At 42.2% G+C, this 72089-nt stretch overlaps 2 protein-coding genes and 1 pseudogene across 3 annotated transcripts; all 3 read right to left on the bottom strand.

Moving 5' to 3' along the window:
* Positions 1-11534: 11534 nt before the first annotated feature.
* LOC146368596 (immunoglobulin lambda-1 light chain-like) lies at positions 11535-15892 on the bottom strand (annotated as a pseudogene). Its single transcript, XR_014797581.1, has 3 exons — positions 15404-15892; positions 12125-12436; positions 11535-12032 (listed from the first exon to the last, which is right to left on the bottom strand). The product of XR_014797581.1 is annotated as an immunoglobulin lambda-1 light chain-like (transcript).
* Positions 15893-40212: 24320 nt separating this feature from the next.
* On the bottom strand, positions 40213-58164 carry LOC146368595 (immunoglobulin lambda-1 light chain-like). The gene is made up of 6 exons (XM_084912339.1): positions 57957-58164; positions 57535-57864; positions 44499-44549; positions 41217-41528; positions 41010-41084; positions 40213-40650 (listed from the first exon to the last, which is right to left on the bottom strand). Exons 1-6 carry the CDS (start codon positions 57997-57999, stop codon positions 40502-40504), a joined length of 960 nt encoding a protein of 319 aa, XP_084768465.1. The 5' UTR covers positions 58000-58164; the 3' UTR covers positions 40213-40501.
* A 1766-nt stretch (positions 58165-59930) lies between these two features.
* On the bottom strand, positions 59931-61386 carry LOC146368594 (uncharacterized). Its single transcript, XM_084912325.1, has 3 exons — positions 60944-61386; positions 60737-60811; positions 59931-60377 (listed from the first exon to the last, which is right to left on the bottom strand). The coding sequence occupies exons 1-3, from the start codon at positions 61293-61295 to the stop codon at positions 60229-60231; spliced, it is 576 nt and encodes a 191-aa protein (XP_084768451.1). The 5' UTR covers positions 61296-61386; the 3' UTR covers positions 59931-60228.
* Between the last annotated feature and the right edge of the window lie 10703 nt (positions 61387-72089).

The following is a 72089-nucleotide window of genomic DNA, read 5'->3' as shown; positions in this document are numbered from 1 at the left end:
AAAAAAAAACACCCAGCACGCCCCTGCGGGCGGTTTATCCTTCAAGCTCAGGTCCTCTACCAGAGGCCTGGGAGCTTGAGGGTCCTGCGCAGTATCTTAGCTGTTCCCAGGACTGCGCTCTTCTGGACAGAGATCTCCGATGTTGTTCCCGGTATCTGCTGGAGCCACTCGCCTAGCTTGGGAGTCACCGCACCTAGTGCTCCGATTACCACGGGGACCACCGTTACCTTCACCCTCCACATCCTCTCGAGCTCTTCTCTGAGCCCTTGGTATTTCTCCAGCTTCTCATGTTCCTTCTTCCTGATATTGCTGTCATTCGGAACCGCTACATCGATCACTACGGCCGTCTTCTTCTGTTTGTCTACCACCACTATGTCCGGTTGGTTAGCCACCACCATTTTGTCCGTCTGTATCTGGAAGTCCCACAGGATCTTAGCTCAGTCATTCTCCACCACCCTTGGGGGCATCTCCCATTTTGACCTCGGGACTTCCAGGTTATACTCGGCACAGATCTTCCTGTACACTATGCCGGCCACTTGGTTATGGCGTTCCATGTATGCCTTGCCTGCTAGCATCTTGCACCCTGCTGTTATGTGCTGGATTGTCTCTGGAGCATCTTTACACAGCCTGCACCTGGGGTCTTGCCTGGTGTGATAGACCCCAGCCTCTATGGATCTTGTACTCAGAGCTTGTTCTTGTGCTGCCATGATTAGTGCCTCTGTGCTGTCTTTCAGTCCAGCTTTGTCCAGCCACTGGTAGGATTTCTGGATATCAGCCACCTCCTCTATCTGCCGGTGGTACATACCGTGCAGGGCCCTGTCCTTCCATGCTGGTTCCTCGTCTCCCTCCTCTTTCTTGGGTTTCTGCTGCCTGAGGTATTCACTGAGCACTCGGTCAGTTGGGTCCATCTTCCCAATGTATTCTTGGATGTTCGTTGTCTCATCCTGGACTGTGGTGCTGACACTCACCAGTCCCCGGCCCCCTTCCTTCCGCTTAGCGTACAGCCTCAGGGTGCTGGACTTGGGGTGAAACCCTCCATGCATGGTAAGGAGCTTTCTTGTCTTTATGTCAGTGGCTTCTATCTCCTCCTTTGGCCAGCCTATTACCCCAGCAGGGTACCTGATCACGGGCAGGGCGTAGGTGTTGATGGCCCGGATCCTGTTCTTACCGTTCAGCTGACTCCTCAGGACTTGCCTGACCCTCTGCAGGTACTTGGTGGTTGCATATATGTGTATATATATATATATATACACATATATATACATACATATATATGTATGTATATATGTATGTATGTATATGTATATGTATACATCAATCACCTGGATCACCTGTTAAGAGAGAAAAAAAGAAGAGAAAACAAACAAAAAAGAGAGCAATATAATAAACAACATCATCGCGATGATCTATGTGAATATAACAGTAAATACTAAACATTGAATATTATTGTGCAGCACGTAGGATCGACAGAGCACAGTGTGCTTCTAGGTAGGAGCCAAAAAGGGTGTAGTTTGTGTGTGTATGATCACCCGTGTGTACACCTGTGAGCATGAGCGTGCTTGTATTAAAAGGTTCCTTAATGTAATGATCTGCTAGAGGGTGGGGGAGCCACAGCCCTGTCCTCCAGGGCATGAAGCAGGTATGGAGGAGATCCAGGCTCCAGACATCCAGAGACCCTCAGAGCACAAGAGACCAAGGAAGACCAACGGAGGGGCAACCGTGCCACTCTCCCAGAAAGAGCTGAGAAGAGCCCCAGACGAGGGGTCGCTCAGCAGCCGCGGAGCAGAAGCCAGAGGGGAGTTGCAGTGACGTGCCCGTGAGCTCCGCCGTCATCAAGCTGTGCCAGAGTGACCGAGCCCCAGGCGCAGAGGCCGAGGGCACCACACCCCCCGAAGGGGCCCAACCGAGCCACAGGTGCCAGGCCCTGACAAGCAGCCACCGGGAGTAAGCCGGTGCATACCTGAGCGCGCAGTCCCTGACACCAAGAACCATCAATGCACCGATGTCTGAGGGCGTCAGCTACTGGCAGGGGAAGTGGTGGGGGAAGATAGGCCTCCATACCTTGGAGGGCCTGAGATGTCCCTAGACAGGTGGCCTCTAATACCCGATCTGACATATAGACACAGACCAAGGGGGAAAGCTGGTGACATACCTGCACCCCAAGGCCCTGCATGTGTGGGTGATTGTGGTGGAGCGGGAAGAGGGAGGCAGCGAAGGAAGGGAGCAAGAGGCCCCTCCCTGGGGCCAGCTCCTCCACTGACCCCAGTAGGCACCCCCGTGTCCAAAACATATGGGTGCAGGTCTGGTGATAAGATTACAAAATCAATCATCGACCTGCGACCTAGAGCATCCTTGTGCCATGTGCACTTATGGAGACTCTTATGTTCGAAAATGGTGTCGTTATGGCCAAACTGTGGTTTGCACAGAAGTCCACCAAAAAAAAAAAAAACACAGCTCAGGTTCAGATCCGGGAGGTCGTTCCTCCTAATCATGCCCCTCCAGGCATCACCCACAACAAATAATTATTGTGGGTGATTTTAACATCCATGTAGATGCTAAAAATGACAGCCTCAACATGGCATTTAATCTGTTATTAGACTCAATTGGCTTCTCTCAAACTGTAAAACAACCCACCCACCACTTTAATCACACTCTAGATCTTGTTTTAACATATGGCATAGAAACTGAACATTTAACAGTGTTTCCTGAAAACCCTCTCCTGTCTGATCATTTCCTGATAACATTTACATTTACAATAATTGATTACACAGCGGTGGAGAGTAGACTTTATCACAATAGATGTCTTTCTGAAAGCGCTGTAACTAAGTTTAAGAATATAATCCACCCACTGTTATCATCTTCAATGCCCTGTACCAACACAGAGCAGAGCAGCTATCTGAACACTACTCCAACAGAGGTCGATCATCTTGTTAATAATTTCACCTCCTCACTACGTACGACTCTGGATACTGTAGCTCCAGTGAAAACTAAGGTCTCTAATCAGAAGTACCTGACTCCGTGGTATAATTCTCAAACACGTAGCCTAAAGCAGATAACTTGTAAACTGGAGAGGAAATGGCGTGTCACAAATTTAGAAGATCATCATTTAGCCTGGAGAAATAGTTTGTTACTTTATATGAAAGCCCTCCGCAAAGGTCAAGGTCAATGTCAAGTTTATTTATATAGCACATTTCAAACAGCCCATGCTGCACAAAGTGCTTAACAATATAAAAATGGCATTAAAAAACAACAATGTAATACAATAATAACAATATAAAACAACAATAGGACAATAAACAAAATAAAACAATAATTAAAACTATTTAAAATAAGACCAAAATGCTTGGGTCATAGTGTGTTAAAAGCCAGGGCATAAAAATGTGTCTTTAGTAATGATTTAAATTGCTCAAGTGTTTGTGCAGATCTAATATTTAGGGGGAGACTATTCCAAAGTCTGGGACCTGCCACAGAGAAGGATCTATCACCACGAGATTTGAGATAAGTCCGTGGGATGGACAGCATTAATTTAGAGGTAGACCTCATGGTTTTTCCTGGAGCATAAGCAGACAGGAGCTCAGACAGGTAAGGAGGTGTGTTAAGTGACTTAAAAACAAAAAGTAAAAGTTTAAATTGGATCCTGTAGGAGACAGGAAGCCAGTGTAAAGAAGCTAACACTGGGGTTATATGCTCTCTCCGTTTGGTGCCAGTTAGCAGGCGAGCAGCTGCATTTTGAACCATATGAAGACGATGGATGGTGGCCTGATCTAGACCATAATACAATGAATTGCAGTAGTCTAATCTGCAAGTAAGGAAAAGTTGAATAACACGTTCAAAGACATTAGCCGGGAGGTATGACTTTACCTAAGTTAGCTGTCTTAACTGAAAGAAGCAGGACTGAACTACTGCACTAACCTGCTTATTCAATTTAAAAGAACCATTAAGATAGACACCGAGGTTTTTTACATGTGTTTTACAATAGGAGGAAAGGGGGACCAGAGTGCTATTGATGTGATTAAAGTTGCCAAAAATGACAACTTCAGTTTTATCTTCATTTAGCTTTAAAAAAATTTAGCGACAACCACTGTTTGACGTCGTCAAGGCAGCGTAATAAGAGCTGGGGATGGTCTGCCCCTGCTTTTAAAGGTAGATAAATCTGCAAATCATCAGGAAAACAGTGAAAAGAAATGCTGTACCGCGAGAAGATGGAACCCAATGGCAACAAATAGAGTGCGAACAGGGCAGGACCCAAAATAGAGCCTTGAGGTACACCGTATTTAAGAGGGGCTATTTTGGATTTGTGGGGACCCATACTGACATGAAAAAACCTTTCTGACAAGTAGGACCGAAACCACTGGAGGGCAGATCCTTTTAGGCCAGCATGAAAATCTAGCCGTGATAACAGGATGTCATGGTCGAGACAGGACATCCTGTTATAAAGCCAGAACATCTTACTATTCATCACTCATTGAAGAAAATAAGAACAACCCCAGGTTTCTCTTCAGCACTGTAGCCAGGCTGACAAAATGTCAGAGTATTCTTGAGCCAACCATCCCTTTAACGTTAACTAGTAATGACTTCATGAACTTCTGCACAAATAAAATTTTAATCATTAGAGAAAAAATTACCAATAATCATCCGACAGATGTAATATTATCTACAGCTAATTTCAGTACCATTGATATTCATTTATACTCTTTTATTCCAATTGATCTTTCTGAGTTAACTTCAATAATTACTTCCTCCAAACCATCAACGTGTCTTTTAGACCCCATTCCTACAAAACTGCTCAAAGAAGTCCTGCCATTAATTAATGCTTCATTCTTAAATATGATCAACCTGTCTCTAATAATCGGCTATGTACCACAGGCCTTCAAGCTGGCTGTAGTTAAACCTTTACTCAAAAAGCATCTCTAGACCCAGCAGTCTTAGCTAATTATAGGCCAATCTCCAACCTTCCTTTCATATCAAACATCCTTGAAAGAGTAGTTGTCAAACAGCTAACAGATCATCTGCAGAGGAATGGTTTATTTGAAGAGTTTCAGTCAGGTTTCAGAGCTCATCACAGCACAGAAACAGCTTTAGTGAAGGTTACAAATGATCTTCTTATGGCCTCTGACAGTGGACTCATCTCTGTGCTTGTCCTGCTAGGCCTCAGTGCAGCGTTCGATACTGTCGACCATAATATCCTATTAGAGCGATTAGAACATGCTGTAGGTGTTACAGGTACTGCACTGCAGTGGTTTGTATCATATCTATCTAATAGACTCCAGTTTGTGCATGTAAATGGAGAGTCCTCTTCACACACTGAGGTTAATTATGGAGTTCCACAGGGTTCAGTGCTAGGACCAATTCTGTTTACATTATACATGCTTCCCTTAGGCAGCATCATTAGAAGACATAGCATACATTTACACTGCTATGCAGATGACACCCAGCTGTATCTGTCCATGAAGCCAGATAACACACACCAATTAGTTAAACTGCAGGAATGTCTTAAAGACATAAAGACCTGGATGGCCGCTAACTTTCTGCTTCTTAATTCAGATCAAACTGAGGTTTTTGTACTCAGCCCTGAAAATCTTAGAAATATGGTTTGTAACCAGATTCTTACTCTGGATGGCATTACCTTGGCCTCCAATAATGCTGTGAGGAACCTTGGAGTCATTTTTGACCAGGACATGTCCTTCAACGCACATATTAAACAAATATGTAAGACTGCTTTCTTCCATTTGCGCAACATCTCTAAAATTAGAAATATCCTGTCTCAGAGTGACGCTAAAAAACTAGTTCATGCATTTATTACTTCCAGGCTGGACTACTGTAATTCATTATTATCTTGTTTTCCATAAACTCCCTGAAAATTCTTCAGTTAATCCAAAATGCTGCAGCAAGAGTCCTGACAGGGACTAGAAAGAGAGAGCAGATTTCTCCTGTATTGGCTTCCTGTTAAATCCAGAATTCAAAATCCTGCTCCTCACATACAAGGTCTTAAATAATCAGGCCCCATCTTATCTTAATGACCTTGTAGTACCATATCACCCTATTAGAGCACTTCGCTCTCACACTGCAGGCCTACTTGTTGTTCCTAGAGTATTTAAAAGTAGAATGGGAGGCAGAGCCTTCAGTTTTCAGGCCCCTCTTCTGTGGAACCAGCTTCCAGTTTGGATTCAGGAGACAGACACTATCTCTACTTTCAAGATTAGGCTTAAAACTTTCCTTTTTGCTAAAGCATATAGTTAGGGCTGGACCAGGTGACCCTGAATCCTCCCTTAGTTATGCTGCAATAGACGTAGGCTGCCGGGGATTCCCATGATGCATTGAGTTTTTCCTTTCCAGTCACCTTTCTCACTCAGTATGTGTTAATAGACCTCTCTGCATTGAATCATATCTGTTATTAATCTCTGTCTCTCTTCCACAGCATGTCTTTATCCTGACTTCCTTCTCTCACCCCAACCGGTCGCAGCAGATGGCCCCGCCCCTCCCTGAGCCTGGTTCTGCCGGAGGTTTCTTCCTGTTAAAAGTGCTTGCTCATAGGGGGTCATATGATTGTTGGGTTTTTCTTTTTATCTATTATTGTACGATCTACTGTACAATATAAAGCGCCTTGATGCGACTGTTGTGGTTATTTGGCGCTATATAAATACAATTGAATTTAATTGAATTGAAATTGAACAGAGTCCCCAGGCAGAGCACCCTCCAGCACCCCACACAGAGACTCCAAGCAGGCTGGGTACTCTGAACCACCACTCGGCGCATAAGCACAGATGACAGTCAAGACCCATTCCCTGACCCGAAGGTGCAAAACCCTCTCAACCACTGAGTGAAACCCCAACATACATACAAGCCGAGGGGATACTAGGATAACGACGCCAGGCCGCCGCCTCTCACCAGGGGCAACTCCAGACTGAGACAGAGTCCAGCCCCACTCCAGTAGACTGGTTCCAGTTCCCAAGCTGTGCGTTGAGGTGAGAGCAACTATATCTAGCCGGTACCTCTCATCCTCACGCACTAACTCAGGCTCCTTTCCCACCTGTGAGGTGACATTCCACGTCTCAATTCCGAGTCTTGATAGCCAGGAATCCATCCACCAGGGCTTCTGTTCCTGGCCACCGCCCGGGTCACAATGCACCCGACCCCCACGGCTCCTCCTGCAGGTGGTGGGTCTGCAGGAAGATGGGCCCATGTCCCTTTTTCGGGCTGTGCCCTGCTGGGTGCAATGGACTAAAGCCCAGACACCAGACGCTCAACCTCATGCAAACCCCCCTTGCCTGGCTCCAGGGCGGGGCCCCAGTAACCCTATCCCGGGCAGTGTTCCCTCGATGGTCTTCTCATAGGGGTCTTCTGAATCGCTCTTTTTCTGCTCCCTTAACCAGGACCAATTTGCCATGGGAGACCCTACCAGGGGGCAAAAGCCCCCAGACAACATAGCCCCTGGGATCCCTGGGACACACAAAGCCCTCCACCACGATAAGGTAGAGATCGTGGTGGAAATTAAGGGTGGAGCCGAACCCGAATACGGTATTCGGAAAGGCACAAATAATGTGTGTTTTCCGAATACTTATTTCGAACAAATACTTTAAAATATATTTGTATTCGGGAACAAGAAAAACTTTATATCAAAAAGCTGAGTTTCCTTATGAGAACGCAGTGTATGACTGGATGAGTGACTGACACAGGCTGCTCCACACAGCAACAGAGAAGGCTCGGCTGAGCGAAAAAAGACTATTTTTGTTGAATAGGTTTTTTTGTACCTTAACTGGGTTCTGGAGTCAATTTATAACATTTGCGAAGATCGGAAGATTACTTCATTGCGCTGCATTATTGACGTCTGCAGTCGGGTGCTCTCATGTTTGCTCTGTTTATGCAGCTCTGTTAGCTCGGTAATTTACAAATAGGCCGTTGACGGAGTAACGTTAACGGAGTAATGTTAACGTTCAGTTCAAAAGGTTCAAAAGATGCTTGTGTAGTTGTGTCGAATTGTATGCACTTGTGCGAGTTATATGGTACGTATAAGTTACTCTGTCTTTTGCAGACAGCAAGATGTAGGCTATAGACTAATTAACCTTACCATAGCTTCCCGTCACTCCTTAACTTAGCAGAAACTCCCCACATGGATTTGGGCAATCAAATAGAAAACAGTGTTGCTGCTGCTGAGCTATATCTTGGTCCCCCACCAGCCAAAAAACTTGCTCAAGTTCTGTGTGGAAGCATTTTACAATCAGTGCTGCAGATGAAACCAAAGTGATATGTAATGTGTGCAAAAGTCAAATCAGCAGAGGCAGAGATATCAAACATCTGTCAACATCTGTTATGCATAATCACATGCACCTAAAGCATCCTCTCCTGCTACTGTCTGCCAATCCCCCCACAAGCACCAATTCATTATCACAGTCAGGTTCTGCCCTTGCAAGTCAGTTTCGCTGTCTGTTCAGTGTCCTCCAATAAGGACGGGTGGTTGGGAGTTCATAATGTTCACAATAGTATTTTATTAGTTGTTGGTTTATCCAGGGATGAGGCTGTTATGTTATTTTCTTTTCAATGACGTTTCTTGTTACATGTTCATTGCTGGATTTATGGAAAAACATCAACTAATATTGCATATCCATAATTACTATACTGGGTATAATTGAAGAATACTTACACTATAACGCAAGTATAAGTGTAACGCAAAAAAACAGGATTTTTACGCCTATTTGAATTTTACTCAAATACAAATACAAATACCCCCCCCCCCCCTCAAAAAATACAAATACAGATACAAATACTGGCTGCTTTGCACATCTGTAGTGGAGGTTTGAAGTTTGATGTCATCTGTTCCTCTTGTTTCTGTCTTAAAACAGGATGAAAAATCTGTTCAAAACAGAAATAAATAGAATTGAATTTCTGACAGCAGTAAATAAAAATCGTCCCTGAGCTCAGTATGTTTGTGACTCTGAGATGGAGGTGAAACATGTGAAGCTGGGCTGTGGTTTACTGCTCTCTTCCTGTCACAAACACTGTTTGACATCTGTTCATCTGTTGGTTTTTGTTCAGGCTGCAGGGATCATTTCTCACTGTGGGGATCAACCTTCCAACAGTCACAGTAGTAGGTGGCTGAATGATCAATTTTAACTTTTTCTATCCTAAACTCACAGCCGTTCTGTTTTTCCTCAACTGAGAAATCATCTTTATGAGGATGATTGTAACGAGTGGACAATCTGCAATCACTTTTATAAATTTGCAGAACTGCTTTGAATGTTTCATTTTCTTTCTTCTGGTACCAGTGTGCATACGTGCCATCACACTGTTGTATCCCTCCACAGCTGAAGGAGACACTTTGTCCAACTCTCCTGGTCAATGTTAAATCATCCTGAATCACCTGTGCTGCTGCCATGGTAACCAGTGCTGTAGAGACACAGACAGATAGATGAAGGTTAGTGTGACAGTGTTTGTTACAGGTTGACTTTGTTGGCTCCTGATTGGCTGGAAACACTCACCTGAACACAGACAGCACAGAGCAGCAGCTGGGAGGAAAAGCATTTTGTGCAGTGGTGTTTCCTCTGGTGAACCTGGGGAGAAGTGGCGCTCTGATGCAGCTGAGGCCAAACAAGGACGAGCTGTGAGATCAGACGAGGGCCACGTGGTTTCTAACAGGTCCTCAAAGCTCCCATCAGCCCCTGCGGCCCACAGATAAGACTGCTGCTGCTGATTGACAGCTCAGCTGAAGCTGCTGTGGTTTCATCGTCTTCATTTCAATCTGACAGCAGATCCAAAAATCTGGGTCACATGATGCACAAACACTCAGAAACATTCATGTTGCTGTGAATTTAGTAACACACACTGTTATCTGTTGTTTTCTTCTTTATCTAACTTTTTGAATATCTTCACTTTTTCTTTGTTTTTGTGAATCAAAATGAATAAATAATATTCACAGCATCTCATTTTTAATTGTTCTGTTTTGTTGACGACAGTTTTAAGAATCATTAAAATGATGATCATCAATTCTAATATCTATAAACAGTAATAAAAACAGGGCTGTGTTTCACGTCAGCTTCAGCTTCATTTATTTGTACCCATGGTTAGATTTCATTTGCAGCAGGCAGTCATCCACCTTTACACACACATTTACACAACAGTACAAAAGTACTTTTTGATTCATGAAAGAGAAATAAGACAAATGTTGCCTTTGTATCATCTCTGATATCGAAGGGATCATTTGAAGATGTGAGTGAAGGACACAAATATTTGGATCTGGTGTTGTTCTACATTTTAGGACTAAAAGACAGAAGGAAGAAAGTGAAAGTGACCGTGCGAGGGGTTGAAGTCATGAAGTCAAGTGGAGGCCGCTGACTGCTGTTACTTTCTGCTGTACAGGTTAAACAGGGACTCACAGTCAGCCTGCTAGAACATTTGGATGAAGAGAAAAAGGAGGAAAAAGACTTTGAGGGAAAAATCCAATAAGATCAGCATGTTTTTAATGTGGGAATACAACAGTTTCCTCCACCATGACACACACTGGAGCCTCTCTTTGCTCACAGCTTCACTGTTTGTCTCAAAGTTCAGTTTGGAGGCCAAAATTGTTGCAACACATTTGTAAGTTTGCACTAATTTCACTGTGTGACCCTTAATGGATGTAATCAAAGAATCAGTCAGTGAAATATGAAGCTGTGCTGTAAGTTTGGAGGAGAAAAGTGTCTCAGTGAGTTTAATGAGGTGAACACATGAATACAGAGCACTGACTGACACGTACAGACTCCTTTAATGAGTCGCACACATTTTTGTGACTTCATTAAATGTCAAAAATGACACAACACACAACAAGCTGCGACCACATTATTGTCTGTTTGCTGTTTGTGTGCTTTGTTTGCTGTTATGATAGCAGGCATACAGCCATGTTCTCAATGTCTCAGCTATCATTGATTATTTCTGCTTTTCCTCTTCTATTAGGCACTTCAACTCAATGAATGACACACAGAAAGATTTCATGACTGTGTTCTTCAAAAGAAGGAGAATATGTTATCTGCATCTGAATGACTCATGTTGCCTTGTTTCTACTTTGTTTGCATATTTCTGCTTGTTGGAAACGATTTTCTGAATCATTCAGTAGTTTTTGTAATAATAACGACATTTAGCAACACTTCAAAATGATTCTCCAACATTTGCTGCTCAGACTTGATCTGTTCTTACGTGTGTGATATCCAGAATGAAAAACTCAGCTCAGGTAATAAAATGGGAGCTGAGCAGACTGCAGGGGCTTCATGGTCTCTCCTTTGATTCCATTAAAGTTCATTTGTCAGCTCTGAGTTGAGGATTTGAGCTGTTTCTCTCACAGGTGAAGAACACAGATCCTTCCTGGAATCATTCTTGAAGCAGAGTTCATGCTTGTAACTGTCATTGTGTTATTAAAGTGAAAAGCCACAGCTAACGGTGTGGAGGCTGCAGAGCAGAAACCCACACAGCCCGTCTGCTGCAGGAGAGCAAGTTTGGATACAGTCAGTTTGTGCTTCACTCACACGGGTTGTTGTTGATCACACAATGAAAGTAGAATCAAACTCTTCATCTTCAAATCTTTATTATTCACACTTACAAACACAACTACACTGTTTGACATTTGAAAATCAAACAAAAACAAATCAAACTGAAAACTTGTGATAAAAATATTCCTGATGATTTTTGTTACTACAATAAAAGTCACAATAAGTACAAAAAGAATTCTAACTCAGAGCAACAATACATGTAAAGATGTATTTATTTCAGATGATCTTCTAACTGTTGAAGAAAAAGCCAAAAGAAGCACAACACATCATAACTAACATTTGTGAACACTGATCAAAGTGATGGATGAGATGAATTGATGAGATCTGATGGTGAGAAAAGGCGAGCAGGAAACAGTCAGTCAGCATGTGTGCAGTTGGTGGACGGTCCCTTGTTTGTGAGCATCATCAGCAGAGAGAGTCCACAGCAGTACACCAGACTCTTCACTATCAGCACTGTGTACAGCAGGCAGAGCAGCTTCACACGTTGTAGAAACCTCTGATACCAGGCAGAAACTTCTGAAACAGAAAAGAGTTAAACGTTTTGAGCTGCAGCGGGAAACATCAGTGATATTCTTGTTTACTGAGCACAGCCATCAAGCCTTCATTACCTTGTTGTGCTGGAGCCTCCACTGTGCCCCCCTCATGTTTGACGTAACATCTGTACATGTATGTGAAGAGATCATCACGATCAACCATCCTGATGGCTACGACCTTTCCCGCCTCTCTGAGCTCCAGCTGCTCTCCCTCAGCAGGGGGCAGCTCCTCCGGTTCTCCGCCGTTCTTCTTCTGTCTTTTCCAGGAGAACTGGACCAGAGGAGGAAACATGGCTGAGGCCACACACAGCAGGGAGCTGTTCCCCTCCAGGTGGGCTCTGGATGCTGCTGGGTACACGCTCACCACGGGCTTCACTACCTGCTCATCTGAAGTTTGACAGCAGCAACAAGCAGCACAGACACACATTCACACAGTCAGCAGCAGCTTCCAGCACTGCACTGCATTCAGTCTGATCCTGGAAACTACATGGACTCTGATCACTAAACTACTCATCAATACAGCACAAAGTTCACTACATACACTGGATTCAGCTTCATATCAAACACAGTCATCACCTCATGTCATCATGGCTCACAGGAGGAACACTCAGTGTGTTTTTAAAGTAAAATTAAATTCCTTTCAGTTTAATTCGTCATGTGTTTGCTTTTTATTGTTTTATAGAAATTTAGTTCAGTCCAATTTTAAAATATTTACATTTGTCTTTATACAAGTGAAAATGTATTTTTCTTATTAGTCCTTAGACACGAGTTCTAACAGAGATCCTCTTCTGCCCAAAAATAAATTCATCTTTTTTCATATTGTTTTGTACTATTAATAAAATTAAATATCATTTCACAAAATTCAATTCAGCAGATAATTATTAATTAGTTATGAGAAATACTGTTTGCAGAAAGTCATCGCCTTATTTGTCTGATTAGAAGAGAACAGAACATACTGGAGTTTTCTGCCCCATCTCAGCAGGAGCAGATAAACAGGGAGCCAAGGTTGTAGCTTAGGCGCTGTGTGAGAGAAAGAATGTGAATGTTTAGGCTTTTATGATTAGGTGGGGGCCACTAGAGGCTATAAGAGTTTGATCAATGCTCCACCATTTTGAGATCAGATGCCGTCTGCGTACGGTGTCCATCTCCCACCCGTGTGATCATTAAAATCATCATTTGACTCAACCCGGCCGGACCAGTGTTGTTATTGTGGTTTTTCCTCTTGTATCCATCCCCAATATTTGAATCCGTAACAAAACTACATGGACTCTGATCACTAAACTACTCATCAATACAGCACAAAGTTCACTACATACACTGGATTCAGCTTCATATCAAACACAGTCATCACCTCATGTCATCATGGCTCACATGAGGAACACTCAGTGTGTCTTTACATTATGAAATAAAATATTTGTTTGCTGATATTTTAATATATTATTTATCACAAATGTACGCATATATAGATTTGTCTTCAAACTATTTAAATTTTATTTTCTGTCATGGTCCGGGTGAGTACGGGGTTTTTCCACTCCGCTGGGCTCCACCTTCAGGCAGAGACTCCAATCAGCTTCCACACCTGGTTCCAATCAAGTCACCAGCATACAAGACCAGCATTCACAACAGACCTCTGCCAGATCTTCTGCTAACTCATGTTAGTGCTAGGCCGCCAAGCCCTTAACTACTGCTTTTCTCCTCACTGTGTTTTCTTTGTCATAGGACCCACCTGGCAGTCGCGCTTTCCAACCTAAACTACTCACATCTCCGCCTGGACGCTGGTTCTGTCATCTGGTTGCTTCCTTTCCATCATTGGACTACACCTGCCTGCCTCCCTGCCAAGTCCCTCACTCCAAGCATATTCTGGATCCTCTCTGGACACTCCTCACCCGGAACCCCTTGGACACCCCCTCCTTGCATGACACTTTAACCTGCAACGCGTAAGCCCTAACCACCATAGTCTAATCCTTCAGCTGTGATTCACTAGATTGCCACTGACTACTTGTCTCCTCTCATTATAGTGACTGCGTACCTCCATCCAAGCCGCTGCCCCTTTTTTCCATTCCCAGGATCCATCCGTGAAATCTAGCACCTAGTCATAGCATTCAGAGTTTCATGTTCACAGTTTGGCCTCACAGTTCTCAGTTCATAGCTTCCACAGTTCATAGCATTCTCCGTTCATAGCATTCATAGTTTCCTGCTTTGTAAGTTCACTAGGCACTGTAAATAAAGCACTGTGTTCACGCCCGTTTTGCCTCCCTCTGTGTCTGCATTTGAGTCCACACCCACAGCCTGGCCCTCTCAGCCCTAACAGTTTTCCATCTCAAACACAAGTTTTACCAGAGATGTTTTGCTTCCTAAAAAATACAACCCAACATAATTCAACATGATTTAATTCCAGCAATGAAATTTCCACTTTTGTATCAGTTTTTAAACAGGTTTTTTATTCATGTTTTAATCAATACTATACTTCTTTCACAGACTTCACAGTCCTTAAAAATGTTATTGGAATAATTTGAAGGGCACTACATCTATTATTTAGTTTTATTATTGTTTTTTTTTTGTTTTGATTATATACGGTGTATGTTTTGAATTAATGCAGAAATTAAATGTAATTAAGCTGCAATTTAAATGAGAATTAAATACCTTTTTTCAACAGTATAAATTAATTCATCATTATTTATAATATAAAATCTAAAGAATCTGAAACATCATGAAAAGTACATTTTTCTGAAGAAATATTTACTGAAATATGAACATTGTGAAATTTTTTCTTCATTTCTAATTTAGACTGACAAATCAAAAAGGCAAGAAACACAAACATGACTTTAACAATTTCATATTTTGTTGTTTGATCTATATTATTTATTATTTATATTTTTTCTTCACTGTTTAAAGACTGTGTCCCTAATCAGTATCCATGTCAATTTATATATTAATATATTAAAAAAAAAAAAATCACCAATAGAATCTATTTTTGAATATTAAAAACATGTTTACATTTTCTCTTCAGCAATATTTATACTTACAAATGTACTACTGTATTATTTTTAACATCAAATATGATCTCGTGTTTAAAACCAGCAGATGGTGCAGAATCACTGAGAGGATCAAATCCTAAATATTTGTAACATCACTAATATTTGCAGAAATAAAGAATAACTTTAGTTGTTCAGTGAGATTTCAACATGTTTTCAGAGATTATTGAGCTTTTCTTATGTAACAATGGCTGCAGATGAATTCTCTACTAATGATGAAAAACTAACATGTAAAGCCTGAAGCAGCAGAAACTGACTTGAAACACATTTTCAGCTTCTACAATAAAACAACTGAAGGAAAATAAATGTTTGTTCTTACCTGTTACAGACAGTTTAGTTCCAGAGCCAAAGATGAAGTAGTAGTTATAATCTCCACAGTGAGACAGACTGCTACAAAAACCTGTCTGCTGTTGAATGTGTCAGCTGAGGTGAATGAGTCCAAATGAGGAAGCAGGATCATATTTCAGCTCCATGATGTGTTTCTCTAATGTTCATATCAACATGACTGTCTCTTCTTCTCTTTTCTTTTAGCCACACTAGCAGCACGGCTCTGATGTTAATGTCAGTCTGTTGGTCAGTCCACTACTTTAGTCCACATGAAAATAGAAAATCACTATATAAGCACCAGTCCATTTATCCCATCAATGATGCACCACTACAATGAAACATGCTGCTGATAGTATCATGGTTTGGCCCATCTGGCTCACCATCATTAATCACACAATCAATTTTGAATTATAGCAGCAAATTGTAAAGAAAACTATCAGAACATCTGTCTGTGAACTGAATCCCAGGAGAAAGTGGGCCATGCAGCACCACAATTGTATTTGTTACCTTTGTGGTGGGAGCCTTTCGAGGCAGCCTCCTAGATTTCTGTTGCCCCGATCCAAAATGGAAAATCTCTCCTTCAGTGACGTGCTGCTGGTGCCATGTCTCTCAGGCCACACACTCGGTGCACACCTAGGGTCCTGCAGCCAGCATGAATATTGCCCGCGGCCTTGCAGGTGTCCAGTATGTCCTGCTGTGGACCATTTGACCCTAGAACTGAAGAAGCTTCTTGGATGAGAGGTGAAACGTCTTCAAGAAACTTAAAGACGTCCAGATGCTTTTTTTCAAGTGTCTTAGAGTATGATGACCTGAATGACAGAGAACCTTCACAGACATATTGGCGAGAAAGGGCCCCGCCCAGGCCACAGACATGTTGGACATCCTCATGTCTGTGTTCTGTGCTGAGTGGAAATCCAGGTCTTCTTGATATTTTCCCTAACATGGCAAAAAATTACAAAATCAGTTTGCAGGTTCGCATGTTGGTCTGCGATCAATCATCTCTGCTGGAATCTGAGGCTCTGAGCCTAAACATTTTACTGCTGGGAGTGATGTGTTGTTGTTACCTGTTTGTGACAAATAAAAAACTTGAATCCTCTCCTGACTGGGAAACTGTGACAAGGGGTACATACAGAAGGAAACACAGACAACGCGACACTGAACACAGGAAGACTGAGGACTTAAATACACACATGAGATGATCAGGGGAAGTGGAGACACATGAGGACACAGCTGGAATGAAACATAATGGCTGTGTCCCAATTCAGGGTCTGCACGCTTGAAGTACGCATTTTAAGTGCGATTATGTCACCGCCACGCAACGGCGGCTGTCCCAATTCGAAGTGTACTTCAAATGCATACTCCAAATGCGCCGTCGAGTTCCCCAAATATCAAGCGTGGTCCGGTGCACGCTTCGTGGTCCCATATATCCCACAATTCATAGCGCGGTGGTGGGTGTGGATAATTTTGCCGCAAAATACGGCAGAAGGGAGCGGCCAAAGGGTGAACTGTCAAAAGTAAGTACTGAATATGACGTCACTTATGTGCGAAAGTTTAATAATGAAGAACATTAAATCATTACTGTTGGCCACATGTTGGCAAAGTTGTGTGACATTAGTGATGTTTGTACTTTCAGCGTTAACTTGGTTTTAAAGCCTCTACTTCAAAATATATATATAGTTGACTTTAATCTTACAGAGAATGTGATGATTTTGTGGATAATTAAAGTCAGTCATATATCCACAAACACAACAAGCTGAAAGTCAGTAATGCTGCTCGGTTTGCAGTCCTGAATATCACGGCACAAGCAGGATTCACTGCACTGTTAATGTTAGCTATGTTATATTGCTGCCTCTGTTCGGTGGTGTCGAGCCAAACGGACTTTAACGTGTGTTTGAACGAGCTGACGGTTCACTCGTTAAGCTGAAAGAAAGATGCTTTAATCACAGCAGTCACACATGTGTCCACTGGACCATCTGGGAACTCTTCTTGTTTACACTCGTAATAACACAAACACTAAATCCTCCTTCTCTGTGCTGTTGTGTAGCAGTGTGTACACCTGAGACTGTCACCTGTCTGTCTGTCCTGCACTCTCTCTCTGTTTCTTTCTCTCTGATTGTGGAATAAAAGTATGAACATGTGTTTATAAGTTACACTTGTGTTTGAATCCTGCAGCTTATCACACATTTGATTTCCGTGTGTGACGACTGCAAGTGTCCAGAGTGAGGACAGACTGAGGGAGCCACTGCTGCACATCATCTGTGAGGCTTTGCACCCCTGATGATCCACCAGGACAAACTCAGCAGTGTGTGAGGAAGAGGAGGAGGAAGAGCCAGCAGCAGCTGACAGATGGAGAGAATAGACAGACTGTTCCCTGTTTGTGAAGGACTGCTAGGAAAGTTTAACATCACTGTCTGTCCTGAATCAGTCTTATTAGGTAATGTTCAAATAATGTGATCATCCAGTGTTTTCAGTGTGGGAGAAAGTACTCAGGGCCTTCAAGTTACACACTATGAAAGGCAGCAACAAGTTTAATGTTCAGAAACCTAAAGTATGTATCAGCAGCAGAATGGAGCTAAAAATAAATGTTTGTTTCAGTTCTAGTGAATAATATTGTAAAGGAAACAAAACATCAATCAAAAAATTGCTCTCTTTTTTATTCGGGCTACGTAAATTTATTTTGGGCTACCAAAAACTGAAGAGTCCCTGCCCGAAGGGCTACCAGGGATTTTGACATTTTGCGAGCCCTGAGATATATTTATTTTTTTTATTACTTTTTTGTTTCAGCAACATTAAATTTAAAAACTGTACTTTTGAGTTAAAATATATATTTATAATTTTAATAAATGACAAATTAAAAAGGCATGAACATTTTTTTTTTGTATCGAAAAAATATCGAACCGTGACACCAAAGTATCGAACCGAACCGTGAATTTTGTGTATCGTTTCACCCCTAATATATATATATATATATATATATATATATATATACACACACGCACGCACGCACGCACACACAGATAGATAGATAGATCGGTATATATATATGTGTGTGTGTGTGTGTGTATTGTTTGTATAGTGCACTTTCTATACCGTGCTCTTTGTACAGTTTTTATTTAGCTGCTTTTGTCTTGCACTGTCCACTTTTTTGCAATGACAATGCAGATTTTCCACTTGTGGGACAAATAAATGCAGATTTGCTGTGTGTGTGTGTGTGTGTGTGTGTGTGTGTGTGTGTGTGTGTGTGTGTGTGTGTGTGTGTGCGTGCGTGTGTGTGTGTTTGTGCAACATTGGCATTTGTTTACTCAGATCCAAGGCAGGCCAAACCTCTGTGTTACAACCTACATACAAAAGACACACATTCACAATATATGGGTACACAAGTCTGTTTTATTTCAAAGTGTTTCAGACTTTACAGCGTTTGCAGACCCAGTGTCCATCATCCCTGCATTTGGCACAGGTGAATTTCTGACATGTTGCACAGGTAAACCTGCTGCGATTCCTGTTGCAGCTCTCTTGCACCTGGCACTGCGTTGTCTTTACAGTCCCTGGCACAGCAGCTGCAGCAGCTTCAGCAGCCTGCCTCTGTGCTAATATTTCCTTGAGCTGCATGAATCGGCAACGAAGTTGCTGCGCTAGAAGACTCAGAAACAATCTTCTTTTGCCTGTCCACCCTGTACATGCCTTGTACAAAATGTAGGCATTCACCGCCGCCAAGTCCAGCATATTGTAGAAAACCGCTACTGGCCACCTGCGTGTTGCTGCTCTTACGGAATACATCCGTGCCATTTGGTCCAACACGTCTACACCACACTGTAAAAGCAGAGAGAGAGTCATGAGTATATGTTTTTTTTTTCTATAGGCCTGTATAGCACACATCAGAAAACATTGTAGCACTGGTGTAAAATTGTACACACATTCACATACCTTCATGTGGTTATAGTCTATTATCGTGTTGGGTTTCCTCTTTCTGCCGTCACAGATCATCACGTCTTGGTGCATGGAACTTAGAACACACACAGTCTTGGTTTTTTTAGGTGCATAAATTGTCAAGGAGACAACGCCACTTCTAAGCACTGAAGTGGAGAATACCTCTCGCTTTGCAGTATCTTTTTCAACTTGAGGAAGTTCACGCTGGACTTTATTCACCGTGCCCAGTAACGTTGTTTTGCGCTGCAGCAGTCTGTGCGACAGTAACAGTGAAGTAAAGAAATTGTCCGTTGTGACGTTTCTCCCATCATCCAAAAACGGCTCCATCAGTTTCATGACCACGTTCTCTGCCAGCCTCTCTCCCTTCTGACGACTGGGGTCCTTTCCCAAGTAAGGAGATGCACTGCAGACATACTTGGTGTCCAAATCTGTGGCCATCCAGAACTTGATCCCAAATTTGTCTGGCTTGGTTGCAATATACTGTGTGAATGGACAGTGAAGTGAAGCACGAACGATTTGCTACTGCACTGGGCTTTCCAATGTCCTCCTCAACCCACACAGTGCCGTCTTTTGCCGTGTGGCTCTGGCTCGGCTTCCCAGAACCACGGGGACTCTTCTGTGGAGGCATGTTGGGTTCTTGTTCCATCTCCTTTTCAGATTCTTCTGAGGAGGTATCAGTGGCCTGCTGGACAAATGAAACCTTTCCTCCATCAGAATCTGCTTCGTCCATTTCCTGAAGCAAGGCCAAAGCCTGTTGCGCGGAGAGGTTCTTCCTGTGTGGCAGTGATACGGAGGCCATCCTGATGTGCGTTCTCAGAAATGCAAACAAGAAATCATTCTCCCGCCTGGGTCGATCTGCTTTTATGCACAGCACTGTGCTGTAGTCAAGCGATGCCACTTCCTCACATACACAGTGACAATGGAACAATGGAAGATCTGTGCTGAGAGTCAAGGAAGGTGTGAATGTGCGTCTTTTATATTTGCAGGTCAGTCAATGTGTGGGATATTTTGTATAGATACGGCAGGCATTTCTGAAAGTTGTAACACAGAGGTTTGGCCTGACTTGGATCTGAGAAACTCTGAGTGAGCAAATGCAAATGTGCCAGGCCTCAAGGATAATGGGTGGTTTGCACAACAAAAGCTGGAGGAGAAACGAGCTGACGACCTGTGAAAATCTCAGCAGGGGTGCTTAACACCTCGGGACTTGCACCAGAAAATAAAAAACCCAGTAATTCTAGGGGGTGTTGGGTTTAGGGAAGTTACGCAAATTTGCGCAGGTTTAGTAAATCTAGTGTTAAAGCAGTTATGACATGGTCTGATTTTCTCACCCAATAAAGGAATATTTAATATATCAGTGTACTCTTCATTCTATCAGAAACAGTTATCACAGCTCGTACATTTTCTTTTTACACATATATGTAAGCATTGAGCCAAATGTAATAATGGCAACATATTAAACGAACAATATTTGTCTCATATATAATACATCTGTATATTCACTGTCAAAGATACTTGTCTTTGACTGAAGATTTAAGGTGATAGGAAATATAAATAACTGCAACTTGAATCTTTGACCCAGAGTTCAAGCTCACTGCTGTAATATATCCTGTAATATATATATCATAATAATCTGACAATACATATAATATTGGCCATATTATATTTATATTACCACAGTGAGATGACTTTAGTCTCATGAACAACATTAGCTAATTGTTATTTACTAGCTACTCTTGAAATGAGTGTTCAGTACAGAAATGAAGCCCAACAATCATGTTTTACAGTCCTGTGGTTTCAGCCTCAGATACTCAACTAATCAAAGTGATGTCATGACAAAAATGAATGACCAACAAAACATTTTTTCTCCTTCATTTCTGTCAAACAAAGCTGAATATAACGTTTCTCGCGGTTAGTATCATGGTTGCTAGGCAACCTGAACAGCGCGACGGAGGCTAGACCGTTCCATTTCACAGGCCTCTCACTTCCGCACTTCTCGTACTTATAGTACGCACCGTACGTAGTACGCGTAGTGCGCGTACTTCAAGCGTGCAGACCCTGAATTGGGACACAGCCAATGACACAGGGGAGAGTAAAACTAACCACACGAACACAGAACATAAGACCCTTTTCAAAATAAAATAGAGAACATGAAGACTTAGACACGACAACAAAAGCTTAACAGACCTAAAACACATGAGAGGCTGGACAAGGAACCAAAAACAGAAACCATGGAGTTAGATGATATATAATCACTAACTTAAACCTCCACTAAACCCGAAATAAGAATAAACACACAAACTTATATTCACAACTTATATTCACAATAGTGAACATGAAAACGTCAAACCTACAAAATAAAACTGAAAACACTGGGTCAGAGACCGAGCCTGTGACACCTTCATTACATTTTCTTCATTTCTGTAATATTCTTAACACAGAAAATTTTATTACATACACATGAAAATATGCTTCACATCTTGTTTTATGCAGTTTATGCAACCTCACTTCCATCAGGACATTTTCACAAGAACATTCATTTGGCATTGTCCTTTTTTAATCCAGTTATACACAAACACATTCTTTTACTGTTTATCAACCACAGTTCACTCAATATGAATTTCTTTTAAATAAATCATATACAGTGGAACCCCGACTTACGAAGTTAATTTGTTCCAGAGGGTCTTTTGTAGGTCAAATTTTTCATAAGTCGAAGCACCTTTTCCATCGCCTTTTGAGTGAGGCGGTGCTGGCTGCAGACGAAGTTCTTGGTGGAGGAGGAGGTGGCGGAGGTTGAAGAAAGCATACGTATGCATGTGTAACCCAGCTGGAGAAACGGGTAAAAATAAGATGAGCTTCATAAGGTATTTGTTTAGTTTCAGGATCATTCTTTTATTTATTTTATTTTATTGTCACAAGAAGTGAAAAAATGTGTTTATTTCCACACTTCCTGCTGTGCCTAGCAGGAGCTTTTATTTTGAAGGTTAACAGGTAGTTGTGTGTTTTAACATGGCGTATTGATACCAGCCATTCGAGGAAAAGAAAAATCTGAAGCTATCTTGATTAGCAGCAGAAACTGCCGCGGTTACGGAAGCAAGGCTTCATAAAAGTTGTCAAAGAGTGTTCAGAAGTTATCGGCTAACATTTCAATAGTGAGTTGAATGTTAGACAGAGCTGCCGAAATCAGCAGAGGTGGCGGCTAAGTTAATAGTGTTCCACGTGTCTCGAGTACTACAATTTTTCAGGATGTCAGGTCTTTTAGTGAGCTTTGAGCTCCACGAGAAAAGACCAGTGATTCCAATTGATGGCGAGCCTCCCAGTGTGATTTCCAGGATCCAGATCTGCACAACCAGTCAGACGGCCAATGGTTTATCTGGTTTCTGGTAGGATTCCACCAGTCACCCCGGGTGGCGACAGTGAACGGATAAAAAGAGTGCACTCTAGACTATAAAAACACTAAGTGTGAAACTTCACCCTTTTTTTGCTGACTGACAGATCATTGCAGATCATTCCCTCATTCGATCTGTGTTTTGACTTGACTGACCCTCTACTCTAAACTCTGAGGAACAAACTGAACTATAAGGTTGCAACCTAGCAAATACTTTCAAAGGGACAATTTTAAATTTTTATTTTAAGGGCCCTAGTTGTTGTTTTGCTGTGAAACTGTTATTGTTGAAACTAAAGTCACAGTTAACTGAAATTTCTGTGTGTTATGATTATTCGCACTCATGTCCAGCTCCTCCCTAAATCTAGAGTGAGGTGTACTTACCCAGGAGTGGGTAACACATGCATACATACGTACGTGTACATGTACATAACATTATGGAATTTAATTTATTTTATTTTTTTTAATCTATGTCGTTACGTGGGCATTTTGCCGTACCACGGGCAGAAATATTGCCGTTAAGTGCCTTCGTAACTTGAATTTTTCATTAAATGGGGTCTTCGTAAGCCGGGGTTCCACTATTATAAAAGTCAGAGATGAAGAAACCGGTGCCTGCGTGTCTCACAACACACACACACACACACACACACACACACACACACACACACACACACACACACACACACAGGACAAACTCTCAGAGGCTTAATTTTCAGGATCATAATACTTAACTTAAACATATTTATATTTAATATTCTGATCTGTATGGTGCAATTATGCATAATTAATCTTCAGTAAGATCACATATAAATTATGGTTCTGTGTTTAAAGTTTACAACACTTGATGCTGTTTCCCTGATTCAGAATCACTTGAAAGATGAGTTGATGACATTTCTTATCTCCCTGCATTCCTACAAACAAGATTATTTGCTTTTAACATATTTGGAGAATATTAAATGAAAATTGCTGTATTTTAGCCTCCTGTCACCACACCCTCTCAGCTGTACTAACAGGTGGCAGCGGGGGGGTCGGGGGGGCTTCAATCTCTTTCTACCCCCAGGTCACATGACACTTTGCCAGCAGCATCATGCTGTGGTGGTGTTTTGCTACATGAGGCTGAAGTATACTTCACAAGGTGGCATGAAGAAGAACACTAATGTGGTTGTAGTGCAGAAAATCCCAGGACATCAGCCAGGACGAGGACAACAAGTACAACTTAAATGGTAAATGGCCTGTATTTGTTTAGGGCTTTACTTAGTCCCGTGGACCCCAAAGCGTTTTACACTACATTCGGTCATCCACACATTCACTCACTGGTGATAGCAGCTACATCGTAGCCACAGCTGACCTGGGGCACTGACAGAGGCTCTGTAGGTGGAATCAGCAGGTCTGACTCTGCAGTTTTCCTTAGTCTGCAGGAAAACCACCAGTTTGCTCAGGTTGTCTTTCAGGACACTTCTGTTGGCTTTTCATCTCCTTCCTGTTTACTTTCAGTCAGAGACTAAATCATGTAAAACTCATGTTTATTCTGAAAGCTGAAGGAGGCTCAGACCACATATCTTAATACAAGCTGCTTGTTCAGGACGACATGTTTCCTAAATTCTCTATGTGAGGATAAAGCACGACTAACAGGACTTAAAACCAAAGAGGGAATTAAAACCTTTCAACATCATGAACAGAAACACTAAATGTACAACATTTCCTTACTAGCAGGACTTGCAGACAGTGGGAAGGAGCAGCTCTGTTTTTCAGGGAACAAACCTCTGACACAACCAGGTCAGGGCGGCCATGACCTGCTGGGTTTGGACAATTTCGGAAGCAACTAGATGGAAATCTGTCCAACAAAATCAGCGTCCTAATGAGCCGCTGCTAGAAGGACAAAATCCTGACCTGACATCAGTCCAAGTGTCTGGTTAAATGTACTGAAAGGTGTTAAACAACAAGTGCTGCTGGAAGAGTTTTCATGAAGAGAACATTAACACTGTGAATGAGGGATGGACTTTGATTCAGTTTGACACAATCTGTTTTTCTTTCACTTTGAATAAATGTTTTTGTGGGACTGAGGATACATTTGTTTACATTTGGAAGTTTGATGTCATCTGTTCCTCTTGTTTCTGTCTTAAAACAGGATGAAAAATCTGTTTAAACAGAAATAAATAGAATTGAATTTCTGACAGCAGTAAATAAAAATCGTCCCTGAGCTCAGTATGTTTGTGACTCTGAGATGGAGGTGAAACATGTGAAGCTGGGCTGTGGTTTACTGCTCTCTTCCTGTCACAGACACTGTTTGACATCTGTTCATCTGTTGGTTTTTGTTCAGGCTGCAGGGATCATTTCTCACTGTGGGGACCAACAGGAGCAGTAGTAGGTGGCTGAATGATCAGGTTTAACTTTCTCTAACTTTAGATTACAACCATTATGTTTGTTGCCAGCTGAGAAATCTCGTTTCTGAGGATGGCCGTAATTTGAATAAATGCCACAATCTCTTGTATCAATGTGCAGAATAATTTTGAATGTTACTATTTTCTGGTACCAACGTATATAACTATTACTACACTGTTCAGTCCCTCCACAGCTGAAGGAGACACTTTCTCCAACTCTCCTGGTCAATGTTAAATCGTCCTGAATCAGCTGTTCTGCTGCCATGGTAACCAGTGCTGTAGAGACACAGACAGATAGATGAAGGTTAGTGTGACAGTGTTTGTTACAGGTTGACCTTGTTGGCTCCTGATTGGCTGGAAACACTCACCTGAACACAGACAGCACAGAGCAGCAGCTGGGAGGAAAAGCATTTTGTGCAGTGGTGTTTCCTCTGGTGAACCTGGGGAGAAGTGGCGCTCTGATGCAGCTGAGGCCAAACAAGGACGAGCTGTGAGATCAGACGAGGGCCACGTGGTTTCTAACAGGTCCTCAAAGCTCCCATCAGCCCCTGCGGCCCACAGATAAGACTGCTGCTGCTGATTGACAGCTCAGCTGAAGCTGCTGTGGTTTCATCGTCTTCATTTCAATCTGACAGCAGATCCAAAAATCTGGGTCACATGATGCACAAACACTCAGAAACATTCATGTTGCTGTGAATTTAGTAACACACACTGTTATCTGTTGTTTAACAGCTGTGATGAAAACACTGAATATACAAACTAAATATAACTAAACTATAAATAAATAGAAAAATCTAAAAAATAATAATATGGTTAAATATTTTAAAAGTTCAAAAATTGCACACAAAGTAGTTAAAAAACAAAATCATATATAACAACATTTAGAGTGAAAATCTTATTTGAAACAAACTCATGTGGTTCTGTTGTGTGTTTAAAATATGTGCACACTGTGGTTCTTTCCCACATCTTCTAATGTGTTTTGTTCCAAGTTGGTTTCAGACTGAAGGATTCATTAAAGCCTTTTTAAGAATCATTAAAATGATGATCATCAATTCTAATATCTATAAACAGTAATAAAAACAGGGCTGTGTTTCACGTCAGCTTCAGCTTCATTTATTTGTACCCATGGTTAGATTTCATTTGCAGCAGGCAGTCATCCACCTTTACACACACATTTACACAACAGTACAAAAGTACTTTTTGATTCATGAAAGAGAAATAAGACAAATGTTGCCTTTGTATCATCTCTGATATCGAAGGGATCATTTGAAGATGTGAGTGAAGGACACAAATATTTGGATCTGGTGTTGTTCTACATTTTAGGACTAAAAGACAGAAGGAAGAAAGTGAAAGTGACTGTGCGAGGGGTTGAAGTCATGAAGTCAAGTGGAGGCCGCTGACTGCTGTTACTTTCTGCTGTACAGGTTAAACAGGGACTCACAGTCAGCCTGCTAGAACATTTGGATGAAGAGAAAAAGGAGGAAAAAGACTTTGAGGGAAAAATCCAATAAGATCAGCATGTTTTTAATGTGGGAATACAACAGTTTCCTCCACCATGACACACACTGGAGCCTCTTTTTGCTCACAGCTTCACTGTTTGTCTCAAAGTTCAGTTTGGAGGCCAAAATTGTTGCAACACATTTGTAAGTTTGCACTAATTTCACTGTGTGACCCTTAATGGATGTAATCAAAGAATCAGTCAGTGAAATATGAAGCTGTGCTGTAAGTTTGGAGGAGAAAAGTGTCTCAGTGAGTTTAATGAGGTGAACACATGAATACAGAGCACTGACTGACACGTACAGACTCCTTTAATGAGTCGCACACATTTTTGTGACTTCATTAAATGTCAAAAATGACACAACACACAACAAGCTGCGACCACATTATTGTCTGTTTGCTGTTTGTGTGCTTTGTTTGCTGTTATGATAGCAGGCATACAGCCATGTTCTCAATGTCTCAGCTATCATTGATTATTTCTGCTTTTCCTCTTCTATTAGGCACTTCAACTCAATGAATGACACACAGAAAGATTTCATGACTGTGTTCTTCAAAAGAAGGAGAATATGTTATCTGCATCTGAATGACTCATGTTGCCTTGTTTCTACTTTGTTTGCATATTTCTGCTTGTTGGAAACGATTTTCTGAATCATTCAGTAGTTTTTGTAATAATAACGACATTTAGCAACACTTCAAAATGATTCTCCAACATTTGCTGCTCAGACTTGATCTGTTCTTACGTGTGTGATATCCAGAATGAAAAACTCAGCTCAGGTAATAAAATGGGAGCTGAGCAGACTGCAGGGGCTTCATGGTCTCTCCTTTGATTCCATTAAAGTTCATTTGTCAGCTCTGAGTTGAGGATTTGAGCTGTTTCTCTCACAGGTGAAGAACACAGATCCTTCCTGGAATCATTCTTGAAGCAGAGTTCATGCTTGTAACTGTCATTGTGTTATTAAAGTGAAAAGCCACAGCTAACGGTGTGGAGGCTGCAGAGCAGAAACCCACACAGCCCGTCTGCTGCAGGAGAGCAAGTTTGGATACAGTCAGTTTGTGCTTCACTCACACGGGTTGTTGTTGATCACACAATGAAAGTAGAATCAAACTCTTCATCTTCAAATCTTTATTATTCACACTTACAAACACAACTACACTGTTTGACATTTGAAAATCAAACAAAAACAAATCAAACTGAAAACTTGTGATAAAAATATTCCTGATGATTTTTGTTACTACAATAAAAGTCACAATAAGTACAAAAAGAATTCTAACTCAGAGCAACAATACATGTAAAGATGTATTTATTTCAGATGATCTTCTAACTGTTGAAGAAAAAGCCAAAAGAAGCACAACACATCATAACTAACATTTGTGAACACTGATCAAAGTGATGGATGAGATGAATTGATGAGATCTGATGGTGAGAAAAGGCGAGCAGGAAACAGTCAGTCAGCATGTGTGCAGTTGGTGGACGGTCCCTTGTTTGTGAGCATCATCAGCAGAGAGAGTCCACAGCAGTACACCAGACTCTTCACTATCAGCACTGTGTACAGCAGGCAGAGCAGCTTCACCCTGCACTGAGACTGGAAGGACACTGAAGGACAGACAGACACAAAGAGACAGACAGACAGTCGGGTTATTCCTCTCAGATCAAGGAGAAAAAGTCCAAATAGAAACAGTCACAGCTTCTTCTTCAAGTGGATGAATTGATGTAGTGTTTGTGTCCACTTGGGGGCAGAAGAACTCCACAAGCAGCTAACAAACTGATCTCTGACATATTATGGTCTGTCTGCTGTTTGGTGCTGAGCAGCTAGTGTACAGTGGCTTTATCAGAGCTTGTTGGATGAAGATTTGATCAATTAGTGCAACTTTAAGACTGAGTCCCTAAACTTGTTCCAGCTCCCTCATTGGACATTGGAGCTGTCCATGCAGAGAGGCAGCAGGTGATCTTACAGTCAGCTGGCTGCAGAGCTGGCAGGTCTGCTGGCTCTCTCTCTGGAGGACAGGAGGCTGCTGGAGCTGGAAGCTCTGAAACAGAAAAGGAGTCAAATGTTTGGAGCTGCAGTGAGAAATGTCAGTCCTCTGCTGCTCTGCTCTCTTTGACAGCATCTCCACATGAAGCTGAATCACTGCTGAACACAGTCACCAAGCCTTCATTACCTTGTTGTGTTTGGGCCTCCACTGTGCCCCCCTCGTGCTTCACCCAGCAGCTGTATGTATATGTGTTGGTGTCCTGCTCCTGGATCAGTAAGATGGAGGCGCTGTGTCCCGCCTCTCTGAGCTCCAGCTGCTCTCCCTCAGCAGGGGGCAGCTCCTCCGGTTCTCCGCCGTTCTTCTTCTGTCTTTTCCAGGAGAACTGGACCAGAGGAGGAAACATGGCTGAGGCCACACACAGCAGGGAGCTGTTCCCCTCCAGGTGGGCTCTGGATGCTGCTGGGTACACGCTCACCACGGGCTTCACTACCTGCTCATCTGAAGTTTGACAGCAGCAACAAGCAGCACAGACACACATTCACACAGTCAGCAGCAGCTTCCAGCACTGCACTGCATTCAGTCTGATCCTGGAAACTACATGGACTCTGATCACTAAACTACTCATCAATACAGCACAAAGTTCACTACATACACTGGATTCAGCTTCATATCAAACACAGTCATCACCTCATGTCATCATGGCTCACATGAGGAACACTCAGTGTGTCTTTACATCATGAAATAAAATGTATTTCTCCTTTATTTTCTTGACTTTTAAAATTAAATTCATAACAAAATTATATATATATATATATATATATGGATAGATAGATATTTGCCTTCATATAATTTTTAAAATATATTTCCAATCTGAAACACATTTCAACAGAGTTGATCTTCTCCCAACAAATCATGATGTAAATTTTAAATCGCTTTTAAAGACGTTTTATACTTGTTACAATAAATAAGAATCTTCTTTCAGACTTCAAAATACTTTTACTGCAATAATTTGATCAGCTTTAATTTTATTATTTGGTTTGATTGTTATTTTCTTCCATATGTAAATGAATTATTACATAAATTTAAATGTAATTTAGCTAAATTTGAGAGATAATTAAATACATTTTTTCGGCAATTTGAATTAATTTATTATTATTTTTAATTAAAAAAATTACATTTTGTGAATGATTGTGTATTTACTTGTACATATTTTTCAAAGAAGTATTTACAGGTAACATTTTTGAACTTTCATTATTATTTGTCATTTTGACTCATAAAACCTGACTAACAATTTCATATTTTATCCAGTATTTTTCATCACATTTTAGACGTTTAATATTTCACTGATCAGTATCTATGACAATTAATAAAATAATGTTTTTGGAAAAAATGACTCTTTGGACCAACATGCTATATCGTTCACTATTAAAAACATATCTACATTTTCTTCTTAGCAAAATTCATATTTACAAATCTGCTACTGTATTAATTTTAACATCAAATATGATCTTGTGTTAAAAACCAGCAGATGGTGCAGAATCACTGAGAGGATCAAATCCTAAATATTTGTAACATCACTAATATTTGCAGAAATAAAGAATAACTTTAGTTGTTCAGTGAGATTTCAACATGTTTTCAGAGATTATTGAGCTTTTCTTATGTAACAATGGCTGCAGATGAATTCTCTACTAATGATGAAAAACTAACATGTAAAGCCTGAAGCAGCAGAAACTGACTTTAAACACATTTTCAGCTTCTACAATAAAACAACTGAAGGAAAATAAATGTTTGTTCTTACCTGTTACAGACAGTTTAGTTCCAGAGCCAAAGATGAAGTAGTCGTTATAATCTCCACAGTGAGACAGACTGCTACAAAAACCTGTCTGCTGTTGAATGTGTCAGCTGAGGTGAATGAGTCCAAATGAGGAAGCAGGATCATATTTCAGCTCCATGATGTGTTTCTCTAATGTTCATATCAACATGACTGTCTCTTCTTCTCTTTTCTTTTAGCCACACTAGCAGCACGGCTCTGATGTTAATGTCAGTCTGTTGGTCAGTCCACTACTTTAGTCCACATGAAAATAGAAAATCACTATATAAGCACCAGTCCATTTATCCCATCAATGATGCACCACTACAATGAAACATGCTGCTGATAGTATCATGGTTTGGCCCATCTGGCTCACCATCATTAATCACACAATCAATTTTGAATTATAGCAGCAAATTGTAAAGAAAACTATCAGAACATCTGTCTGTGAACTGAATCTCAGGAGAAAGTGGGCCATGCAGCACCACAATGACACAAACCAGTCACGTTTGTTTTCTTTGTTCCAAATAATGTTGAAAGAAAAATAATCCAGTGAATCCAGCGAGTGATGTGATGAGTCTCTGATGTCTTTCTGATGTGGTTTTGTTGCGTCCTTCAAACCACACCTGGTGTATTTTAGAAGAGAAACATGTTGGTCTGCACAGGCTCTTCTATTTTCAACACTGACAGGATTTCCTTTGCTGTTTCTTCTGTCCTGCACATTTTCCTCTGTTTTCTGCAGCTTGATGGAGCTTCTGTATAAAATAGAGCCAGAATTATTTTTAGTGGTGCGGAGCAAAGAGATGCTTCAGGGATGCTTCTGAAATGTGCTGTGGCATGTCTGCTGGAATCATCAGTGTTGTACTGAGTGGCCTCAATCAGCTCTAGCAGCCTCGTAGGAACACAAAGTGTCCATGCCTGCTGTTAAAAATAGAGCTTTGGAACAACCAAGTCCACCAGAGTCCAACAGAAATGGTGTGAAAGAGCTGGAAGCGAGCAGTTCATGTGAGAAAATCCAACATCAAGCAGAACTCGCCACCTTTACCAGCAGCTTCCTCAGAGGGAAATCTTCAGACCTCCACTAGACGCCCAAAATAGAAGATGGACAAATCTGCATTTCATGAGCAGTGTGATAGAGACCTTTACTTTGTGTGATGTTAGAAGTTTTCACATCATCCTCAGATGAAGCACAGAGACTCTGGACATTTACATAATGATGTTATATTCAGTCCTGTAGAAAGTTACATATTTAAAATATATATTATCCTTTCTGGTTACTCTGGTATGAAGGACTCTGAATGACTTAAAAATGACGTAAAAAACACCATATTGGCAAAACACAGTGTGAGTGAATTCCAGATTAAAGTTTTTAGTTCAACATACAAGTGACGACCTTTGACCTTCATCAGGTTTAATTTATTTGTGTCAGAGAAAATCTCACTTCATGCAGCTGACTACATTCAGTGTTTAAAACAGAAGCTGTGCAGGTCTGAGATCAGCAACTTTCTGAAACACCAAACTGAGTTAATATTTATGCTCCTATATAGTGACACAGTTACATGGATGATTAATCCCTTTGACTTTTTGTCTTTAACTTTATCAATAAAACAGCTGCAGCTTCCACTGACAAAGCGTGAACATGTAGGATGATAAGTGTGATGTCACTGGGTGGTGCTGAGGGCAGCTCCTAAAATCACAAAGAGAACAGAATCATCACAAACTGTGAAAGTTTATCCATCCATCCATCCATCCATCTTCATCCGCTTTATCCGAAGCCGGGTCGCGGGGGCAGCAGACTAAGCAGAGAGGACCAGACCTCCCTCTCCCCAGCCACCTCCTCCAGCTTATCCGGGGGAACACCAAGGCGTTCCCAGGCCAGCCGAGAGATATAATCTCTCCAGCGTGTCCTGGGTTTGCCCCGGGGCCTCCTCCCGGTGGGACATGGCCGGAACACCTCACCCAGGAGGCGCCCAGGAGGCATCCTTGTCAGATGCCCGAACCACCTCAGTTGGCTCCTTTCGATGTGGAGCAGCAGCGGCTCTACTCTGAGCCCCTCCCGGATGGCCGAACTTCTCACCCTATCTCTAAGGGAGAGGCCAGCCACCTTTCGGAGGAAGCTCATTTCCGCCGCTTGTATCCGCAATCTCGTTCTTTCGGTCACTACCCACAGCTCGTGGCCATAGGTGAGGGTAGGGACGTAGATCGACCGGTAAATTGAGAGCTTCGCTTTTACACTCAGCTCCCTCTTTACCACGACGGACCGGTGCAGCGTCTGCATTACTGCAGCTGCAGCCCCAATCCGTCTGTCGATCTGCGGCTCCCTTCTCCCATCACTCGCGAACAAGACACCGAGATACTTGAACTCCTCCACTTGGGGCAGGAACTCATCCCCGATCCGGAGTGGGCACTCCACCCTTTTCCGGCTGAGAATCATGGCCTCAGATTTGGAGGTGCTGATACTCATTCCCGCTGCTTCACACTCGGCTGCAAACTGTTCCAGTGCGAGCTGGAGGCCCCCACCCAATGAAGCCAACAGAACCACATCATCTGCAAAAAGCAGAGATGAGATTCTGAGGCCACCAAAGTGAAAGCCCTCCGCCACTTGGCTGCGCCTAGAAATCCTGTCCATAAAAATTATGAACAGAACCGGTGACAAAGGGCAGCCCTGGCAGAGCCCATCACCCACCGGGAACGAGTCCGACTTATTGGCGGCAATGCGAACCAAGCTCTTGCAATGGTTGTATAGGGATTGAATGGCCCGTAGCAATGGGCCAGACACCCCATACTCCCGCAACACCTCCCACAGGACACCCCGAGGGACACGGTCGAATGCCTTCTCCAAGTCCACAAAACACATGTAGACTGCTTGGGCAAACTCCCATGCACCCTCAAGTATCCTTGAGAGGATAAAGAGCTGGTCCAGTGTTCCGCGACCAGGACGAAAACCGCATTGTTCCTCCAGTATCCGAGGTTCGACTAGCGGACGAACTCTCCTTTCCAGCACCCTGGCATAGACTTTCCCAGGGAGGCTGAGGAGTGTGATCCCCCTGTAGTTCTTAAAGATGGGGACCACCACCCCGGTCTGCCAGTCCAGGGGTACTGCCCCTGATCTCCACGCAACACTGTAGAGGCGTGTCAACCAGGACAGCCCTACAACGTTCAGAGCCTTCAGGAACTCGGGGCGGACCTCATCAACACCAGGGGCTCTGCCACCAAGGAGTTGTTTAAATGCCTCAGTGACCTCGCCCCCAGAAATTGGCGGGTCATTCCCCTCATCCCCAGACTCTGCGTCCTCCTCGGAAGACGTGTCAGTGGGATTAAAGAGGTCCTCGAAGTATTCCTTCCACCGCCTCACAATTTTCTCAGTCGACGTCAGCAGCGCTCCGCCAGCACTATACACAGTACAGGTAGAGCACCGCTTTCCCCTCCTGAGATGCCTCACGGTTTGCCAGAATCACTTCGAGGCAGTCCGAAAGTCTTTTTCCATGGCCTCTCCGAACTCCTCCCACACCCGAGTTTTTGCTTCAGCCACTGCCCGAGCCGCATTCCGCTTGGCCTGTCGATACCTGTCGGCTGCCTCCGGAGTCCCACAGGCTAACCAAGCCAGATAGGACTCCTTCTTCAGCCTGGTGGCTCCCTTCACCTCTGGTGTCCACCATTTGGTTCGGGGATTACCACTGTATAGGAATTTCTTTCACTTAGGTATTAATCACATTATTTTATTGTATTAACATGTCTGACACTCATACTGTAAGACAAATGGTAGGGGGTGTAGTAAGGATGTTGGGGGAAACAGGAACTCCAGAGGACCAGTCTTTTGTCTCTTCGAGGACTCTGGGAAGTAGCATGGGAGTGTGAACCTTAAGGTGTGAAACAGCTGTGTACTGCCTTTTGTTCCTGGAGAAGGTATTTAACTGAGAGCCATGCTAGGCTCAGTGAGACTCTGCTGACCGTCTGTCCCACGGACATGCAGGGGCTCCATCAAGCTTGGTTGTCTGTTGTCTTTGTGTGTTTGGATTAAAGAATGTTAGCTACCACTCACCGCTCGTCTGCAGGCTTTATTTAAATGGAAAAACTTCCACAACACCACCACGGCAGGCACCAACCACCCTGCGGTCGCAGCTCAATGCAGCAGCTTTGGCAATGGAGACGCTGAACATGGTCCATTCGGACTCAATGTCCCCAGTGTCCCTCGGAATGCTGTTGAAGCTCTGCCGGAGGTGTGCGTTGAAGATCTTGCGGACTGGGGCCTCTGCTAGACGTTCCCAGCACACCCTCACTATGCGTTTAGGTGCACCGGGTCTGTCCAGCGTCCTCCCCCGCCACCTGATCCAACTCACCACCAGGTGGTGATCAGTTGACAGCTCAGCCCCTCTCTTTACCCGAGTGTCCAGAACATATGGTCGCAGGTCTGGTGATACGATTACAAAATCGATCATCGACCTGCGGCCTAGAGCGTCCTGGTGCCACGTGCACTTATGGACACTTTTATGTTTGAACAAGGTGTTCGTTATGGCCAAACTGTGATTTGCACAGAAGTCCAATAACAAAACACCGCTCGGGTTCAGATCAGGGAGGCCGTTCCTCCCAATCACGCCCCTCCAGGTCTCGCTGTCGTTACCCACGTGAGCACTGAAGTCTCCCAGGAGGACAACAGAGTCTCCAGGTGGAGCACCCCCCCCCCCACCCCAGAGACTCTAAGAAGGCTGGGTACTCTGAACTGCCACTCAGCGCATAAGCGCAGATGACAGTCAGGACCCGTTCCCCGACCCTAAGGCGCAGTGAACAAACTCTCTCATCCACCGGGAAAAACCCCAACGTACCGGCAGCAAGCCGAGGGGATATTAGAATACCCACCCCAGCCCGCCGCCTCTCACCAGGGGCAACTCCAGACTGAGACAGAGTCCAGCCCCTCTCCAGGAGACTGGTTCCAGAGCCCAAGCCATGCGTAGAGGTGAGCCCGACTATATCTAGCCGGTACCTCCCAACCACTAACTCAGGCTCCTTCCCCACCAGAGAGGTGACATTCCATGTCCCTATTGCCAGTCTTGGCAGCCGGGGATCAGTCCGCCAGGGCCTCCGCTCCTGGCCGCCACCCGGTACACAATGCACCCGACCCCTATGGTACCTCCTGCGGGTGGTGGGCCTGCGGGAGGATGGGCCCATGTCTCCTCTTCGGGCTGTGCCCGGCCGGGCCCCATGGACTAAGGCCTGGCCACCAGAGACTCGCCCTCGGGCTCCCTCCCCGGGCCTGGCTTCAGGGCGGGGCCCCGGTAACCCTATCCCGGGCAGGGTAAACTGTTCCCTCGATGTTCTCTTCATAAGGGTCTTCTGAATCGCTCTTTGTCTGGTCCCTCACCCAGGACCAATTTGCCATGGGAGACCCTACCAGGGGGCAAAAGCCCCCAGACAACATAGCCCCTGGGATCCCTGGGACACACAAACCCCTCCACCAAGATAAGGTAGCGATTCACGGAGAGGAGGTTATCCATCAAACCTGAAATAAAGCTGACTCTTCTCTGTCCTCACACACTTCAGGATCTGAAGTTCTACAGTTCTGCTGACAGCTGATAGATGAGCTGTTTGTTAAAAAAGACAAAGTCTTATATACTAACACATTATCCAGTATAATATTTACCTTTGAGTCATTGGTGCTTTTTAAATGGAGACCTCAAAGATGAGATGATGAGCAAGTTTCCAGTCCTGGTTCAGTCTGCTGAGTATTTGACAACATATATTATTTATCTCTAAGGATGGAAGATGTACAGAGTACTGCACATGTAACTTTGTGAACAAGACTCATTAAGAATAAATCAGACTGATTTTAAACCTGAATATTTCAAACAAATTCAGTAGAGAAAAATCTATAAATAAATATACAGTCTGGAACAAAATCCCAGAAACTTCCTGTGAATAAATGACTAAGATTCAATTTGAGGAAATGTGAAGTTATGTGAGTTAAAACTGGTGAACGAGAGTGTTTTACATGGAATCACTTTTTCTGCTGTTAAATCTGTGTGTTTGATCCAGTCAGACTCTGATTCTTCTTCAGCAGCGATGCTGGAAATGAAATTAAGCAGCCAAAGCTGCTCAAATGTGATTGGTCAGGAAACAAAAGGAGAAAGCAGAAATCTTGTCCTGTGATTCCAGATTTGACACATTCAGATACAAAATCAGTTTTTTTCTATCAGAGAGAAAAGAAGGTGACAGAAAGATGAGGCACCGTGACTGATTCATCCTCTATAAACATCCACAGGAAACTGATGGAAATCTGTCCAACAAAATCAGCGTCCTAATGAGCCGCTGCTAGAAGGACAAAATCCTGACCTGACATCAGTCCAAGTGTCTGGTTAAATGTACTGAAAGGTGTTAAACAACAAGTGCTGCTGGAAGAGTTTTCATGAAGAGAACATTAACACTGTGAATGAGGGATGGACTTTGATTCAGTTTGACACAATCTGTTTTTCTTTCACTTTGAATAAATGTTTTTGTGGGACTGAGGATACATTTGTTTACATTTGGAAGTTTGATGTCATCTGTTCCTCTTGTTTCTGTCTTAAAACAGGATGAAAAATCTGTTTAAACAGAAATAAATAGAATTGAATTTCTGAAAGCAGTAAATAAAAATCGTCCCTGAGCTCAGTATGTTTGTGACTCTGAGATGGAGGTGAAACATGTGAAGCTGGGCTGTGGTTTACTGCTCTCTTCCTGTCACAGACACTGTTTGACATCTGTTCATCTGTTGGTTTTTGTTCAGGCTGCAGGGATCATTTCTCACTGTGGGGATCAAGCTTCCAACAGGAGCAGTAGTAGGTGGCTGAATGATCATGTTTAACTTTCTCTATCTTCAACTCACAGCCGTTCTGTTTATTCACAGCTGAGAAATCATCTTTCTGAGGATGACCATATCTTTTATCTATGTCATCATTTCTTATATCAATAACAAGTATCACTTTGAATGTTTCTTTTTCTTTCTTCTGGTACCAGTATACACTGCTCCAACACTGGTCAGTCCCTCCACAGCTGAAGGAGACACTTTGTCCAACTCTCCTGGTCAATGTTAAATCGTCCTGAATCAGCTGTTCTGCTGCCATGGTAACCAGTGCTGTAGAGACACAGACAGATAGATGAAGGTTAGTGTGACAGTGTTTGTTACAGGTTGACTTTGTTGGCTCCTGATTGGCTGGAAACACTCACCTGAACACAGACAGCACAGAGCAGCAGCTGGGAGGAAAAGCATTTTGTGCAGTGGTGTTTCCTCTGGTGAACCTGGGGAGAAGTGGCGCTCTGATGCAGCTGAGGCCAAACAAGGACGAGCTGTGAGATCAGACGAGGGCCACGTGGTTTCTAACAGGTCCTCAAAGCTCCCATCAGCCCCTGCGGCCCACAGATAAGACTGCTGCTGCTGATTGACAGCTCAGCTGAAGCTGCTGTGGTTTCATCGTCTTCATTTCAATCTGACAGCAGATCCAAAAATCTGGGTCACATGATGCACAAACACTCAGAAACATTCATGTTGCTGTGAATTTAGTAACACACACTGTTATCTGTTGTTTAACAGCTGTGATGAAAACACTAAATATAATGAAACTATTAATAAAAATACAAATATAAAAAATAATATTCTGTAAAAATCATTTAAAAGTTCATAAATTATAAACAAAGGACTTTAAAATAATAAAATCTCATAAAACATAATTTATAGTCAAATTCCTTTTTTTTTTTTAAAAAACAAACAATTTTTTTTTAGGTTTTAGCTTCTGTGAAGCACTTTGTGATTTTCATCTTGAAAGGTAAATAAAGTAAATAAAGTTTTACTTACTTACTTACATGTGGTTCTGTTGTGTGTTTAAAATATGTTTATTTTTGTAAATCAAAATGAATAAATAATATTCACAGCATCGCATTTTTAATTGTTCTGTTTTGTTGACGACAGTTTTAAGAATCATTAAAATGATGATCATCAATTCTAATATCTATAAACAGTAATAAAAACAGGGCTGTGTTTCACGTCAGCTTCAGCTTCATTTATTTGTACCCATGGTTAGATTTCATTTGCAGCAGGCAGTCATCCACCTTTACACACACATTTACACAACAGTACAAAAGTAGGAATATTTGGAAACATCTCTGTGATCTCTACTAAGACAAAAGGATCGGAGAGGCTGGTGTCGTCTCAACACTGTTCATAGTGTTTTCCTTCAGTGCTGCTGACAGCGTCTCACAGCGTGGTGTGATACGTGACACCTTGTAAATTAGTCATTTACCTCAGAGCCGATTTTTAGGCTCTCGCCTTTAGTTCATGTTTGTTTTCATCACTCGTTGTCGTCACACCGAACCTCCTGTAATAAACTTCACTTAATTCTTCGCCATCGAGCGTCTGAGTTTTGTCTGCGCCTGAGTCCACTCCTCCATGACAACATCTGTTTCATATTTGGTCTTTTTCACTTCATAGTAAATCACTTAACTTGTTATAGATTATTTTCCCTGACATAAAACACAAATCTGTGGAATAAATCTCATCAGATTTTATATTTGCATTTAAGATTTTAAAATCACAGATTCTTTAAAAGCATCACTAAAGTTCAGCGAATTTATAATTTATCCTCCTGCACTTGTGTCAAATATGGACACGCCTTTGTCCTCATGAAAGTTTGCCTTCACTCAGACCCATGTCCTGGTGTTCCTACCATGCCAAAATACAGAAACATGTCAGGCAATGAGTTGGAATAAAGTTGAATCAAACCTTGAAACACAGAGATGGATGATATTTTATACCTTTCATTTATAAATAGTCAAAGCAGACGGGGTCATTTTTGAGCCCAAAGGAAAACCTGATTATTTGCTGCCAGTAAAAAACTTGAAGTAGTTTAAAAACAGCTTCCTACATTAACTTTGACATAAACCCGTCTGTGATCATCTGTTAAAGCGACCGACTCTGGTTGTGAAACAATAATCACAATAACTGATCATTTAATGTATTTGTTTACACTGAATTGATTGACAATTTATACTTTATACTTTAAAAATCACTCAAATGAAGTGGGGACATTTCTGACCCCTGAGGACCACAGGTGTATGGAAATCAGGACGACATTATGAGGGTTAAATCTTAATATTAATATCAACAGAATTTACAGCACAGCGTGGGTGAACTTAATAAATATTCAGCACTGGTTAAATCATCAAATTGATGAATGTTCTTTGTTTGAGTTTGTTTCTCTGTGCTGGTCTTAATTATAATAATTATGTTTTTATTTCAATTTTTAACTCAATTATATTATTTGTATAAATTGTACTAGTCTGAATAATTAAGCTGATTAATCAATGACACATTTTGATTAAACATTTTACGTATTTATAATTATTAGAAAAAGTGAGAAAGATGCTCAATATCCATCTGAACTGATGGTGTTTTGTGAAATTGTTTTTACAAATGTCTTAATTTATTCCCTTTTTCAGTGTTTTTAAATCATAACGGTTCAACTTGAGTTCTGTGGGATTTAATGTTTAGACTTCATCTTGTATTTGTCTTTTGTGATCGTACTAAACATCAACTCTGTAACAGCTCTGAGTTCACACTTTGTTTCTCTCACACACATGAACACAGATGCTTCCTGAATAACTTGAAGCAGAGTTCATGCTTGTAACTGTCATTGTGTTATTAAAGTGAAAAGCCACAGCTAACGGTGTGGAGGCTGCAGAGCAGAAACCCACACAGCCCGTCTGCTGCAGGAGAGCAAGTTTATGATCTGTGAATGCTGCAGTCACACAGGTTATGTATCACAGAAGAAATGAGAAACACATTCTTAAAATCCAAATCTTTATTTTTACTTAGAACAAATAACTACACTGTTATTTTGTTATGGTGGGATCTGAATGCATCAGCTGAGTTTTTCTGCAGAGATGTACAAAAGAAATCTTCACATAAAGAATCTACACTTTTACAAACACATCAAACATGTTTATTTGTACATTTATATTACACAGTTTAAGATGATTAAATGAGAAAAGGTCAAATGCTCAGTAATGAAACATTGAACCAACCAGAAGTTAATTTACATTTCTGACTGCTGACTGGAGGAAATCTGATGGTGAGAAAAGGCGAGCAGGAAACAGTCAGTCAGCATGTGTGCAGTTGGTGGACGGTCCCTTGTTTGTGAGCATCATCAGCAGAGAGAGTCCACAGCAGTACACCAGACTCTTCACTATCAGCACTGTGTACAGCAGGCAGAGCAGCTTCACCCTGCACTGAGACTGGAAGGACACTGAAGGACAGACAGACACAAAGAGACAGACAGACAGTCGGGTTATTCCTCTCAGATCAAGGAGAAAAAGTCCAAATAGAAACAGTCACAGCTTCTTCTTCAAGTGGATGAATTGATGTAGTGTTTGTGTCCACTTGGGGGCAGAAGAACTCCACAAGCAGCTAACAAACTGATCTCTGACATATTATGGTCTGTCTGCTGTTTGGTGCTGAGCAGCTAGTGTACAGTGGCTTTATCAGAGCTTGTTGGATGAAGATTTGATCAATTAGTGCAACTTTAAGACTGAGTCCCTAAACTTGTTCCAGCTCCCTCATTGGACATTGGAGCTGTCCATGCAGAGAGGCAGCAGGTGATCTTACAGTCAGCTGGCTGCAGAGCTGGCAGGTCTGCTGGCTCTCTCTCTGGAGGACAGGAGGCTGCTGGAGCTGGAAGCTCTGAAACAGAAAAGGAGTCAAATGTTTGGAGCTGCAGTGAGAAATGTCAGTCCTCTGCTGCTCTGCTCTCTTTGACAGCATCTCCACATGAAGCTGAATCACTGCTGAACACAGTCACCAAGCCTTCATTACCTTGTTGTGTTTGGGCCTCCACTGTGCCCCCCTCGTGCTTCACCCAGCAGCTGTATTTATATGTGTCAGAATGGCTCCCATCAACCATCCTGATGGCAATGGTGCGTCCCGCCTCTCTGAGCTCCAGCTGCTCTCCCTCAGCAGGGGGCAGCTCCTCCGGTTCTCCGCCGTTCTTCTTCTGTCTTTTCCAGGAGAACTGGACCAGAGGAGGAAACATGGCTGAGGCCACACACAGCAGGGAGCTGTTCCCCTCCAGGTGGGCTCTGGATGCTGCTGGGTACACGCTCACCACGGGCTTCACTACCTGCTCATCTGAAGTTTGACAGCAGCAACAAGCAGCACAGACACACATTCACACAGTCAGCAGCAGCTTCCAGCACTGCACTGCATTCAGTCTGATCCTGGAAACTACATGGACTCTGATCACTAAACTACTCATCAATACAGCACAAAGTTCACTACATACACTGGATTCAGCTTCATATCAAACACAGTCATCACCTCATGTCATCATGGCTCACAGGAGGAACACTCAGCATGATTTTAAAGTAAAATTAAATTCCTTTCAGTTTAATTCGTCATGTGTTTGCTTTTTATTGTTTTATAGAAATTTAGTTCAGTCCAATTTTAAAATATTTACATTTGTCTTTATACAAGTGAAAATGTATTTTTCTTATTAGTCCAGAGACACGAGTTCTAACAGAGATCCTCTTCTGACCAAAAATAAATTCATCTTTTTTCATATTGTTTTGTACTATTAATAAAATTAAATATCATTTCACAAAATTCAATTCAGCAGATAATTATTAATTAGTTATGAGAAATACTGTTTGCAGAAAGTCATCGCCTTATTTGTCTGATTAGAAGAGAACAGAACATACTGGAGTTTTCTGCCCCATCTCAGCAGGAGCAGATAAACAGGGAGCCAAGGTTGTAGCTTAGGCACTGTGTGAGAGAAAGAATGTGAATGTTTAGGCTTTTATGATTAGGTGGGGGCCACTAGAGGCTATAAGAGTTTGATCAATGCTCCACCATTTTGAGATCTGGTGCCGTCTGCGTACGGTGTCCATCTCCCACCCGTGTGATCATTAAAATCATCATTTGACTCAACCCGGCCGGACCAGTGTTGTTATTGTGGTTTTTCCTCTTGTATCCATCCCCAATATTTGAATCCGTAACAAAACTACATGGACTCTGATCACTAAACTACTCATCAATACAGCACAAAGTTCACTACATACACTGGATTCAGCTTCATATCAAACACAGTCATCACCTCATGTCATCATGGCTCACATGAGGAACACTCAGTGTGTCTTTACATTATGAAATAAAATATTTGTTTGCTGATATTTTAATATATTATTTATCACAAATGTACGCATATATAGATTTGTCTTCAAACTATTTAAATTTTATTTTCTGTCATGGTCCGGGTGAGTACGGGGTTTTTCCACTCCGCTGGGCTCCACCTTCAGGCAGAGACTCCAATCAGCTTCCACACCTGGTTCCAATCAAGTCACCAGCATACAAGACCAGCATTCACAACAGACCTCTGCCAGATCTTCTGCTAACTCATGTTAGTGCTAGGCCGCCAAGCCCTTAACTACTGCTTTTCTCCTCACTGTGTTTTCTTTGTCATAGGACCCACCTGGCAGTCGCGCTTTCCAACCTAAACTACTCACATCTCCGCCTGGACGCTGGTTCTGTCATCTGGTTGCTTCCTTTCCATCATTGGACTACACCTGCCTGCCTCCCTGCCAAGTCCCTCACTCCAAGCATATTCTGGATCCTCTCTGGACACTCCTCACCCGGAACCCCTTGGACACCCCCTCCTTGCATGACACTTTAACCTGCAACGCGTAAGCCCTAACCACCATAGTCTAATCCTTCAGCTGTGATTCACTAGATTGCCACTGACTACTTGTCTCCTCTCATTATAGTGACTGCGTACCTCCATCCAAGCCGCTGCCCCTTTTTCCATTCCCAGGATCCATCCGTGAAATCTAGCACCTAGTCATAGCATTCAGAGTTTCATGTTCACAGTTTGGCCTCACAGTTCTCAGTTCATAGCTTCCACAGTTCATAGCATTCTCCGTTCATAGCATTCATAGTTTCCTGCTTTGTAAGTTCACTAGGCACTGTAAATAAAGCACTGTGTTCACGCCCGTTTTGCCTCCCTCTGTGTCTGCATTTGAGTCCACACCCACAGCCTGGCCCTCTCAGCCCTAACAGTTTTCCATCTCAAACACAAGTTTTACCAGAGATGTTTTGCTTCCTAAAAAATACAACCCAACATAATTCAACATGATTTAATTCCAGCAATGAAATTTCCACTTTTGTATCAGTTTTTAAACAGGTTTTTTATTCATGTTTTAATCAATACTATACTTCTTTCACAGACTTCACAGTCCTTAAAAATGTTATTGGAATAATTTGAAGGGCACTACATCTATTATTTAGTTTTATTATTGTTTTTTTTTTGTTTTGATTATATACGGTGTATGTTTTGAATTAATGCAGAAATTAAATGTAATTAAGCTGCAATTTAAATGAGAATTAAATACCTTTTTTCAACAGTATAAATTAATTCATCATTATTTATAATATAAAATCTAAAGAATCTGAAACATCATGAAAAGTACATTTTTCTGAAGAAATATTTACTGAAATATGAACATTGTGAAATTTTTTCTTCATTTCTAATTTAGACTGACAAATCAAACAAGCAAGAAACACAAACATGACTTTAACAATTTCATATTTTGTTGTTTGATCTATATTATTTATTATTTATATTTTTTCTTCACTGTTTAAACACTTTTTGTGTCCCTAATCAGTATCCATGTCAATTTATATATTAATATATTAAAAAAAAATAAATCACAAATAGAATCTATTTTTGAATATTAAAAACATGTTTACATTTTCTCTTCAGCAATATTTATACTTACAAATGTACTACTGTATTATTTTTAACATCAAATATGATCTCGTGTTAAAAACCAGCAGATGGTGCAGAATCACTGAGAGGATCAAATCCTAAATATTTGTAACATCACTAATATTTGCAGAAATAAAGAATAACTTTAGTTGTTCAGTGAGATTTCAACATGTTTTCAGAGATTATTGAGCTTTTCTTATGTAACAATGGCTGCAGATGAATTCTCTACTAATGATGAAAAACTAACATGTAAAGCCTGAAGCAGCAGAAACTGACTTTAAACACATTTTCAGCTTCTACAATAAAACAGCTGAAGGAAAATAAATGTTTGTTCTTACCTGTTACAGACAGTTTAGTTCCAGAGCCAAAGATGAAGTAGTCGTTATAATCTCCACAGTGAGACAGACTGCTACAAAAACCAAACAAAACAAAAAGCAGCAGCGGTAACGTTTGCACGTCCTCTCCCGTTAATGCGGCAGGTAAATAATCAACTAACAGTGCATATTATGTTAGCGCGATCTGCCTTATTACAAAACCTGCCATTACTGTGCATTTAGGTGACCATGATGAGAGAGACAGAGTCTGGCTCAGATGCTGGCAGTTCTCGCTGCAGTCTACCGGTAGCGTCTCCTTTCAGGCCAGGATAGACGAATGTCACCGAGCAGTGACTCCGTTTGTGGTCAAAGGCTTGCACCCATTTGCCACAGCAGATGCCCCGATTTTTGGTAAGTGAATGTGTTTAATTGTAGGCAGGGACATTACTGGATATTCTTGTGTAATTGCTACAGAATAATTTACGTTATACTTTGTTATTGCTACAGAAGAATATTTATTTTATTATTTTACATTTACAATTTTTTTTCCTGGGGACCCTGTGACACCCCATTGAAGAGCCGCAGGCTGGATCTCTTAAGATCTCAATGCTGGGTTTGTAAGGCCATGTTACTCCTAAATTTCTATCTTGTTCAAAGAGAAGATATAAAACAAAGTTCTAAGCTAATCGACCTTAGTGTTCTCCTTTTTTAAAAAGAATCGATAAGAGAATCGATAAAGAATCGAATCGTTAAACAGAATCGAAAATGGAATCAGAATCGTGAAAATCTTATCAATACCCATCCCTATTTGTGTCTCCCTCTTTTTGTGCTTTTCCCTCGTTCCCCTCTGTGTATTTATTGTGTGTGTTTGCCTTTGTTCCTCGTTGGATTGTCTGCGTTTCCTCCACTCATCTTCCCCTGTAGTTTTTGAAAATATTTCATCCGAGAAGCTTCTTCAGTTCTGAGAGCAAATGGTGGAGAGTCCCAGAGTTTTAAGCCCTGTTGGGAGTGGGACTCTCCACCATTTGACCCTAGAACTGAAGAAGCTTCTTGGATGAGAGGTGAAACGTCTTCAAGAAACTTAAAGAAGTCCAGATGCTTTTTTTCAAGTGTCTTAGAGTATGATGACCTGAATGACAGAGAACCTTCACAGACATATTGGCGAGAAAGGGCCCCGCCCAGGCCACAGACATGTTGGACATCCTCATGTCTGTGTTCTGTGCTGAGTGGAAATCCAGGTCTTCTTGATATTTTGCCCTAACATGGCAAAAAATTACAAAACCAGTTTGCAGGTTCGCATGTTGGTCTGCGATCAATCATCTCTGCTGGAATCTGAGGCTCTGAGCCTAAACATTTTACTGCTGGGAGTGATGTGTTGTTGTCAGTGTTGGTCAAGTTACTTGAAAAAAGTAATCAGTAACTAATTACTGATTACTTCCCCCAAAAAGTAATAAATTACTTTACTGATTACTTATTTTCAAAAGTAATTAATTACTTAGTTACTTAGTTACTTAGTTACTTTTTAAAAACACGATTTACAGCCTGAATAGGTGATAAAGCATAGATCTGTCAGCCCAATTCTACTTTTTCTACATAATCCATCATACAAAATGTAATTGTAGCGGTAGTCTACTGTTCCCATAAGGCTGTGTGTGGGGGAAGCTTCCGGGTTACGAGTAAAGTTGGAAAACATCACCTGAACACGCTGCGTCCAGTGTCATCATTTATACGTGGTGTCAGAAGTGCGAACGGCGGTCTCCACAGTTTTTTTTTTTTTGAGTACAGTACGGTGCAGTTAACTGCGAGAGAAGTTTTCGCATCGGTAACCCGAACAAGACCGGCATGCAGGTGAAGCGCGGCCGAGGCTGTGAGCGGCGCTAGCAACAGGGCGCGTGTGTGTGCGCGGTCGAGCACGAGCCTCACATGTCGGAGGGAGGAGACGGGGTCGGCGCACCGGAAAGCTTGGATTCTGAACGCGAGGAAGCCAGGGATCCACACGTCATGATGGCGACCACGGTACAAATAACACCCCAGAAACATTTGACTTTTCTCATCCTGCCGAATGGCCAAAGTGGATCAGAAGGTTCGAAAGATTTCGCATTGCAACCGCTCTTGATAACAAATCAGACGAGTATCAAGTTAACGCACTCCTGTACGCTATGGGAGACGCTGCTGCTGATGTTTTGGCAGTTTTACCACTGTGCGATGCAGATAAAAAGAAATATGCAACTGTCAAAGAGGCATTTGACAAACATTACGTAGGAAAACATAACGTAATTTTTGAAAGAGCACAGTTTAACTCCAGACGGCAACAGGTTGGGGAAAGTACAGAGTCGTTCATCACTGCTGTGCACAAACTTGCAGAAAATTGTGCATTTGGAGCACTCAAAGACGAACTCATAAGGGACAGAATTGTAGTTGGCATAAAAGACAAAAGACTGTCCGAGCTGCTGCAAATGGACTCAGAGTTGACTCTTGCTAAAACCATTGAGAAAGTTAGGCAGAGCGAAACGGTAAAGAAACAACAATCAATACTTCACAGCAGCGCAGTGGAGAAAACACTGAACATGGACACAATACGGACAAATACAACACGCGGGAAAACGCAGACGTGGCAGAAGAAAGAACAAAAGCCAATCAAGCAAAGTGGAAAGGAATGTGGCCGCTGTGGTCGCAAGAACAAACACTCATGGAAAGAATGTCCAGCCAAAGAGGTACAGTGTCGAAAATGTCAGGAAAAAGGGCACTTTGCTGCGGTCTGTCGCAGTAGTGAAGCTGCAGCGCTACGCGAAGTGACAGAAAATCAAGAGATACAGACAGCGAGGATTGTGTGTTGTTGGGTGAAGTAGAGACTGGAAGGTCACAGCCCTGGGTGCAAAAGGTCAAGTTAAATGGGGGAAATGTATATTTTAAACTCGACACAGGGGCGGATGTTACATCTATTCCAGAGGGTTTGTACAGTCCAGACAGGGATGGTAAGCTGAGACTCAGAAAGAAGTTACTAGGGCCGGGCAGTAGCCCACTCAATGTTAAAGGCTGCTTCGAGGCACAGCTAGCAGTGAAAAGGTGCAGTGTTTCTCAAGACGTCTACCTTGTGTCAGGTCTAGTACAGCCACTGCTAAGCAGGCCAGCGTGTGAGGCTCTGGGTCTTGTGTACAGAGTAAGCACAGTAACGGAATCGGTGACAGATTTCAGGGCAGCATACCCAGACGTTTTTAAAGGTTTAGGCGTGCTGAGGGAGCCTTACCACATTGAGCTAGAGCAAGGAGCTGTACCAATAGCCCTATCTGCCCCAAGACGCGTTCCTCTTCCCCTCAGAGATGCAGTGAGAAATGAGCTGCACAGAATGGAAGAAATGGGTGTTATCTCCAAAGTCACTGAGCCTACAGAGTGGTGTTCTGGCATAGTAGTGGTCCCCAGACCAGCAGGAAAGCCCCCCAGAATATGTGTGGACCTCACACCCCTGAACACAGTAGTCAAAAGAGAAAGACACATCCTCCCAGCAGTAGATCAAACACTAGCGATGATGAAAGATGCTAAAGTGTTCACAAAGCTCGACGCCTGGTCTGGATTCTGGCAAATTCCGCTCACGCCAGAGTCAAGGCCACTCACTACCTTCATCACGCCTTTTGGAAGGTTTCAGTTCAACTGCCTTCCTTTTGGCATTGCATCGGCGCCGGAACATTTCCAAAGGCGAATGTCACAGATGCTGGAAGATTTTGAAGGGGTGATTTGTCATGCCGATGATGTGCTTGTATATGGCAGAGACAGGCAGGAGCACGACCAGAGGTTGCACTGTGTGCTCCAAATGTTTCAGAAGGAGGGTCTCACTCTGAATGAGAAGTGTGAGTTTGCTAAAAGTCCAATAATCTTTGTGGGACACAAAGTGTCAGCAAAAGCCTTTGAGGCTGATCCCAACAAGGTAACAGCAATCCAGCAGCTGCCGCAGCCTCAGAGTGCGGCAGATATGCGCCGTCTCATGGGCATGGCCAACTATCTTGCCAAGTTTATGCCACAACTAGCCACAATCACCACACCATTAAAGGAACTGCTAAAAGAAAGAAACGAGTGGATATGGGCGGAGCCACAGGAAACAGTGTTTAGGAGACTAAAAGGGATATTAAGCTCTCCAGAAGTGCTCGCTCAGTACTCCAACTCAGCCGATACACGGGTCGCTGCAGATGCATCGCCATATGGTATCGGGGCTGTTCTCACTCAGAAACAGTCTGACAACTCCTGGCGACCAGTCACATACATCTCAAGAGGTCTCACAGACACAGAGAAACGCTACGCGCAGATAGAAAAGGAGGCGCTCGCTGTAACGTGGGCGTGTGAACGACTGTCATCTTATCTCATGGGCCTACAGTTCACTCTAATCACAGATCACAAACCCCTGGTCCTCTTCTGAGCACAAGAGGCCTGGACGACCTGCCTCCACACATCCTGAGATTCCGCCTCAGGCTGCTGCGCTTTACTTTCACCATTGTCCGTGTTCCAGGGAAGAACCTCGTCACTGCTGATGCCCTCTCACGAGCACCGCTGGCGGGGCCTCCTTCTGCTGAGGATCTTCAGCTGGAAAAAGAGGTGGAGGTTTTCGTGGACGGTGTAGTTTCCCATCTCCCAGCAACAGATAAAAGGCTGGAGGAGATTAAGTTGGTGCAGGAAATGGATGACCTGTGTAGAAAGGTGGTGTATCAATGTGGGACAGGCTGGCCAGAAAAAGGTAAACTAGATCCAGAGTTAAAGGGGTACTGGCAATACAGAATGGACTTCAATCTAGTCCATGGTCTTCTCATGAAAGGGGAGAGACTTGTGATACCACCTCAAATGAGAGCAGAGGTTTTGTCACGTTTGCATGAAGGCCACCAGGGCGTTTCAACATGCAGGGCCAGAGCAAAAGAGTCGGTGTGGTGGTCGGGCATCTCAACCCAAATACGTCAAATGGTAGACATGTGAAACATGTCAAAAACACAGGTTACAGTGCCGTGAACCAATGCTGGTGACTCCTGTTCCCAACCGCCCATGGCAAAAAGTCAGCATGGATCTGTTCGAGTGGTCAAAGAAACATTTCCTGCTGATTATTGATTTATTTCTCAAGGTACATCGAGATAGCTGAACTGAGACACACAACTGCAGAGGTCACTATTAATGCTATAAAAGAGGCCTTTGCATGACATGGCGTTGCCGAGACTGTCGTATCGGAAAACGGGCCGCAATTTTCATCAGAACAGTTCAAGCACTTTGCCAAAGAGTATCAGTTCACACATGAAACGAGCAGCCCCAGGTACCCCCAAGCCTACGGGGAGGCAGAACGCGCTGTTTGTACTATTAAAGACTTGTGGAAAAAGGACTGTGACTACACCAGAGCACTGCTAGCGTACAGGGCCACCCCACTGGAACATGGGCTCTCGCCGGCACAGTTGCTAATGGGGAGACACCTGCGGACCACGCTGCCACAAGCTGCAGCAAAGCTGGTGCCAAAGTGGCCTGACCTACAGGCTTTTCGCAAAAAAGATGAGGAGGGGAGGCGTGAGCAGGCAAAACACTACAACTGCAGACATAGAGTCAGACCACTTCTGGAACTATCGTCAGGACAGAAAGTGTGGATTACCACTGAAGGAACTACTGGAGCAGCAGTTGGACCTGCCAGTGCTCCCATATCTTATGTGGTAGAGACAGACAGGGGTTTTCTGAGGAGAAATAGGAGCCACCTCAGACCAACAGGGACTATTACCAGATCTGGTCGAGTGGTGAGACCTCCTGAAAGACTGGATGTGTAATTCTCTGAAGTTATCCATTCATGCCCTATTCAAAGCTGGGTTAAGCTGTTAGAGATGTTTATAATAATGTGTTTCATTTAAATGTAAGTGAACAAATGAGGGACGTGTATAATTTTCACGTTTCATGATGCTCCCCATTTCTGTTCTAGTGAGCTGTTAGAGTTGTTATGAAGAATGTCTTTAGCTAAAAGGAGGAGGTGTAGCGGTAGACTACTGTTCCCATAAGGCTGTGTGTGGGGGGAGCTTCCGGGTTACGAGTAAAGTTGGGAAACATCACCCGAACACGCTGCGTCCAGTGTCATCATTTATACGGTAATCAAACGGAAAAGTCTCTTTTTAAAACTTGTTTTATTAGTTTTAATCTTTTAACTTTATGCATCAAGCAAAAATTTAATTATATGCAACATTCTCTGACTGGAAGAAATTTGTTTAATATTTAAACCTATTTTCTGCACATTCCAGCACATAAAATATATAAATTTTTTGTGTTAACACTCACTCTTTCAAATAGATGCAAGTAAAACACAGCAGAAAATAAATAAAGTCAAAGACTAGCGGTTCTTTTGCTCTATTTTCACCTGTAAAGCAGGAGTAGGGTAGGCGGAGGTCTGAGTGACCCAGGATCCCTGAGCAGTTATGAATTATATTATTATTGTATGTATATTTGGTGTTGCTGTCCTTCTCCCTGTTTGCGTGTGTGTGTGTGTGTGTGTGTGTGTGTTTCGGTGGGCGCCTTCAGGCCTGGTGGGTGTGGCCCTGCTGGCGGTCTGGCCACACCCGAAGCCACACACCTGCTGCTGATCAGGCCTCGTCGGGGGAGCTACTTAGGAGAGTCTTGGAGCTCCCACCGACGCGGGATCATTGCTTGAGACTCCACGTTAGTCACCCAGTTGTGCTTGGTTAGTGTGTGTGTATGCCCGCGGTTGTATGTGTCCTGCATCTATTGTGTCCCCAGGAGAGGGGTGGAGTGCCAGACAGCAGCCAGCACGGGGAGTGCTGAGACACGGGAGCGGAGAGCACAAACACTGGGAGAAGACACGACACGAGAGTCTGGGGAAAGCACGGGGATTTATTATTGTTTAGTTTCATACACTGTAAATAAACGCACTGTTTACACACAGAGCACCGCGCCTGGGTCCTCCTTCCCTACACCCCCACGGTCTGCCAGCCAGACCGTGACAATATTGTCCATTGTTGATCTGCACACAGCTGTTGTCACGAACGTCGCACTCGCTTACGTCACTGTCATGAGACATTCTCGCAAAAAATCACGGTTTTAGTAACGCAGTAACGCAGCGTTCCTACGGGAAAGTAACGGTAATCTAATTACCGTTTTTGCAATAGTAATCCCTTACTTTACTCGTTACTTGAAAAAAGTAATCGGATTACAGTAACACGTTAAAAGTAACGCGTTACTGCCCATCTCTGGTTGTTGTTACCTGTTTGTGACAAATAAAAAACTTGAATCCTCTCCTACTGGACGTTACATCTTCACATGTTGTCCATCCAATTAAGTTCTTGACATCTAATCATACAATGTCCCCCCTTATCATCTATTTCTAACTTTTTAAAAAAAGTTTGCTTAAAGACCTTATGTCACGAGCTGCAGGGGGCAGACCGTGTGGAGAGAGTAGAGGACCCAAGCGCAGACAGAGGCAAGGAGACAAAACTGGACTTAACGAAAAGCGAACCTTTATTTAGGGCTGAAAATTCACAAAAATGCAAAACTGAGGGAAAACCTGAACATAAACTGGGAAACTAGGACTCTCACTGTGACTTCATAACTTACTGTGACCTGACTGGGAAACTGTGACAAGGGGTACATACAGAAGGAAACACAGATAACGCGACACTGAACACAGGAAGACTGAGGACTTAAATACACACATGAGGTGATCAGGGGAAGTGGAGACACATGAGGACACAGCTGGAATGAAACATAATGACACAGGGGAGAGTAAAACTAACCACACGAACACAGAACATAAGACCCTTTTCAAAATAAAATAGAGAACATGAAGACTTAGACACGACAACAAAAGCTTAACAGACCTAAAACACAGAGGTGGAAAGTAACGAATTACATTTACTTGCGTTACTGTAATTGATTAGTTTTTTTGTGTATTTGTACTTTTTAAAGTCATTTTTCAAGTCTGTAATTTTACTTTTACTTAAGTATATTTTTATATAGTATTGTAGTTCGCTACGTTTTCAATCACACCCGTTACTGAGTAAATTAAAAATAAAAAAAAACATTGCGCTTTGGAAATACTGCAGGGAATGATGGGTAGTAGAACAAATTGGCGCTAAGGTCACGTTAAAGATGGAGTCTGACATCGGTGTTACGGATCCAGTGAAAAAAGAAGCCCCGTCGAATTCTGCTGACCCTGAACTCGAAGAAACGGATGTGAACCCCTGGCCGTATTTAAGGGACCATTTGGGCTTCAAGTGCAAGAAAGGCAACAGCTTTATTATGCAGTGTAAGCTGTGTTTGCCCAGAGAGACCGAGTTAGCAGCTTTTAAAAATTCCACATCAAACCTGCGCAAGCATGTAGAGGTAAGTTAAATACAACTCGTACCGTTATGGTAGCAAAAAGGCTGTGCTCAAATTAATCACATTTCGTTAAGACATCTGTGAAGAACACAGATAACGTTGGTTGATACGAGCAACTTGCCGTAATCGGGCACGTTGTTGTCCACGCAACTTACATTTTTTTTACTGGGTTGGTAAATTGCCAAAAGAAAATGTGTTTACCTACGTTTTTCCTGTTTGTTAATAATAATAATTTGTTTTAAAAAATAGTTAAATTAAAGACAGAAGCGGCTACTTTCTTACTTAACCCACATATGTTCACACTGCAGGCAAAAGAATAACAGAGTGCTCACTTACCTTAGATTAGTCAAAGACAGCTGACTTCTGTTACTTGTTAATTAGCACTTGCAACCTCCCGTTAACTAGCCTGTTACTGTCCAATAAAAAAAAAACACGAGGTATATTGGTATAATTTACCAGCGGTAGCTATGTAATGCATTGATGTCTTATTAGGGACGTCAAAAAACTTTCTCTCAAACTTAACACTGGCCTGCCTGCCTCAGCTGCCAGCGAGCGTCTCTTTAGCTGTGCTGGACTACTGTTCACTGCAAAGTGAGCAAGGATGAACTCTACTAACTTTGAAAATCAACTGCTCCTCAAAATTAACAGGAGGTTCAGAGAGTAACACTCTAGGATGGATACAAAGGAACTTTATTCTAGAGGTACAGTAGGGCAGGGCCAAGTTTAAAAAATTAAAAAACATTTTTAAAGCAGCTGCCGTTCAGTTCAGGACTTGTTCTCTTATTTGACAGTTTAGAACACATTCTCATGTGAAAGAATGATATGGTTTTGTATTGAAAACACTGTGATACCTGACAGTTTGGTTGATTGGTTTGGTGACCATTATCCATTTTCATGTATAGACTTGCAGTTTAACTGCCACTGCACTTTAATTTGTAAAGTTTTTCTTTTCACTAAAAAAGAACTACTTTGAGATTTATATCCACTGTCTTTTTTTGCACTACTCAGAAGCGGCTGTCCTCCTGCTGACAGAAAAGTAACTATGTAACTTTTACTCTGAGTACATTTTAAATGAGCTACTTTTTACTTTTACTTGAGTACATTTTTAAACAGGTAATTTTACTTGTACTTGAGTAAAATTTCAGCAAAGTAATAGTACTTTTACTTGAGTAAAATATTTTAGTACTCTTTCCACCTCTGCTAAAACACATGACAGACTGGACAAGGAACCAAAAACAGAAACCGTGTAGTTAGATGATATATAATCACTAACCTAAACCTCCACTAAACCCGAAATAAGAACAAACACACAAACTTATATTCACCAAACTAACATGAAAACGTCAAACCTACAAAATAAAACTGAAAACACTGGGTCAGAGACCGAGCCTGTGACACCTTCATTACATTTTCTTCATTTCTGTAATATTCTTAACACAGAAAATTCTATTACATACACATGAAAATATGCTTCACATCTTGTTTTATGCAGTTTATGCAACCTCACTTCCATCAGGACATTTTCACAAGAACATTAATTTTGGCATTGTCCTTTTTTAATCCAGTTATACACAAACACATTCTTTTACTGTTTATCAACCACAGTTCACTCAATATGAATTTCTTTTAAATAAATCATATACAGTGGAACCCCGACTTACGAAGTTAATTTGTTCCAGAGGGTCTTTTGTAGGTCAAATTTTTCATAAGTCGAAGCACCTTTTCCATCGCCTTTTGAGTGAGGCGGTGCTGGCTGCAGACAAAGTTCTTGGTGGAGGAGGAGGTGGCGGAGGTTGAAGAAAGCATACGTATGCATGTGTAACCCAGCTGGAGAAACGGGTAAAAATAAGATGAGCTTCATAAGGTATTTGTTTAGTTTCAGGATCATTCTTTTATTTATTTTATTTTATTGTCACAAGAAGTGAAAAAATGTGTTTATTTCCACACTTCCTGCTGTGCCTAGCAGGAGCTTTTATTTTGAAGGTTAACAGGTAGTTGTGTGTTTTAACATGGCGTATTGATACCAGCCATTCGAGGAAAAGAAAAATCTGAAGCTATCTCGATTAGCAGCAGAAACTGCCGCGGTTACGGAAGCAAGGCTTCATAAAAGTTGTCAAAGAGTGTTCAGAAGTTATCGGCTAACATTTCAATAGTGAGTTGAATGTTAGACAGAGCTGCCGAAATCAGCAGAGGTGGCGGCTAAGTTAATAGTGTTCCACGTGTCTCGAGTACTACAATTTTTCAGGATGTCAGGTCTTTTAGTGAGCTTTGAGCTCCACGAGAAAAGACCAGTGATTCCAATTCATGGCGAGCCTCCCAGTGTGATTTCCAGGATCCAGATCTGCACAACCAGTCAGACGGCCAATGGTTTATCTGGTTTCTGGTAGGATTCCACCAGTCACCCCGGGTGGCGACAGTGAACGGATAAAAAGTGTGCACTCTAGACTATAAAAACACTAAGTGTGAAACTTCACCCTTTTTTTGCTGACTGATAGATCATTGCAGATCATTCCCTCATTCGATCTGTGTTTTGACTTGACTGACCCTCTACTCTAAACTCTGAGGAACAAACTGAACTATAAGGTTGCAACCTAGCAAATACTTTCAAAGGGACAATTTTAAATTTTTATTTTAAGGGCCCTAGTTGTTGTTTTGCTGTGAAACTGTTATTGTTGAAACTAAAGTCACAGTTAACTGAAATTTCTGTGTGTTATGATTATTCGCACTCATGTCCAGCTCCTCCCCGAATCTAGAGTGAGGTGTACTTACCCAGGAGTGGGTTACACATGCATACATACGTACGTGTACATGTACATAACATTATGGAATTTAATTATTTTTTTTTTTTTAATCTATGTCGTTACGTGGGCATTTTGCTGTACCACGGGCAGAAATATTGCCGTTAAGTGCCTTCGTAACTTGAATTTTTCGTTAAATGGATTCTTCGTAAGCCGGGGTTCCACTATTATAAAAGTCAGAGATGAAGAAACCGGTGGCCTGTGTGTCGCACAACACACACACACACACACACACACACACACACACACACACACACACACACACACACACACAGGACAAACTCTCAGAGGCTTAATTTTCAGGATCATAATACTTAACTTAAACATATTTATATTTAATATTCTGATCTGTATGGTGCAATTATGCATAATTAATCTTCAGTAAGATCACATATAAATTATGGTTCTGTGTTTAAAGTTTACAACACTTGATGCTGTTTCCCTGATTCAGAATCACTTGAAAGATGAGTTGATGACATTTCTTATCTCCCTGCATTCCTACAAACAAGATTATTTGCGTTTAACATATTTGGAGAATATTAAATGAAAATTGCTGTATTTTAGCCTCCTGTCACCACACCCTCTCAGCTGTACTAACAGGTGGCAGCGGGGGGGTCGGGGGGGCTTCAATCTCTTTCTACCCCCAGGTCACATGACACTTTGCCAGCAGCATCATGCTGTGGTGGTGTTTTGCTACATGAGGCTGAGGTATACTTCACAAGGTGGCATGAAGAAGAACACTAATGTGGTTGTAGTGCAGAAAATCCCAGGACATCAGCCAGGACGAGGACAACAAGTACAACTTAAATGGTAAATGGCCTGTATTTGTTTAGGGCTTTACTTAGTCCCTTGGACCCCAAAGCGTTTTACACTACATTCAGTCATCCACACATTCACTCACTGGTGATAGCAGCTACATCGTAGCCACAGCTGACCTGGGGCACTGACAGAGGCTCTGTAGGTGGAATCAGCAGGTCTGACTCTGCAGTTTTCCTTAGTCTGCAGGAAAACCACCAGTTTGCTCAGGTTGTCTTTCAGGACACTTCTGTTGGCTTTTCATCTCCTTCCTGTTTACTTTCAGTCAGAGACTAAATCATGTAAAACTCATGTTTATTCTGAAAGCTGAAGGAGGCTCAGACCACATATCTTAATACAAGCTGCTTGTTCAGGACGACATGTTTCCTAAATTCTCTATGTGAGGATAAAGCCCGACTAACAGGACTTAAAATCAAAGAGGGAATTAAAACCTTTCAACATCATGAACAGAAACACTAAATGTACAACATTTCCTTACTAGCAGGACTTGCAGACAGTGGGAAGGAGCAGCTCTGTTTTTCAGGGAACAAACCTCTGACACAACCAGGTCAGGGCGGCCATGACCTGCTGGGTTTGGACAATTTCGGAAGCAACTAGATGGAAATCTGTCCAACAAAATCAGCGTCCTAATGAGCCGCTGCTAGAAGGACAAAATCCTGACCTGACATCAGTCCAAGTGTCTGGTTAAATGTACTGAAAGGTGTTAAACAACAAGTGCTGCTGGAAGAGTTTTCATGAAGAGAACATTAACACTGTGAATGAGGGATGGACTTTGATTCAGTTTGACACAATCTGTTTTTCTTTCACTTTGAATAAATGTTTTTGTGGGACTGAGGATACATTTGTTTACATTTGGAAGTTTGATGCCATCTGTTCCTCTTGTTTCTGTCTTAAAACAGGATGAAAAATCTGTTTAAACAGAAATAAATAGAATTGAATTTCTGAAAGCAGTAAATAAAAATCGTCCCTGAGCTCAGTATGTTTGTGACTCTGAGATGGAGGTGAAACATGTGAAGCTGGGCTGTGGTTTACTGCTCTCTTCCTGTCACAGACACTGTTTGACATCTGTTCATCTGTTGGTTTTTGTTCAGGCTGCAGGGATCATTTCTCACTGTGGGTAACATACTTCCAACAGGAGCAGTAGTAGGTGGCTGAATGATCGAGTTTAACTTTCTCTATCTTCAACTCACAGCTGTTCTGTTTATTCACAACTGTGAAATCATCTTTTTGAGGATGACCGAAACTTGAATCAACAGAACCGCTGTTTTTGTTAAAAACCAGAATAATGTTGATTTTTTCATTTTCTCTCTTCTGGTACCAACGTATATATTCACTCTCACACTTTTCTAACCCTCCACAGCTGAAGGAGACACTTTGTCCAACTCTCCTGGTCAATGTTAAATCGTCCTGAATCAGCTGTGCTGCTGCCATGGTAACCAGTGCTGTAGAGACACAGACAGATAGATGAAGGTTAGTGTGACAGTGTTTGTTACAGGTTGACTTTGTTGGCTCCTGATTGGCTGGAAACACTCACCTGAACACAGACAGCACAGAGCAGCAGCTGGGAGGAAAAGCATTTTGTGCAGTGGTGTTTCCTCTGGTGAACCTGGGGAGAAGTGGCGCTCTGATGCAGCTGAGGCCAAACAAGGACGAGCTGTGAGATCAGACGAGGGCCACGTGGTTTCTAACAGGTCCTCAAAGCTCCCATCAGCCCCTGCGGCCCACAGATAAGACTGCTGCTGCTGATTGACAGCTCAGCTGAAGCTGCTGTGGTTTCATCGTCTTCATTTCAATCTGACAGCAGATCCAAAAATCTGGGTCACATGATGCACAAACACTCAGAAACATTCATGTTGCTGTGAATTTAGTAACACACACTGTTATCTGTTGTTTTCTTCTTTATCTAACTTTTTGAATATCTTCACTTTTTCTTTGTTTTTGTGAATCTAAATGAATAAATAATATTCACAGCATCTCATTTTTAATTGTTCTGTTTTGTTGACGACAGTTTTAAGAATCATTCAAAATGATGATCATCAATTCTAATATCTATAAACAGTAATAAAAACAGGGCTGTGTTTCACGTCAGCTTCAGCTTCATTTATTTGTACCCATGGTTAGATTTCATTTGCAGCAGGCAGTCATCCACCTTTACACACACATTTACACAACAGTACAAAAGTAGGAATATTTGGAAACATCTCTGTGATCTCTACTAAGACAAAAGGATCGGAGAGGCTGGTGTCGTCTCAACACTGTTCATAGTGTTTTCCTTCAGTGCTGCTGACAGCGTCTCACAGCGTGGTGTGATACGTGACACCTTGTAAATTAGTCATTTACCTCAGAGCCGATTTTTAGGCTCTCGCCTTTAGTTCATGTTTGTTTTCATCACTCGTTGTCGTCACACCGAACCTCCTGTAATAAACTTCACTTCATTCTTCGCCATCGAGCCTCCAAGACATAAAACACAGAGCTGTGTGGAGTAAATCTCATCAGGAAAATATATTTTATATTTACATTTAAAATTTTAAAAATATTAATATAATATTAATATCAACAGAATTTAATAAATATTCATCACTGGTAAAATCATCAAATTAGTAAATGATCTTTGTTTTGAGTTTGTTTCTCTGTGCTGGTCTTGATTATAATAATTATGATTTTGTTTACATTTTTTAACTCAAATGTAATATTTGTATAAATTGTACTAGTGTGAATAATTAAGCTGATTAATCAATGACACATTTGTTTTAACCTCCTGAGACACGAACTCTTTCATGGCATACATTTTTAATTTCTCTTTGCTCTTTGGGCTGATTGGGACCTGATGAATGTTTTTGTTTCTGAGAAAAATGAGATCCACATATGAGGACATATTTTTGATGTGGCAGTATGATGTCCTTGTAAGTGGATATCAGGCCCTTGTGGAGCAAAATGTAGTAATTTGGTCTTGACAACCCAAAATGTGATGTCCACATATGTGGACGCCAGGTCCTAGGAAGTTAAATGTTTTACATATTTATGATTATTAGGAAAAGTGAGAAAGATGCTCAATATCCATCTGAACTGATGGTGTTTTGTGAAATTGTTCTTACAAATGTCTTAATTTATTCCCTTTTTCAGTGTTTTTAAATCATAACGGTTCAACTTGAGTTCTGTGGGATTTAATGTTTAGACTTCATCTTGTATTTGTCTTTTGTGATCGTACTAAACATCAACTCTGTAACAGCTCTGAGTTCACACTTTGTTTCTCTCACACACATGAACACAGATGCTTCCTGAATAACTTGAAGCAGAGTTCATGCTTGTAACTGTCGTTGTGTTATTAAAGTGAAAAGCCACAGCTAACGGTGTGGAGGCTGCAGAGCAGAAACCCACACAGCCCGTCTGCTGCAGGAGAGCAAGTTTATGATCTGTGAATGCTGCAGTCACACAGGTTATGTATCACAGAAGAAATGAGAAACATATTCTTAAAATCAAGATCTTTATTTTTACTTAGAACAAATAACTACACTGTTATTTTGTTATGGTGGGATCTGAATGCATCAACTGAGTTTTACTGCACAGCTGAACAAAAAATTAATTAAACTTTACATTAAAAAATGTAAACTTCACAAAGAATCTACGCTTTATACAAGCACATAAAGCACACTTATTATGTGCATTTATATTAGAAGGTTTAAGATGTTAAATGAGAAAACAATACATTTTCAATAAACAAATATTGAACCAACCAGCACATAATTTACATTTCTGACTGCTGACTGGAGGAAATCTGATGGTGAGAAAAGGCGAGCAGGAAACAGTCAGTCAGCATGTGTGCAGTTGGTGGACGGTCCCTTGTTTGTGAGCATCATCAGCAGAGAGAGTCCACAGCAGTACACCAGACTCTTCACTATCAGCACTGTGTACAGCAGGCAGAGCAGCTTCACCCTGCACTGAGACTGGAAGGACACTGAAGGACAGACAGACACAAAGAGACAGACAGACAGTCGGGTTATTCCTCTCAGATCAAGGAGAAAAAGTCCAAATAGAAACAGTCACAGCTTCTTCTTCAAGTGGATGAATTGATGTAGTGTTTGTGTCCACTTGGGGGCAGAAGAACTCCACAAGCAGCTAACAAACTGATCTCTGACATATTATGGTCTGTCTGCTGTTTGGTGCTGAGCAGCTAGTGTACAGTGGCTTTATCAGAGCTTGTTGGATGAAGATTTGATCAATTAGTGCAACTTTAAGACTGAGTCCCTAAACTTGTTCCAGCTCCCTCATTGGACATTGGAGCTGTCCATGCAGAGAGGCAGCAGGTGATCTTACAGTCAGCTGGCTGCAGAGCTGGCAGGTCTGCTGGCTCTCTCTCTGGAGGACAGGAGGCTGCTGGAGCTGGAAGCTCTGAAACAGAAAAGGAGTCAAATGTTTGGAGCTGCAGTGAGAAATGTCAGTCCTCTGCTGCTCTGCTCTCTTTGACAGCATCTCCACATGAAGCTGAATCACTGCTGAACACAGTCACCAAGCCTTCATTACCTTGTTGTGTTTGGGCCTCCACTGTGCCCCCCTCGTGCTTCACCCAGCAGCTGTATTTATATGTGTCAGAATGGCTCCCATCAACCATCCTGATGGCAATGGTGCGTCCCGCCTCTCTGAGCTCCAGCTGCTCTCCCTCAGCAGGGGGCAGCTCCTCCGGTTCTCCGCCGTTCTTCTTCTGTCTTTTCCAGGAGAACTGGACCAGAGGAGGAAACATGGCTGAGGCCACACACAGCAGGGAGCTGTTCCCCTCCAGGTGGGCTCTGGATGCTGCTGGGTACACGCTCACCACGGGCTTCACTACCTGCTCATCTGAAGTTTGACAGCAGCAACAAGCAGCACAGACACACATTCACACAGTCAGCAGCAGCTTCCAGCACTGCACTGCATTCAGTCTGATCCTGGAAACTACATGGACTCTGATCACTAAACTACTCATCAATACAGCACAAAGTTCACTACAGTCATAGTTCATTTTTTATCTGCATCATGCAAATGAAAATTCAAATGAAAATGTAATCAATAGATTTTACAAAATCATTTTTAGTGTTTATCTTGATACAGATTCTATTTAAGAACATAAATATCCTGTAATCACTAATAAAAGAGACGATTTTCAGCGATTCAATGATTTTGTTTGGATGAAAGTTTAAAAAAAATTTTCAATTTTAATTCATTTTTTTCTCTTTTTCCTCAGAGCACTTTAGGAATAAACAAAAAGTACAGATACTGTTTGGTGTTTTGTGGACATACTTCTAGCTGAAAAACGGCTGGAATTAAGGTGTTTTGAATTTAAATAGAAATATGAGCTCAGGGGAAAAAATGATAGACACTAGAATATGATTTTGACCTGCACTGTATGACACATTATTGCCCTTTATATAAAACATCTTGTGGATATTTCAAGTCATCAACATTATGAGTCGAACATTGTTTGTGGGCTGTTTGTGATATTTTGTGTGGGACAACAAAGTGATTTTTTTCATGCCCACATGTTTTGGCTTTGTGTGGGTTTTTTAATAGGTTATGACATTCAGACAGTAGCACGAGATAATGTGTTAATACAAGTGAGTCTGACCCACTGATGCTGATAAACAAAGACTGAAAACTCTGTTTTTCCAAGATGGAACATTTTAGAAATTTAAATGAATAAAAGTGAGAGCCCCTGAAGGCCCCGAGCACTTGATCTTTTACTGCGTGCCTGCAGTAAAAGATATGTAAAAAACACCCCAGAACCTGGGGGAGTGCTTTGCTCTTTGTTATATATGTTTTTTGAGTTGTTACTGAAGTTTGTAGCGTGTGTTTGTGTCATGTTTTCACCACAGAGATGTAAATATAGTTTAGAGAATAAAATAAGGCCTTCAGTCTGCACTTGCCCCGGGGGCGGTCTTTAATCTGGGAGCTTGAGGGCTCCTGTGTACGGCCGGGCGATATGAGGAAAATCTAATATCACAATATTTTTTGGCTATATCACAATACACGATATATATCACGGTATGTTTAAATAAGCTCCAATAACAAGTTTTAGTTTCAACCATATAGTGTCTAAAATTGGTACACTCATTCACATCAACCATTTTTTGCTACTTTGAATACAGAAATATCTGAATGAATTGAACATTTTTATTATAACCATTTTAACCATCAGTTGCTCACAGAGGTTTTTCACCAATGTCAACACCTGACAGTAAACTCTCTCTGTGGTCGACACTAACAAACACAAACTATATCAACAAAAGTGGACATCAAGGTAGACGAGACAAACGAAAACAACTGAAATTACAAAGGTGCTCTTTTGTGCTTATAACATGTAAAAATTGTAAAAAAAAAAAAAAAAAAGAAAAAAGAAAAAGAAAAAAAAAGAAAAAAACCTCTTCTGACCTCAAATTACAGAAATAAAAGTCTAGACAGTGACTATAAAACCGACTGACGTAGAACAGTTACAGGTATCACAGCTCGTTTATTTAATGTTTCCTTTGGTGTGCGGGGGGACGTTAAACACGTTAATGTTTACAATTGTCTTAATTAGCAGTAGATGACTCTTCCGCTGGTGGAATAAATCTGTGGTACTGCTACCTTTAGCAGCAATAGTTGTCAAATTTGCAAATTACCAAACTTTTTCGACTTCCTCCTTGTGAAATCCAAACGACAGTGAGTCTCAATCCCTAACTTGCCTGCAACTCCCGCTGTCACCATATTTTCCCCTATCTGGTAGAATAAAAACACTTATGGTGCCAGTGCGCCAGATAGAAAATGTTTCCGGTTGGGAGGGACAGGATTAATGATGCATTCACAGCGTGTGGGAGAAAAAAAAACCCTCACATTGAATTACATGCATGCAGTAAGGGTAACAGGGTGTAGGCCCCTGTGCTCAGAACAAAAAGGCATGAGTGGAAAATGGATGAGAATCTATCTATCTATCTATCTATCTAGAGAGAAACTACATTTATAGTTCTTCATCAATGTTTGGGATCACTTGAAAAATTCAGTGTTTTCTGTAAAAACTGATGAAATTAGTATGAACAGGAAAATTAGCAAATAAACTGGACATGCTGACATTATCAGAGTTAGAAATAATGATTTTAATGGAAATGACGAATGTGTTCTTCCAACTTTGCATCTCCCATAAGTTGAATTAGCTTGTTGGATTTTCAAAGAAATCGAACCATAAATGTCGATAAATTAAGTTATATGTAATGATGAGAAATGACAAAGAAAAAATATTGAACCTGCAAAGAAAGAGATGTACAAAAATCTATGGAAAGTCATGCCACCAGCTGAAAATCAGTCATTACAAAGCAATACTGCCACCTAGTGGAAATGAATATCAACAGTTTCAGTCCCAACTGATGGCCAGTAAAAATGTGTCCTTACCAAGGTGTTACGCACGAAACATCTAATGGGTAAAAGCAATGAGCTCGCTAAAAAATGAACTACTGTCACAACTACCTCTGTGACACAAAATATCAGATGTGAGTGAAGCATCAGACAGGCCTACACACTATTAACTTTGCCTTTTCACTTTAATAACACAATGACAAATACAAGCATGAGCTCTGCTTAAAGAATGATTCTCTGAGTTCATTACCTGAGAAACAGCTCACATAGGAAAAGCTTAATGGGCAGAAATGTTTGTTGACAAAAATCAGGCCCCATCTTATCTTAATGACCTTGTAGTACCATATCACCCTATTAGAGCACCTCGCTCTCGCACTGCAGGCCTACTTGTTGTTCCTAGAGTATTTAAAAGTGGGAGGCAGAGCCTTCAGTTTTCAGGCCCCTCTTCTGTGGAACCAGCTTCCAGTTTGGATTCAGGAGACAGACACTATCTCTACTGTTTTGTTCTCTGTTTTCTTTGTATTATAGTAGAGTGTTTGTGACACAATGGATGAGTGGACTCAAGCGCAGGTCTCTGTTGACGTTGAGAATGAACAGTTGATTTATAATATCACCAGGTGTGATATACAAATGTGGAAAGGAAAAGGAGCTCCGGGGAATCCAGGGACGTGAAAACCACACTCTCATTCAGCCACACACGCTACACTTCTCTCCGTCACACTCCACTCGGAAAACACTCAAGCTCACGATCACACTCCAGGGATGAAAACACGGACGGGTCCAGGAAGATCTATATAGAAGAAAAGACAGTGCATCGGCCAGAGCACGGAGTTCTGCCTTGGCAGAGAAGAGCGAGGGAGAGAGAAAGAAGAGAGAAACAACCGCAACACAGGGAACCATCATACACCTTAGAATATAAAGCGCCTAGGGGCTCTGTTGGCTCTCAGGTGACGGTTTCCTCGTGGCTGCGTGCAGCGGGGCTAGGGGAGGGTCTGTGCTGACGGACGTGGGTTACTGACCTGGTAGCCTGGCTGCCCCTGGGTGGGTCCGGGATGGGCATGAGGTTCTGGGGGCGCTCCGTCTCTGGGCTGGGGCCCTGGCCGGGCCTCGGGGGCTTGGGTCCTGGTTGGTGTGTTGCCGGGTTGTGGGCGGGTGGGTGCATGGGGGCCCAGCCCTGGCGCAGGGTGCCGCCGGTGCGTCGAGCCACCTGGGGGCCTCTTCAACTGGTGAGGGAGGCTGTTACACCTTGCAGGAGCTCTCCTCTCTTCAGGAACTCTCTCTGCAGGAGGGGGAGATACAGGAGAGGTGGAGGACGATCTCAGCCTGGGCGTCTATTGTCTTATGTAGTCTGGAAGATGAGTGGATGGTGGGGTGGGTGCAGTTTTCTCTGTGGTGGGGTTGGGTGGACTGTCCCGGGCTCTGTGGGGCCGGGCGGCGTTGCTGCACTGGGCCCCGGTCTGGATGGGCCTGGGCCCCCTTTCCCTGGCGGGTCGCGGAGTATGGGGGTGCCTACTGGGGTCAGCGGGGGAGCTGGCCCCAGGGAGGGGTCACTTGCCCCTCCCTTCCTTCCCTCCCCATCTCCAGCTGCCTCCCTCTTCCCGCTCCACCACAACCACCCACACATGCAGGGCCTTGGAGTAGGGGTGTGTCACCAGGGTGCAGAGGAGGCTACCCCCCCCTCTGTCCCCTTCTGGCTGCCTGTGCCTCAATTTTATCCAACAACTTAGACATTCACATTACTCACACTCTCATAACACATACATATAGGATCTTGGGGGTGGGCACGCTACACGGACTCCAAAAGACCATCAGGGTGTACACCTCACCCCTGGCGTCGTTGCCCACCTCTCAATTTTAAATACACGTAGACATTGAGGGCTATCAGGAGGGGCTATGCGCTTACCTGCTGCTCTCTGGCAGGTAGCTCCACGCCCTCCTGGGTTTTAAATGCACCTTAGAACACACATGCATCAACACTACAATGAGCGGGTGGAGGGAGGTTTGGAGTCTTCTCTCACCCCCGTTCTCTGCGGCCTGCTGGAGCGGGGGGCCAGGAGGAGGAGTTGGCCGTCCGACTGGGGTCTGGAGTGTGGGGCCTCCCTGCTGCTGCGGAGTCGGGGCGGTCTGCTTCTCCCCACCGCAGGGAAAAGGGTAACACCACCTGGGTCTGGGTGCAGTTCCCCCCTCCAGGGGCAAGGGTACCTAGACCCGGTTCGTAGAGTACGCTTGGGGAGTGTGATTGTGTGTACAGCGTCTCTTTATGTTTGTCTCCACGTTGGGTGAGTGTTGAGTAATTGCATATGAGAGCATGAGGGTGGGAATGGATGTTTGTATCTGTGTGTGCCTGTATGTCTGTGTCTATATGTCAGGTTGGGTATCAGACGCCACCTCTCTGGGGACATCTCAGGCCCTCCAAGGTTTGGAGGCCTATCTCCCCCCACCACCACTTCCCCTGCCAGTGGCGGACTCCCTCAGACATCGGTGCATTGGTGGTTCTTTGTGTCTGGGGGTGGGCGTCCAGGTACCCACCGGCTCACTCCTTGGCGGCCGCTTATCGGGGCCTGGAGCCTGGGGCTCGCTCGGGCCACTTCGGAGGTGGGGTGCCCTCGGCCTCTCGGCCTGGGGCTCGGTCACTCTGGCGCAGCTGGCTGCCGGCGGAGCTCACGGGCGCGTCACTGCAACCCCCCCTGGCTTCTGCTCCGCGGCTGCTGAGTGACCCCTCATCTGGGACTCTCCTCAGCTCTTTCTGGGATAGTGGCGCGGCTGCCCCTCTGTTGGTCTTCCTTGGTCTCTTGTGTTCTGAGGGCCTCTGGATGTCTGGAGTCTTGATCTCCTCCATACCTGCTTCATGCCCTGGAGGACGGGGCTGTGGCCCCCCCACACCCTCTAGCAGATCATTACATGAAGGAACCTTTTAAAAAAACAAGCGCGTCCATGCTCACAGGTGTACACACGGGTGCTCACACACACAAACTACACCCTTTTTGGCTCCTACCTCAAAGCACGCTGTGCGCTGTCGATATTACGTGCTGCACAATAATGTTTAATATTTAGTATTTACTGTCATATTCACATAGATCATCGTGATGTTGTTTATTCTATTACTCTTGTTCTCCTCTGCTTGTTTTCTTTTTTCTTTCTCAACAGGTGATCCAGGTGATCGATAGATGCATTTTTATTTTTATTTTTATTTTTTTTTCTGCCCATTCTGTTGGTTTTTGGTTTTTTGCCCTTGTCCCTCTTCTCAGCTGTTTCTCTTTCCCTCTTTCTTTCTCCCCTTCTTTCCCCCAGTCAAGTCTGTCCCGTATTCAGCAAGTGAAAATAAAACAAACAATAAAAGGTGAATCAAATGGACCATTACGGCAAGGCTGGGATGGTCAATTTGGTAAAGTAAATCCGTTGGGCATCTTTCTTTGCCTTTAGACAATAATTCTGATGGCAAAAGAGCCAAACGGGACAGGCAAAAAAAAAAAAAAAAAAAGAATATAAAGCGCCTTGATGCAACTGGTGCTATATAAATGAATTTAAGTTAAATCTCAATGACACACTTTTTCTTTTAAATGTATATTTTATTTAGTTTTTGTTTTGTCCGTGTTGCATAAACAAATTCCAATGTCAGGTAACTCAGTTACCTGACATTGGAAAAATACTCTTTCAACTTTACTGTTATTATGACACGAGTCAACAAAATGCAAGATTTACAGGTGGTAGTACGTTTAAGTTGGCTATTGCTGGGTTCATTTTATGAAATGGACGATAAATATACTTTATTTAAGTGCATTTTCTTAAATGTATTACAGAAACATGTTGACATGATTGGTCAAAACAGTTGACGGAGGCCTTCAGTCTGATATCGGCCCACGTTTTTTCTTTTGCACCTTTCTGCACATCTCCTTATATGGAGATGACATATAAGGCGATGGGGCAACAACAGGGCAACATTTATTGCCCTGCCGTCTTGTAGGTATCACAACCACCAGGCCACATTCCTGAGAGGGGCTCGTAGTCTCATGTCTGTCAGTATCAGAGTGTAAGATTCAACTTCCAGAACTACTGTACAATACATAACTGTGTGCAGGAAGGGATAACATTAAAATGCTAATTATGAGGTATATAACCTTAAAGACAAAACTAAATTTGAAAACTGTGCAGGGCTTTGCTTTACGATGAACAGTTTCTTGTTCTTCACCATCTACAGGGCAGCGTTATTCACACTGTAAAACACAATATTGTTCTTAGAACTCTACACAGAGGCTGTGTTTACTGGCTTTTCTGTTCTCCAGGTACTTAGACTCAGTATGAATGTTTTTGGGACATTTACATCTTAGTGTTAAAATTCTTACACAAACAATACACATAAGAAACAATTAAATAGTCTATATAAGCAAGCACTTCCTCATTTCTATTAATGTATTAATGATTAATATGAACTCATTTGTAACTATGTTTTAGAATCTTTAAGTCTATGTCTTTATTTTATAGTAATAAAAGCTAAAATAATTAAATTTCCTAACCCAACATATCTTAAAAACTCTTACTAATTTCAGCTTTGATTGAAATGTTTTCAGCAAATTGTAGGTTAATCAAATGTCTTCAAATTTTCAAATAAAATAATCTGATGTTGTGATTTTATAGATATATGTTTCTATTATATATACAGACTGACCAAAAAAGGTGCACTAGACTGTTTGAAAAGAACGTGGCTTTACTCCTCCACCCAAAACTTAGACCTGTGCAGATGAATCTGCTGGGACTTTGCGCTCAGTCTGAGGAACATGCCTGAACCCACCCTGGTGCAGCCAGACAGTACTTCAGCATTAATGCTCATTATTATCAGTATCACCATAGTTTTTGCACTCATTTCACTGATTTGGAGAGTAAATAGTTGTTTCTTGCAATACGGTTTGGTATCTTACAGTTTTTGCAACTCAGTACCAGGTTTATTACTGCTATTCAGCAATATTGTTAGCCTTGCTTTAACTGATATAGAGAATGATGTCAGGGGCTTGCTTTCATCCTCAATATTGTGGCAATATCAACATAATACCTTATTTCTTAAGGTTGATATAATGGAGAAGGTGGAAAATCACACATTTCAATTTTGACTTCCTAGAAAGTTTATTTGACGGCACATGCACTTTGCTTTTGAGCATCAATGAAATACAGTCATTCTGTAGCAACACCAGCCATTTTTACATTTAACCGAATAATTCTTGTCTGTAAATCAGGAATGAGAGAGTGCACCATCCTCTGGCAGATTACTGGCTTTGTCTTGTTGTCTCTCAAACCAAGCCTCCTGTATTTTATGTCAAGTAAAGTGTGGGCAGGATGTGTGGCTCTTGTATGCATACAAAATTCATGCAAGATAGCAATGGCGACCATACCTGGTTGCCAAGCAACATAAATTATTTACTTGCATTTTGATATGAAGGCTGCTATGAATGAGCCAGAGCACGCTAGATGTGATTGATAAATATATATGAGACTGTTGTCAAGTAAAACAATGATTAATGCCTGTGGGTGGGAGCTGTAGTTGAACTGGGCAAACACTCCAGACTGTGGAGAACTAAAAAAGTGAAATCCAGAGCATAGCAGCTGAAATACTGGGTTGCAGGAGCAGAGCTGAGGATGTAAAAGGTTGCAGACTGAGGCAGAGAAGTGTGGATGATGGATGGGGGAGAGGCCCAAACGTTACTGTTGCACTTTTAAGATAACATTGAAATGTTTCTTGTTTTGCTGTGGCCCACTACAAGGATAGTTTTAAGATATTTTCAGTCCTTTTTTTCAGGGGAGCACACTCATGTCTAGTAATTATGGTTTAAACAGCTGCAGTTGTATTTCTTTTACTAAAAATGTTTGATGTTGGTTAGGATTCACAGATTTCAAACAAATAACAAAGATTGGCAATCAGCACTGAGATATTATTTGTCTGCTGACCTCATGGTAGTCATGGTACATTCGATTCTTTTTACTGAATCGAGTTTGAACGAGTCACCCACCGAAATGAATCAGTTTTTTTGAGTCATTTGAGTCACTGAGTCAGTTGGCCAAAGAGTGCAAAAAATGTATAAATGTATGAAAAAATGTTTTCACTCAAACTTAATTTGTTCCTGTTTTCATGTAAATCCTACTGCTAAGATGATTTTAAAGAGCAAAAAAGAGCAAACAAACCAAGATTTCTAAAGGGAACATTTATTTTATTTTATTTTATTAGTATTATCCTCAAATATGTCAAATACATATTTTCTCATCTAAATAATTTAGTGAAATAGCAAATTTCTGATTATTTTACTTACATCAGTGAGCGAGTTGTATGTAGCGCGAGTGTCCACTGAGCTGTTAGCTGTGAGGAAGGAGGTAAGTTGATTCATTCAACTCGTTTGCAGGAACGAAACGCTGGTTTGCCGGATCAGTCCCTGGATCCTTGTTTCCCAGGAGCCAGCGGAAGGTCTCCTCAATGTCCCAGGTGAAGTACCCGATCCTGCAGGAAGACGGAAGACTAGTGGAAACTGGCGTTATAGGGCATCAAGTTTAAGTGTTTTTGTGACCCCAGACAGTAGGAGATAGAAAACATGAACATAGCAAAAAAACAGAGACCGCTGGGCCTGGCAAGCACGGAGTCTCTTAGTAGAGTGCAGGTAAATTATGATGGTCAGTCCAGTAAAATGTTGTTCTGCCCCTTCTAACAAGTCATTCTTCTAGAGTGAGTTTGACTAATATTGCAGGTGCTTTCAGTAGGGGAAAGGTGATGGGGAAAAAGCACATGGTTGCTGTTTTGACCGGGGGCCTGAGTGCTGGGAGAGAACTGCTCCTACACCTGTGTCAGAAGCATCTACCTCAATGACAAACGGTTGGAAGTGTCTGGGTGTATCAAAACCAGAGCTGTTGTGAATAGGTGTTTTAGTTTAGTGTAGGTAGCGTCAGCCTCAGGTGTCCAGCAGAAAGGCACTTTGGTGGAGGTGAGGTGTGTGAGGGGCTTGGCTACCTGACTGCAATGGATGAATCTGCGGTAGAACTTGGTGAAATCAAGGAAATGTTGAAGATGCAACAAGGACAGGCCACTCCTTCACCGCCCTGATCGTAGCTGGATCCGTCTTCGCATGCCGCTCTGCAAGAATGTAAACAAGGGGAGAATGTTCCTTGTGAGACCTGGAAAAAATGAGAATATCGTATATCAAACAGGTGCAGATGTCAGGTGCTGATGAGGAAACCACCCACAGGTGGTGCCATAACCAAACATGGAGAGACTCACCCGGCCCATGACATAAACTAAACTAAAATCGAGTTTGCACATTGTCTACACCTAGGTGTCTTCAGTTTGATTGTAAAAAGGTGTCACAAACTTTGACAGCCCAATAAACAAAACAGTATGTTTAGTTATGTTAGCAAGTTGAAGAAAATGTCAGGTCAGTGTGTCCAGTGTAGAACTGAAGGATCTGAGAGCTGAACACTGAGAGCACTTTGACTGATGAAGTCTTCAAACTATTCTGACAAACATAATTGGCAACACATGATTTTTAAAAAAAAGAATTTCTCTGTATTCTGGGTGAAATTGAAATGTTTCAGCTTTTATCCCCATCAAAAATTGGACTCAGTTCAGCTCTGCGTGGGTGGAATGTTGATACGAGTGTTCAACACCAGATATGAATCTGTTCTCAGTTGTTATTAGAAAAAAAATGCTGACAGCTCTCCTGCAGCAGACGGGCTGTGTGGGTTTCTGCTCTGCAGCCTCCACACCATTAGCTGTGGCTTTTCACTTTAATAGCACAATGACAGTTACAAGCATGAACTCTGCTTCAAGAATGATTCCAGGAAGGATCTGTTTCTTTTTTTCTTTTTTCTTTTTTTTAGCAGTAACTGCCTTTACTGGCTTAGCTCAAGATGCTGTGGGTCCACTCAGTAACACTGGGTCCACAGGCACAACGTAGCTCTATTAAACGGCACTCAATTACCCGGATGTTGACTGAAATTGAATTTTGAGAAGTGAAACTGAAAGCATTCAAGAGCTAAATTTGAAGACGGATGTAATACAATTTCAAATTAAACTAATTCACTTTAAAAATATAAAATTCAGTTTCAATTTAGTGACAATTATTTTTAAACAAATAGATTGGATTTCAAGTTAGGCTAATTCAAATTCAGTTTTGGAAGATTTTATTCAAGTTGAAATTCAAAGTCAACTTATTCAAATTCAGTTTCTGATGGCACAAAGTTCTGCCCTAACCATGAAGAGATGTTTGCTAATGGAACAATTCTACTTTGATGACAAACATCTTTAATTTTAAATATTATTAGAATAAGACTAACT

The sequence above is a fragment of the Perissodus microlepis genome, chromosome 18 (assembly GCF_051167445.1).
Source record: "Perissodus microlepis isolate ML-2025 ecotype Zambia chromosome 18, ASM5116744v1, whole genome shotgun sequence".
In the NCBI taxonomy this organism is placed as follows: Eukaryota; Metazoa; Chordata; class Actinopteri; order Cichliformes; family Cichlidae; genus Perissodus; species Perissodus microlepis.
This window is presented reverse-complemented; position numbering and strand designations above follow the sequence as displayed.

Bases quoted from the DNA above. Each gene is read 5' to 3' on its own strand.
- LOC146368595 (XM_084912339.1), bottom strand. From the start codon at position 57,999: ATGCTTTTCCTCCCAGCTGCTGCTCTGTGCTGTCTGTGTTCAG. The intron at 41,085-41,216 runs GTAATGAAGGCT...TTTCTGTTTCAG, and splicing joins GGAGGCCCAAACACAACAAG to AGCTTCCAGCTCCAGCAGCC. The intron at 40,651-41,009 runs GTAAGATCACCT...TCTGTCCTTCAG, and splicing joins AGCTCTGCAGCCAGCTGACT to TGTCCTTCCAGTCTCAGTGC.
- LOC146368594 (XM_084912325.1), bottom strand. From the start codon at position 61,295: ATGTGTGTCTGTGCTGCTTGTTGCTGCTGTCAAACTTCAGATGAGCAG. The intron at 60,812-60,943 runs GTAATGAAGGCT...TTTCTGTTTCAG, and splicing joins GGAGGCCCAAACACAACAAG to AGCTTCCAGCTCCAGCAGCC. The intron at 60,378-60,736 runs GTAAGATCACCT...TCTGTCCTTCAG, and splicing joins AGCTCTGCAGCCAGCTGACT to TGTCCTTCCAGTCTCAGTGC.